Source organism: Notothenia rossii (assembly GCF_949606895.1).
Source record: "Notothenia rossii genome assembly, chromosome: 9".
NCBI classification, from domain to species: Eukaryota; Metazoa; Chordata; class Actinopteri; order Perciformes; family Nototheniidae; genus Notothenia; species Notothenia rossii.
In genome coordinates, this window is record NC_136907.1 from 6376322 (window position 1) to 6447879 (window position 71558).

Consider the following 71558-nt stretch of genomic DNA (forward strand, 5'->3'; position numbering starts at 1 on the left):
CAGATGGAGACATTTTAAGAAAACTAATAACATTAAAAAATACAATATAGCAGTATTTACATTGACATAGAATGGGATGAAATATAAAATATGTGCAGTAAAAAAAACAGAAGTCCGCTTTCCAGATTTTACCGTCTCACATTTGCCTACACAAAGAAACACTTAAAAGCTGCACAACTCGGCTTTCCTTCTTCAGCCTCTAGAGATTTGGAGAAGGGCAGCTTTATTGTTGCAGAAGAGACAGGAGGTTTGCATCTTAAACCCATTGAAACAACTCTCTTTAAACCCTCTGCTCCAGCGTGACCTTTTATTTCATGTTCATGAGGAAGCACTTTGTTGTCAGGAGTGCCTTGGTAAATCCGACAGCTGCTGATTCCAGAAAATGGGTTTATTGTGTGTCGTAAGCCACAGTTTTCTAAATGTTAAAATCCAATAGAGTGGTCCAGTGACGCGTCCTAAAACCCGGAAGTGAGTTAGCATTTGACCACTTCCAGTCAGGGTTTAGGAAAACATCTGGAAATAAGGTCTGTGGTTGAGAAACATTGAAGAGACAGATCACGTTTTGTTCTACGACATTAAATACATCAGCAGTGGTGATTTCTGAAGAGTTGACGTGTCTGAAAAACGATGGTTGTTACCAATAGGAATGCCAGCGATTTTTCGAATATTCGTTACAGTCTCCATAATCGAAAACAATTTTAAAAATTTGATTTGATTTATATATTTTTTTATTATTATTTATGTTTTTCTTTTTTTTCCTGACTTAGTTTCAGTCAAAAATATAGACTAATGCTAATAATAGTAATAGTATTAATAATTGTAAATGGCCATTGGTCACACCACCAGTTTGTTTTACTGTAAACTTGGAGGAAGCCAGGAGTGCAGGCTGCAGCGGCGAACCATCGATTAGTATTCGCCAGGGCTGTCCGATTTTCGAATTTGATCACTGTCAGTTTCTGGCATCCCTAGTTACCAAGTGGCGGAATAGGACTACAGAAGTTGTGGAGGCCGTTGTACGTCATTACGCCGAACACGTAAACACTCTAAGTTTGTTTTCCCCCGTGTTCTGCTTGAAAGCAAGTCCCTGCCTCCTGCAAACTGTTAAAACAAACGCTTCAACTTGGACCATTTGGATCTTAAGTTGGCGTGACGTTGAAGCAGCGACCCTGCTGTAGTTCCTTTATAGCATAACGTTAGCATTTTGCTTCTGATGATTAGATTTATGATTAGAACATTATAAAAGTAGGGTAGACATGTGGAGATTATTCGGCTGAACAAAATGTGATCCGTCTCTTAAATGTGTCTCAACCACTTATTTCCAGCTATTTTCCCAAATCCTATGGAGAAATTGCTTTGAAGCTTACTTCTGGGTTTTAGGACGCGTCACTGCACCACTCTATAGCCACTAAAATGAACAACCATCAGTTTACAAGACCTCAGTATTTTTGTGCAGAAAAACAGAATCAGAATTTAGAAATCCTTTATTTGTCCCGCAACGGGGAAATGTACATGATTACAACAGCAGATATGGCAGATAAAGTGGTAAGTTGCTAAGCAGGCAGACGTTATTATAACACAATTAGTAAAAAAGACTAAGACTGCCAGCTAACCAATCAGAGCAGACTGGGCTCTGGTTTCAGACAGAGGGTGAAAAGAGGTGCTGCAGCACAGGCAGTATGAGAACAATAAAGAGCTTTTTGAATATTAAAGCATGGAGACATGTCCCAGTAGAGACACTACATACTGATATACACCTGATCATCAGCAGGAGAGGACTCTTTAAAGTAGAGACACTACATACTGATATACACCTGATCATCAGCAGGAGAGGACTCTTTAAAGTAGAGACCCTACATACGGATATACACCTAAACATCAGCAGGAGAGGACTCTTTAAAGTAGAGACACTACATACTGATATACACCTGAACATCAGCAGGAGAGGACTCTTTAAAGTAGAGACACTACATACTGATATACACCTGGACATCAACAGGAGAGGACTCTTTAAAGTAGAGACACTACATACTGATATACACCTGAACATCAGCAGGAGAGGACTCTTTAAAGTAGAGACACTTCATACTGATATGAGCCTGAACGTTTGCAGAATAGGGCCCCTTTAAAGAAAGACTGTGATCTTCTTTTATTCAGTAACTAACATTAACTGTTTATTACATTACAGATCTTCTCACGGTCATTTTCACTCTATGAATTAATGAACGCTTCAATTGCTATTCAGTAATCTCAAAAGCACCAAAATGTTACCTGGATATAAATGAAAGTGACGGGAAGTTATCCCCTTGTGTGTCAGATCAATTAATCCAGGTCTAGCCAGTTTAATTTGTTACATATCTCAAGTGTCCTTGTGCGGGACAGTGAACCCAAACTGCTCCTGAGATGTGTAATTCAAGGAAAACTATAAATGTCTTGGCACGAAATCCTCTGCCAACTCAATGACATTTAGTGCCATTAGTGCTTCTTTTCACTCAGTGGAGATCACGTACCGTTTCGTTTTGATTTAGTCCTTTTTATCCCAAAGCACTTAAAGACACTGAAAGTCGAGACAAAGATTAGCATTTCAAAGGCTTCTCTGTCATGAAAAATAGATACAGTGGAGTTTTTGGCGATGACAATCTGAACTATACTGCTCCAACAACAATGCAACATACTATACTTAAGACAAATGAAATGCGTGAGAACATGGAGGAGATTAACAGTCTTGTGTCATGTGGGATTATGTCTGAGTCTGGTGTCCTTGGCAAAAATGTGAGTCTGTAACTGTAACACAGTTCTGATATACCGTTTTTACTCAGGTGTCATTATTTCAGTTTTTTCTTAAAAGTTATTTTTTTTTTATTTCACAGATTTATTATTTCAGTTTTAGTTTGCAAACATGTCCCTGCTGCACACCTACTGTGCACACTACTTTACAAATACATACTGCTCACACTATCTACGGGGAGTAATACTGTAAAATAAAAAAATCTGAATGGGTTTATTGCTTATTAAGAAAGAAAATTACAAATTCCTAGAAAACTGTAAATTATAAAATTCAAATGTTTAATTTTAGTTAAAGTTGTATCTATTATGAAGTGAAATAGTGGGACCACAGTTGTTTAATTAAAGGTCCCATGTCATGCGTTTCCGGTTATTACCCGTCCCCTTGTGTGTTATGAAGGGGACACTTTTTCATTTGTTCCCTTTGTCTCTCATCTGTTGTCCTGCAGCTGGCCTAAAGGACATTGTTTTTGAGCATGTCCAGTATTCAGCTATTCTGATTGTTTAATCTTTCTTACTTTCTCAGTCCTGAACCACTGCGAGGTCCACCGCATCCCCTCCGTCGTTTACCAGTGTTACAGCGACGTCATTGGCCCAGACTCCGTCACCATGGAGACATTCAAACCCACACTAACCAAACTCGGCAAGTCCATAAAGGTGAGCTGCTTTTTGTTTATTGCTCATCTAAGGGCTCTGTTAAAGGTCAGAATAACAAAGTTAAAAGCTTCTGAAGTGTTTCCTGTTGTTCTCATCTTTGACCCTGCTTTCCTTTCTCTCTGTCTCTTTAGTTGGACCCTTCTCCGAGCACAGACATCCTCCGCAAGATCGTCAGAACCACCAACATCCAGAGTAATCTTTATATCTGATAATGTCTATGCAATTTACACAAGTGGTTAAATACTGTCATTTTTTAATAAAGAAATCAAAGTAAAGAAAGCCTTTGTTTTGATATTATTATTGATAATAATAAATTGTATTTATTTGAATGTAACAAGATGTTCTGTGTTGTTCAAATTGCATAGTTAACCGAAAAATAATGAATCGAATATCTGCAAGAAGTTTGTTTAAAATTAGAGATTCAATTAATGTCAATTAGTTTGTTTCTCGTGAACATTGTATCTGAGATTATTTTTCCAGTTGTTTTAAGAATTTTTTATTCAACTCTATGCCTGTATTACGTTTTAATGTATTAGTTTTAACCTATTTCTAAACTAATAGGCTTCTTTTGTTTTCTTCCTTACCTGTATTTTGTGAAAATAGCAGTTTGTGTTCAGACCTTTCATTTACCCTTATCATTTGAGATGTAAAAGTAGGCTATATCTTTAATAATAGTCCAAACTTTAAAAATAACATTCTTTTTAGTTTACTGCACAGACATTAATGAAATAAATAAATAAAGGTAGGCTACTTAATACTTACAGGTGTATACTAGTATTAACACAACATCTCCTCCTGTCCTGGCGCATTTCTGCCCCGTTGAGCTGTTAGTTCAACGTCGGATACTAAAAGTGAGCGAAACTCAAACAAACCAGTTGCTGTTTACTTAGCTTTTACAAACGAAACAAGGATTTCTACTTCTTTTTTTTGTTTTGAAGAAAGTTAACGACTAGTGTGCAAAGTATAACATTGAAACCCGCCATAACTTCACGTCAATGAATAACCCAGTGAACTGTGTACAGAGAAGATAGTTGGCAGTGAGCTAGCATCAGGCTAACGTCTCCAATGAGCAGGTTTAAACCGTCGACAAGCGGCAGGTGCAGAGCTCCTGTCCGGCTGAGCAAAGAGCCCCCAGCCCCTGGAGGAGCCAACAAGGTGCTGGCCGAGAGGAACCATGCTGTGGTGGCGGTGGGAGCCTGGGTGGAGAGCGAGCACGACTTTATGGAGCACCCATCTGTGAGTTTGGCATTTAATGTTAAAGAGCTAAGCTAGCTGGTAGTGTTGCTAGGCTGTCGAAAGAGACTGTTAGTGGTAGTGATGACCGGTCCAGACCAGTTGGTTAAAAAAGTCGAAATTAATGTGAAGTAACCTCAGTAAAAGTAGCAACACTGAGAAGGGAAGAGTAAATAAGTACATTTACCGAGGAGGTAGGCTACTGTACTTTTATTCAACTTAAACCTCACATTGTATTTTTTACTCCACTATACATTTAATTGACATTAGCCTAGAAGTTATTTTGCAGATTCAGATTAATACTAATAAATCAAGGTGGAAATTGTGATGGATTGTTATAGATTAAACTACTCCACTAAATGAGGTCCACTTTCCCATCTCTGCAATATTACTAGTTATGCTACCACAATAATGCACTAGTTATAATTAGTTAGTATGTAAATATGTCCACCAACCCATACTGCGCTCTCACTCTTCTGTTGGACACGACTGCATCTTTGTTTCTGCACATTTTCACACACCCATATACACGCAATCATTACTGATGACTGACTTCCACATTTATTAGGTTTCTTTGAAGACTTTTGGTTTTTATGGTATTGTAAGTAAATATGCTTTTTGTTACACTTAACTTGTCTAGTCTCCCATCTTTGTTGCAGCCTATGAGCCAGGCCGTAACAGTGTCCAACCTGTTTTCCCATGTCTTGTTTCAGGCTCTTGCTTTGCTCACTGAAGAGATCCAGGTAGAGAAGAGGAGGGAGACTGAGGAGAGCCTTCTACGATTTCAAGATGAAGTACGCCATCGTGTGTGCAGCAAGAAGAGACAGCAGCCTCACACTGATCCCATGGTACACATATCATTATCATGACTTATAGTCAGGGCTGCCAACCCTCACACATTGAGCGTGAGAGTCACGCAATTAACACCTCACGCACTCACGCCACACATGCCTTTCCTCACGCAAAGTTTTGTTCCAAAATAAATGTATATACAAATAAAGTGAAGGAACAGCAAACGAAGCGTCACCTGACACCCGTGGTCCCTACAATTACGAAATAAAAAAATATAGATTACTTTAGGGCTAACTAGAAAAGATTCCAGAACTGATGCAGGGCAAATTAAAACATGACTGACCTGCTTGGAGCATCAAGCTAACTGAAGCTGGACTCAGACGTGCGACAGCAAAATACACCCCCGGGTACAAAATAAAGGAATGCATAAACAAGCAAGGCGGAACCAATTTACTTATGAAAAGAATATATAATTTTGGTGAAGTTCACAATAACAGAAAATAAAGATTTTCAAGTATACAAATAGCCAAAATAAAAAAGTCATAGAATAGCAATTTTATTTTAATAAAAATATAAATAAGTGTTTTTGATATTTATTGGGGGGGACATTTTGAGTGTATCTGAATATTGGGGGGGATGTGTGGCCTCGGTAGAATTCCAAATATGCTGGACATTAAAAAAGTCCTTCAGCGGCACTCGATGACGTAGTATGCTTGAAATAGTGGCTCTGGAGCAGCTTTACTCGACATTGAGAAACACCCACTGTGTCTGAGCTGCAACCACAGCTTCTATTCAAGCTGCCTGCAGAAATTCTTGGAACAAAGTAAGAACAAAAATAGTTCTTCAAACTTTTATATATTAGCATTTCCTTTCTTTCCTATGTTGTTTTTTTCATGGTATTAAATCGTATGTGTTTTTAAACAGATACCTGGACAAAGTCCTCGTCCTGAACTGAATACCAAAGTTCATTTCCCTCTGAAAGACATCCTGACTCCATCTGCTGGAGAATACATGACATAGCATCATTTTCTGCTGTTGATCAATCGTCATGCGACAGAGGAGAGAGAAAACGAAAGAGGATTTTGACATTGTTGAAAAGAGCGGAGACGCCATTACAGGGTGTGAGATCTCTGCTGGGAGACACGTTTGGAGGATTTGAAACACTCAAGAGAAAGGACATACCTGAGTGAGTTTTGCTTTTTAAAAGACACCAGAGACCGAGACAAATGGCTGAGAAAAACCCTCTTCTTGAAAGTTACCTGAGCTGCCATGTGTGTTCAGAGACTTTCAGAGATCCTGTGTCTCTGGGCTGCAACCACAGCTTCTGTTCGAGCTGCCTGCAAACATTCTGGGAACAAAGTAAGAACAAAAACTGTCCTATTTGTAAAAGAAAGTCTTCAAAAGATCTTGCGGTGAACTTTGCTCTGAAGGAGCTGTCTGACTCCTTTGCTGAGAGACAGAAAGCTGGATCATCTGAGACAGAACAAGGAGAGAAGAAGGTGGAGGTGGTGTGTAGTAAACATCCAGAAGAGCCTACATTGTTCTGTAAGGATGAAGAGAGAGCTGTGTGTCCTGTCTGTGAGTTTTCTCTCCACCAGAGTCACAAGGTGGTTCCTGTAGAACAAGCAGTCAGTGAGCTGAAGGACCTGCTGAGATCGGACTTAGAGTCTCTGCAGGACAAGAGGGACAAATACAAAGGAGTGGAGACAACATACAAGGAAGTGATTCAAGGTTCCAAGAAGCAGCTGCTGTCCACAGAGAGGCAGATCAGAGCAGAGTTCATCAAGCTCCATCAGTTCCTGAAAGAGGAAGAGGAGTCCAGACTGGCAGCTCTGAGGGAGGAAGAGGAGCAGAAGAGGAAGACTATCAGCAGAGAGATGAAGAGCATTCAGGAGCACATCTCCTCTCTGTCACACAGTATCTCTGCTGTTGAAGAAGAGCTGCAGAAACACAACGGGCCCTTCCTCAGCAGTTATAAAGCCACTCAGAGCAGAGCCAGAGTCCAGAGCTCACTGTCAGACCCACAGCTGCTCTCAGGAGCGCTGACAGATGTGGCCAAACACCTGGGCAACCTGTCCTTCAGAGTCTGGGAGAAGATGAAGGACCAGGTCCACTTCAGTCCTGTCATTCTGGACCCAAACACTGCACACCGCTGTCTCTCTCTGTCTGATGATCTGACCAGTGTGAGACATGGAGACAAACATCAGCAGCTTCCTGATAATCCAGAGAGATTCACTAACAATGCTGATGTTCTGGGCTCTGAAGGCTTCAGCTCAGGGAGACACAGCTGGGAGGTGGAGGTGGGAGATCATCCTGACTGGATTATAGGTTTGACTAAAGAGTCAGTTGACAGGAAGGGAAAGAAATTTGCCTCACCAAAATATGGAATCTGGTGTTTAGTGCATCGCAGTGGAAAATACACTAATGGTGCTGGTGAGACTGTCAGAGTGAAGAAGAATCTCCAGAGGATCAGAGTCCAGCTGGACTATGACAGGGGGGAGGTCTCCTTCTACGACCCTGAAGACAGGACTCCCATCTGCACTCTCACAGACACTTTCACTGAGGAACTCTTCCCATATTTCGGTATTGGAAAAGCTGGTGATGCTAAAACTGCTGATATCAAAATCTATCAAACTGAGATTCCTCTGTGATGCTCAGGAGTGTTGGTTCAGACTTTATTCTGACTTCACTGTCCGTCTAGATCTCTTTGAAATAATCAGGATAAGAAACAGATGATCATCAGATCATAATTTTAGCCTGTAAGATTTCTAAATGTTCAGAAAATGTGATCATGTTTTATTTACATCTTTAAACATTATATTCAAAGTCTCAGTGTAAAAAAACAAAGTGATTGTTTATTGTTATTGTTTATATTTTGTTATACTTTTTTATTGTGTGTTTATAATTTTCATTTAACTCACTGACATTTTTTAAAATCTGAAAATCATTTTTAAATACATTGAGGCATGATTGATGAATGCTCAACATTTTAATCCAAAATCTTGAAATAAATAAATAGATTTTTATGTTTTTCTTTTTAATCAATTTCCTGAAAATGTTTGATTGTGTTTTTTGTGTGAATTATAATAAAAACTAACAAATCAAAGTTGTTAATTCTCCTTTTTTTTCACATCTTGTTTCTAGTCAAACATCATTATAGCAGTATGAGATAATATAACAATGTAAGATATTTGTAGGACTCTTAATGAATTATGTTTAGACATGGGTATGTTGTTTTACTCCCAGGAGTATTTGAAGTTGAGTATTTCCGTACTGTATACAGCATTATAACATATACAAAGTAGATTCAAAACAAAAAGAGGAATGCTTTACATACTTTCCTGCAAAACACATATGTATTCACTTTGATACTTTGTCTTGAGTTAGTTAAAACCCTGCTGGTCCAGTTGTTGATCAGCTGTGTGATTTAAAGCTGTAATAAACCTGCCTCATTGAAGGGGGCATCACTGAGGGGTTATACACACAGACACGTGACTGTCTCAATGATTTGCTCTGGAGGAGAGTTTTCACTAAGGATGTTCTACTTTCACTATTACATGTATTAGCTGTGTAACCTACTGAGTGCAGTTTTAAGAACATGTACAAATGTGCAACATGTGAACCACATCATAATATGTGATTGCATGGTCACGTTTCACTTCCCGTAAACACCACAAGATGAAGACAAAGTCAAGATGTGTTTAACTGCTGGATCATTTTGAACATTGAACATGTTATTTATTTCACTTATGGATAATATTGTTTCATGCACAGGTTGATCAATAGCTATTTTTATTTTAATACATATCCTTCACAAAAACGCCATCCTGTTTGACAGACATACTGTATGTCCAGGGAATCTAAGAGATGAATCTCTGCTGTAGCTCTCGTTGTGGCTTCATCAGGCACAAAGTGGTCAAATCATCTCAAACACATTCTTCAGATTGCATTATATCTTAGACATGAGTCGTTCAGCTCTTCACAGTCCAACTGTGGTTTTGAGCTGCTCTACTATCATGAAACCTGGTTGAACAAGTTATTAAAACAGAATCAAGAAAAATACTTTTTGCAACAATCTTTTCATTTTCTGTTATCTCATAACTTCCTGTCAACTAGAGTTAGAGAAAAACTCAGCTGCTACAAACATATATACAGGACAACATAAGTATCTGTGTGAGTGCAGCTTTTCTTTCCACATACCAAACACTTTACAACACAAACATTTACAGTTCAAATACAAATCAGAATCAGCTCCTGCACGTTCTCTTGAAGCACCACCTCCAAAAAGTAGTCTCTGTTTAATGAGCAAATTAGGCTTTCCCCTCTCATCCTGAACAGGTCACCCCCAAACATCAGAGGAAGGCTGAAGATGGGAGCTCCCTGGTAGATAGCCTCTGGAAGTGTGTTGGTAACCTTCTGATGTGACCACTCAAGCTCTGTTATCTCTAAGTTTAAACTAATTGTTGATCTAATTCCTTTATTTATCGCTATAAACATACAAATACATTCAAACATTAGGGTCTATACATGTTCTGATCTTAATCTCTTCACATTAGGACACATTGAAGTACGCCTTGTTTACATATCTCTCCCTATATCAGATTTTCTCTCCAAAATATCGTCACATGACATAGACATGAAGAAGTGTGGGCCCACAGCTGATAGGAGTTAAGACTGGCCCAGTGTCCTCTGACATGACGGTGAGATAGAAAGTCTTCAGGTTAAAATAAGAGACAGTGATCATACTGCTGTCTTGCCTCTTTAGAGAAAGAAGTGTATTGCTTGCCCTGTTTCCATTTGGAAAGAGAGAGGCAGTGTTTCAGCATTGATGGTGGAATATAACGTACATGTTTATCCCCTCTTCTCCTTGTGAAAGATCCAACAATCTTTCAGGGTCAGACATCCCGTCGGTTACCTGCAAGTTTCTTTGATTCTTATTACAATGCTCATTAAGATATTCCTTTACATTGAGGAGAAGCCCCCACTATGTCCCCAAGCTCTCAGTAATAATACATATATTCTCCATGAAGTCCTGAAGATGTTGAGGGTTTTCATTTGTAAACAATGTTGGGCATGGTGGGACGAGGGGACCTCAAAGAAAAGTCTGTTCTCATCAACCAAATATCTGCTGCCTGAAGGAACTCTTCACAGTGGACGCTAGGACCAAAGTGACGGTGGGCAAATGGTGTAGTGGGGCTCTCTTATATTCATCTCATTAATAAGTAATATCCAGAGGTGGAAAAAGTACTCTTGTACTAGAGTAAAAGTAGAAGTAGTCAGATCTTGTACTTCAGTAAAAGTAGAAGTACTCAGATCTTGTACTAGAATAAAAGTAGAAGTACCAGAATGTAGGAATACTCTGTTACAAGTAAAAGTCCTGCATTCAAAATGTTACTCAAGTACAAGTCCCAAAGTATTAACATCAAAATATACTTAAAGTAGTAAAAGTACTCATTATGCAGATCAGCCCATTTCAGAGTAATATATATATTATATGTTTTGATTATAATTATTGATTGAAAAAAATATGTTTATCATTGCAGTGGAACTTATTTAAGTGTTGATTATGTTTGATATCATTTATCCTGATTTGCGAAGTAACTTAAGGTGTTAAATAAATGTTGTGGAGACAAAGTACAATATTTACCTCTGAATTGTGATGGGGTAAAAGTACAAAGTAGAATAAAATGGACATAGACACGTTAAGTACACAAACCTCAGAATTGTACAAAAGTACAGTAGTTGAGTCAATAGCCGCTTTCACACCAAGTACTTTGCCGTACTTAGTTCCCAGCACTTAGTCCCGCCGAACTCTTTTAGTCCCGGAATTGTCCTAGTAGATCGCGTTCACACCGGAATAAGTTCCCTGAGGGAGGATTACGCAAATGAAGCCACTGACGTCACTTTTTCTTCTTCTGCTTTGGGTTTACTGGCAGGCCGCAAACAACTTCACGGCGTATACTGCCACCCGAAGTCCGGGACTTTGTTAGTGTGGCCAACACACCCAGGAACCTTTTTCTCCCCAGGAAAGTCCCTGCTCTCTAGCAGGAACTATAGGTTCTAGTTCCAGATCTTTTTAGTGTGAACGCAAAATCCCAAGAACTATCGGAACTATTCCTGGGAAAAGTACTCCGGTGTGAAAGCCCCTATTGATATTATCAGCGCAGTAAAGTAACTAAGTCCATTAGGCGCTTTCACACCAGAGTACTTTAAAATACATGCCACTCGAAGCCGCCATATTATTTGCTCGCATTAGCATTATTAGCATTAGCCCAGCGCACCAACGGAGAGAGAATAACTTATGGCAACAAAAAATAAAACATGGGAGCGGTTGAGTGATGAGGAGGTGTCGGCGCTTCTGGCGATTTACCCGGGACTTTGGGGGGCGATTTACTGCCACCCGAAGTCCCTGGCCGTTTGTCAATCGCAAGGATGCTTGCTTGGTAGCACATGTCTTCTGAGTCACTTCCTTCAGAAACTAGGCAAGAATCCTTCCTGGCATTCGGAAAACGAAGAGTGGAACAGGCTAGCAAGTGTGCAGGTGTGCGTCATATGAGAGGCCCCGCCCTACATTTTCCGCCACAGATTTGGGGAAATTGGTCCGTGCGCAAAGCATTGTGGGGATTTTAAGGACGCAAAGTCTACACATGTGCAGCCTCGAAATTACCCCCAAACCAAGGATGCGGCCTCGGTGGAATTCCAAGTATGCTGGAGATTGGAACAGTCCTTCGGCGGCACTCGATGACGTAGCATCCTTGAAATATTGGCTTGGAAGCCAGTTTCCTCGAGATTGAGAAATGGCCCCGGAGTCATATGCCGTGAAGTTGTTTGCGGCCTGCTAGTAAACCCAAAGAAGAAGAAGTGACGTCAGCGGCTTCATTTGTGTAATCCTCCCTCAGGGACTTATTCCGGTGTGAACGCGATCTAGTAGGACGGTTCCGGGACTAAAGAATTCGGCGGGACTAAGTACTGGGAACTAAGTACGGCAAAGTACTTGGTGTGAAAACGGCTAATGCTAAATCAAAATGTCACCTTAACTCATGTCATTAGTCGTTGCATTGTCTGGTAAAGGAACATATGAGATGGTGATGGGGAACTGCGATGTCCAACTCCTCTCCATCTTTGAAATATGAAGTTGAAGTGTATGCTCTGACACAGCTGCAGCATTCTTGTTGTGAAATAATTCATGTTGTTTGACTCATTTGTAACACGGTGGAGGGTGATTGTAGTGATGGGACTCTGTGTTGATGTATCAGCTGGATTAGGTCTGGATCCTTGGGATGTTGTGACCTCTGAGTGGAGCAGCTGGGTGAAGATCTTCATGTTGACCCAGTGGTTTGACCCAGGAGAGCGGAGCAGCCGGTGTCAGCGGTCTCACCTAGATCCTCCTGAGGTGAAGCTGGAACCATAACACAAGGAGGAGGTTCAGTGGAGACAGGTTTCATCAGGAGGGTTTAATGTTTCCTGTTGATGTTCTGCTGCTGATGCAAAATAGTTCACTGTTAAAGTAGTTCAATGTGAGAGGAGATTAAAGATGGATGGACCTGTTGGTCTGTTTAAGCTGCTCTTCATGAATCATCCACCAGAGGGCCGAGTGTTAGACTGACTGCTAGTTTCCTCTGTCGCTTTAAATAACTGGATAAGGTCACATCAGGTGAGGTGAGTTGGTGTCAGGTTGAAAAGTTTCTCCATGTTTGTTCGTAATGTTAAATATATTAGTTATTTACACATATCTCACCCAGGACTAAAGCATGCAAAATTATACATCTATTTTGTTTTCAAGGATATTTTAGATCATAATAAATGGCTGACAATTTTTGTATTTCTTGATATCTTTAATAATTACTTATTAATAATGTATTTTTTAACCATATCAGTAGATTTTATTTGAAAGGAACATGAAGATGTCAGGCAGGATAAAAGTTTTAGGAAACTCATGTGACAGTGGCTGAAAGGAAATGATGTCAAACTGGTTTGACTGATCAGCCTGTTGATGTGTTCCACCCTCCTTCAACTAAAATACAAAAACCATTCCCTTGTTGATTGGATTTTATGAGCAATTTCATTTTGATAATATAAAACAACAAGAAAGATCAGCTTTACAAAAAATAAATATATTGAACCCCTTGTGCTTCTCTTCACACAGATACCTGGACAAAGTCATCGTCCTGAACTGAATACCAAATACATTTCCCTCTGAAAGACATCCTGACTCCATCTGCTGGAGAATAAAGGACACAACTGCATTCCTGCTGTTGATCAATCATCCTGTGACAGAGGTGAGAGAAAACCAAAGACTGTTTAAAGGAGGGAACGAAAGAAGATTTAGAGATTGTTGAAGACGCCATCAGAGCAGGCGAGATCTCAACACACACTTGGAGTGAATAAAGAAGAGAAGTGGAGAGACTGTGAGTTGGTGAGTCCTGCAAATATCTTTTTTTTAACTACATCAACAGATTTTAATTGAAATAAACAATATTATTTCATGCAGGAAAGAGGTTAATCAAGTACTGTAATGTTAATTACTTTAAATGAGACAAACTTGTTTCCTCCAGTAATCTGTTATGAAAGGAATCCACTCCCATATGTTCATGGACTTCAACAACTCTTGTATTTCCTCTGCAGAGATACATCAGTAAATCATCAGTGTGTGCTTCTGTACATGTTGAATACCTGCAGTCTGTCTCTCTTTAAACGTTGTAGTTATGAAGTTGATTGAAGCGTCTGGATTCAGAGATGATCAATCATGTTGTTCAGTGGAAAGCTGTTGTAAAGCAGAGAAACAGGCTGTGCAGTTTTAGTCTCACAGCTGGAAGATTTATTATGTTGAGTGAGTGACAGGCCGTACACTGACTGTTGGGCAGTGTGTCGATCAAGGACAAAGTTCACTAAGTGGTTTAGAGGTATTTTATCTGAGTATTTTATTGGAGCTCCTCATCACGTTGAAGGTTTATGGAAATTGTTCCTGTCTAACAACTTCTGTGCATGTCTGAACTACTCTCTCTCAGTGTGCTGGCTCTTGTGTAACTTTGTTTTGTGTGCACTCAAGTTACTGCTACAATAATCCTACATAAACAAAGGGATTTAATAGTATTTTCAGGAGAGATGTTATTTATTTTTGAGGCGGAAAACAAAAACTAAGATAATGAGAAATCTGTATTTCAAATACATTTAACTTTCATATCCTGTTGTTTAAAACCCTTCACTCTCCTATTTATAAATTCTAAATATATGTAAGACATTATCTGAAAATGCATTGTTTCAAAAACGAATGATCATTATTTATTTTGCAGGTGTTTGTCTCTAAAAAGGAAATCCAAAAAGTGTTGAAATGAACTCATGTGGTATAATAATAATAATAATATTAATAATAATAATAGCTTGGATTTATATAGCTCCTTTCGTGAGACCCAAGGTCGCTTAACAGAGAAGAACAGGAGTAGAAACAAACATAACAAAAACAAAAGGCAGTCAGACAAACAAAGCAACAAATAGATAAGGGGCGTTCCAGAGAGGGGGGGCTGCCACACTGAAGGCTCTGCCCCGAAGGTTCGCACGTGGTGGGGCATTTGTGGGCGGAGGAGGTCCTATAGGTACTGAGGGGCATGGGCATGGAGGAACTTGTAGGTGAGGAGGGGGACTTTGTAGGATATGCAGGACTTGACCGGCAGCCAGTGGAGGTGGATGAGGGTGGGAGTGATGTGGTGCCAGGGCTTTGTATGTGTGAGTACCCTGGCAGCACAGGTTTGAGCATACCGTCCAGGGTTTTGTTTTGGACCCCAAACAGGACACCATTGCAGTAGTCCAAGCGGGAGGTGACAAAAGCATGATGTATTATCCTTAATACCACTGAAAGGGTGAAGATATGATCATATGAATAAATGGGAGTGAAAAAGTGTCAGGAAGAAAAACAAATACACTTGAGTTGATAGAATGTATGTAGATATTAGGATTATACATTTAGAGAGTGTTTATCTTTACTCCTTGATAAACTGGATGATATGAACACAGAGAGACAGACGTGTTGGCAGAACATGTTTCCTGTTAGTGACTGAAAAATAAAACCATGTGAAACTGGTTTAGTGTCACTCAGCCTGTTGAAATGTTGAGTCCTCATTGGAGGACAAAGGCACGATCCTCTCCTTTTCTATGACATTTTATGAGCTTTTTAATAATTGACTAAGTGGATAAAGCATAAAGGAGCAGTTTGTTTATTGAGCTGTCCCATAGACTAAGTCTGACTCCTGCAGGGGCCGGAGTTTGAAACCTGACAAATAAAGTCTGTTTGCTGCAAGTCGCCCCTTTTCCCCTTCTTTCATTAAATAAATGCAAAAAGCAGAAATAAATTATCTTTAACATATTTTTTATTAATTATTTTATATTTTGAGTACGTCCTCCAACGGATAAAGAAGTCATAAAGATGTCAGACAGGATAAAAGTAAAGTATAAGGAAATACATTTTAGTCAGCCAGTTGAAATGTTATACCCTCCATTGACTGAAATACAACAACCATTTTCTTGTTTGTTGCATTTGATTAACTTTTATTCTTATGACAATGAAAAATATAAGATTTCCTTCAAATGTTTTTAACCTTTTGTGTTTCTCTTCACACAGATACCTGTTCAACTGCATTGGCCCAACCTGAATACCAAAGTTCATTTCCCTCTGAAAGACATCCTGACTCCATCTGCTGGTGAATAAATGACATAGCAGCATTTCGTGCTGTTGATCAATAATCCTGTGACAGAGGAGAGAGAAAACAAAAGATTTAGAGATGGTTGAACAGAGCTGAGACGCCATCACAGGGTGTGAAATCTTTGCTGGAAAACACACATGTTTGGAGTATATTAGGGGAGAAGTGGACAGAAAACTTTAGAAATAACTTTAAAATCAAATGGCTGAGAAAAACCCTCTTCTTGAAAGTTTCCTGAGCTGCCATGTGTGTTCAGAGACTTTCAGAGATCCTGTGTCTCTGAGCTGTAACCACAGCTTCTGTTCGAGCTGCCTGCAGACATTCTGGGAACAAAGTAAGAACAAAAACTGCCCTATTTGTAAAAGAAAATCCTCAAAAGAACATCCTTGGGTGAACTTTACACTGAAGGAGCTGGCTGACTCCTTTGCTGAGAGACAGAAAGCTGGATCATCTGAGACAGAACAAGGAGAGAAGAAGGTGGAGGTGGTGTGTAGTAAACATCAAGAAGAGCCTAAATTGTTCTGTAAGGATGAAGAGAGAGCTGTGTGTCCTGTCTGTGAGTTTTCTCTCCACCAGAGTCACAAGGTGGTTCCTGTAGAACAAGCAGTCAGTGAGCTGAAGGACCTGCTGAGATCTGACTTAGAGTCTCTGCAGGACAAGAGGGACACATACAAAGGAGTGGAGACAACATACAATAAAGTGATTCAAGTGTCCAAGAAGCAGCTGCTGTCCACAGAGAGGCAGATCAGAGCAGAGTTCATCAAGCTCCATCAGTTCCTGAAAGAGGAAGAGGAGTCCAGACTGGCAGCTCTGAGAGAGGAAGAGGAGCAGAAGAGGAAGACTATCAGCAGAGAGATGAAGAGCATTCAGGAGCACATCTCCTCTCTGTCACACAGTATCTCTGCTGTTGAAGAAGAGCTGCAGAAACACAACGGGCCCTTCCTCAGCAGTTATAAAGCCACTCAGAGCAGAGCCAGAGTCCAGAGCTCACTGTCAGACCCACAGCTGCTCTCAGGAGCGCTGATAGATGTGGCCAAACACCTGGGCAACCTGTCCTTCAGAGTCTGGGAGAAGATGAAGGACCAGGTCCACTTCAGTCCTGTCATTCTGGACCCAAACACTGCACACAGCCGGCTTTCTCTGTCTGATGATCTGACCAGTGTGAGACGTGGAGACAAACATCAGCAGCTTCCTAATAATCCAGAGAGATTCACTAACTGTCCTACTGTTCTGGGCTCTGAGGGCTTCAGCTCAGGGAGACACAGCTGGGAGGTGGAGGTGGGAGATCATCCTGACTGGAATATAGGTTACACTAAAGAGTCAGCTGACAGGAAGGGAAAGATATTTGTCTCACCAGAATATGGAATCTGGTGTTTATGGCATGGCAGTGGAAAATACACTAATGGTGTCGGTGAGACTGTCAGAGTGAAGAAGAATCTCCAGAGGATCAGAGTCCAGCTGGACTATTACAGGGGGGAGGTCTCCTTCTACGACCCTGAAGACAGGACTCCCATCTACACTCACAGAGACACTTTCACTGAGAAACTCTTCCCATATTTCAGTATTGGAGCAGCTGGTGATGCTAAAACTGCTGATATCAAAATCTGTCAAACTGAGATTCGTCTGTGATGCTCAGGAGTGTTGGTTCAGACTTTATTCTGACTTCACTGTCCGTCTAGATCTCTTTGAAATAATCAGGATAAGAAACAGATGATCATCAGATCATAATTTTAGCCTGTAAGATTTCTAAATGTTCTGAAAATGTGATCATGTTTTATTTACAGCTTTCCCAAAGTCCCAGTGTAAAGAAAACATTGTTTTTAGTTATAGTTAATATTTGGTAATAGTTGTTCATAGGCTGTGTGTAGTGTTCATGTCACTCACGGACATTTTTTTTAATTTATCTTAATCTGAAAATAATTGTTGATACATGGAAGAGGAATGTTTACATTTTTTACCCAACATCTTTAAATCAATTAATAGTTGTTCTGTTTTCCTTTAATGGATTTCATCAGAATGTTTTTTTTTTGTGGAGAATTCTTGACTTTTAACAAATGTAATCATTTTGTTTGTCTTGCTGAAATGGCATGAAACCAACAACACTAACAAATCAAAGCTGTCAATTCTCCTTTTATCAACATCTAATTTATAGTCAAACATCATTTGTATAGCACTATAATTCATCCGTTTAACTTAAATAACTGATATTTTGGGGTCTTTTTGATGAATTATTTTTATATATGGGTTTGTTGTTTTACTGCAGGTAGCACCTTTGATTGATGCATCGTCATGCGACATTCTCCGTACTGTATAGATGGACAATAACATTTATGGTAATTGAAAATGTAAATGTCTGATTAACCTAAAGGGAATAACAGCTTTACAGTTAAGTTTAGTGTTTGTAATGCTGCTTCAGATCTCTTGTGATTGAATAACCAGCAGTTTTATTCAGAAATGTGTCTGAGTTTTATTCCAGTTTCTTCACGTACATCTGTAAAATAGCCATGTGACAATCTACAGAGAATATACATGATGAAAGAAAATTGTACAAAAATATAAATAAATAATTCCTTAATGATGTAATTTCTTCTTATTCAATGCATTGCATCCCTTCATGAATCTCTTTTACCCTTTACATTAATCGACAGCCGGGGCGGACTGGGACTACAAATCAGCCCAGGACTCTCGACCAGCCCACTTCGGTACCGCAAGTAATGTGCTATAATATGTGCTAGTGACTTATCCGACCGGCACACTTCAGTAACGATCGTCCCGATGGCCAGTCCGCCCCTGATGGACAGCCAAACTCATTAAATCTCTGTTTCCTTGTGTGAAGTCATGTGACGGATGAACCTGCTGTAAACAAAGTAGCTCCCACCCTGATGAAGGAGAGTCAGCAGAAAACATGTGAGGGGTAAAGCATGGCATACTGGAGCTGTGCAACGGGTTTGATTTGATGGAGCTGTTTTGATTATCACTTAGAAACAGTCAGGAGTCACATTTCCCTTTCTCCAACTCCACTGCAGCATTATAACATATACAAAGTAGATTCAGAACAAAAAAGAGGAATGCTTTACATACTTTCCTGCAAAACACACATGTATTCACTTTGATACTTTGTCTTGAGTTAGTTAAAACCCTGCTGATCCAGTTGTTGATCAGCTGTGTGATTTAAAGCTGTAATAAACCAGCCTCATTGAAGGGGGCATCACTGAGGGTTTATACACACAGACACGTGACTGTCTCAATGATTTGCTCTGGAGGAGAGTTTTCACTAAGGATGTTCTACTTTCACTATTACATGTATTAGCTGTGTAAACTACTGAGTGCAGTTTTAAGAACATGTACAAATGTGCAACATGTGAACCACATCATAATATGTGATTGCATGGTCACGTTTCACTTCCCGTAAACACCACAAGATGAAGACAAAGTCAAGATGTGTTTAACTGCTGGATCATTTTGAACATTGAACATGTTATTTATTTCACTTATGGATAATATTGTTTCATGCACAGGTTGATCAGTAGCTATTTTTATTTTAATACATATCCTTCACAAAAACTCCATCCTGTTTGACATACTGTATGTCCAGGGAATCTAAGAGATGGATCTCTGCTGTAGCTCTCGTTGTGGCTTCATCAGGCACAAAGTGGTCAAATCATCTCAAACACATTCTTCAGATTGCATTATATCTTAGACATGAGTCGTTCAGCTCTTCACAGTCCAACTGTGGTTTTGAGCTGCTCTACTATCATGAAACCTGGTTTAACAAGTTATTAAAACAGAATCAAGAAAAATACTTTTTGCAACAATCTTTTCATTTTCTGTTATCTCATTCCTTCCTGTCAACTAGAGTTAGAGAAAAACTCAGCTGCTACAAACATACATACAGGGTAACATAAGTATCCAACCCGGTATCACGGCAAGACGTGAACATGTGACGATTTACCATGCTGGGAGACGTGAAGATGTCACGATTTCGTCCCTTCAAACGTGAGAGTTACACGGTATGGTTAACCAGTGGAGAAATACCCGGAAATGCCAAGCAAATGCTACCCCGACGCTCGGTTGTTATTGTCAATATTAATATAATAATTATTTATTTTTTAATAGTCACACTCGATTAAGCCGATTTTCTTGTTGCCCCAGCTGGTCGACACCTCTTTTAGCAGAAACAAAGGCTACATTAATGTATTAAATCGATGTTAATCCATGCTTGTATATTAACGGACGTGACGTTGTGCGATTGCGTTGCCAGGCAACAGCTTGGGTTCATGTTAATTTACTAACTCTTCAACTACAACCGTAGTTATATTTAAAAACATGTTAGAAGGCCTCACGAAATACTTTAATGTGAATTAAAATTAAAATGTGAAGGAATGTGTGTATAACAAAATACATCCGTCATAAACTAAACCGGAGCAAGATCCTAGGCTCAATGATTGGATTGTTTAGTCGCAATGCACGCTGGGATTTGGTGTTTATGCGATGTGAAATCTGAAAACATTTTTTACAAATAAAATAATACTTTATTCCGTGTGTGCTTGCTTTTCTCTTTGAAAGTCATCACATAACGGCATTGTAATACGCAGTTCGGCTGCATTAAATATTACATATCTGCCATAGTTCTCTGTTTATAGAGCCCTGATGAGAAGACTTCTAGACAAACAGGAAGGACTGCCGCCAAAACTGAAAACGTGACGTGGATCATAAATATATAAACAATTAAACAACAATCTCACATTTATTTTCACACAATACGTCTCCTAGCAGTATCAACACTAATTTGGCTGACTTTTATATTTGATCCAATTGGTAGATAGGCTGTATTTACACCATAAAGGTGCACAGCTGATAGAAAGGGACACCTAGTGGTTAAAGCACGTTATTGAATTTTATTATTTTATTATTAGATATTAATAGGATCCCTATAAAGCATATTCATTACTCGTTATTCTCTACTAATAGTTAATTAAAGACTGTATATAATGACTATTTTGCACATCCCTTTCAAGATTTCAAGATTTTCAAAGGTTTATTGACATATCATATACTCATATACATATCATATACATATACTGTGCTCTTCCAGACTGTTCTGTTTGTGTGACTCTAAACATAAATACTGTAAACTCCAACTCTTATGGAGAATCATAACGCTTAAAAATCACAAGGAAGTACAATTAGAAATAAAACGTTGAGTTCAAAGGTACTGCAATAAAAAAGATGAACAGGGCTAAGATGAATGCTCAGTTCTGATTGGTCATTTGGACATTCTGCATGCAATAAGACCAAAGTCTAAAGATAGTGAGAGGTGTAAAGCTTCAATGGATATAACCTCATCGAAACACACATTTGACTTTAATGTCATGAAGAAGCTTAATTCAATTCAATTCAATCTTTATTCCAGACTCATGGTCCATATCACATACACAATGACAAAATAAACAACAATAAATAAGATTAAAAAGCCAAACCAAATGAAAAACATAAAATCAGTCCAATCACAGCCAGCCACACATGCTCACTGTCTGTAGAGGCTGTTGCGCTAATGTCTCCAAATCATTGAAGAGAACCGAGTAGAACTCTTCACAGGGTTAATTAAAATAGAGATAACACGATTGTCTGACACTTCTCGGCAACACATGAATTTGTACATTACATTTCTTAAAAGGGCTTGACAGGTAGGCACCCCCGAGTTAACAAGCAGCTGGCTGGCACTGTGCCATCTTGGTACCCTCACCAGCAACCGTAAAGCATCATTGTATGCAACTTTTAGTTTTTGCATGCTGCTAGCCTTGTAGTCACTCCACAGGTGAGCCTTGTAGTCACTCCACAGGTGAGCCTTGTAGTCACTCCACAGGTGAGCCTTGTAGTCACTCAACAGGTGAGCCTTGTAGTTACTCCACAGGTGAGCCTTGTAGTTACTCAACAGGTGAGCCTTGTAGTTACTCCACAGGTGAGCCTTGTAGTCACTCAACAGGTGAGCCTTGTAGTCACTCCACAGGTGAGCCATGTAGTCACTCAACAGGTGAGCCTTGTAGTTACTCCACAGGTGAGCCTTGTAGTTACTCAACAGGTGAGCCTTGTAGTCACTCCACAGGTGAGCCATGTAGTCACTCAACAGGTGAGCCTTGTAGTTACTCCACAGGTGAGCCTTGTAGTAACTCCACAGGTGAGCCATGTAGTTACTCAACAGGTGAGCCTTGTAGTAACTCAACAGGTGAGCCATGTAGTCACTCAACAGGTGAGCCTTGTAGTTACTCCACAGGTGAGCCTTGTAGTAACTCAACAGGTGAGCCTTGTAGTCACTCCACAGGTGAGCCTTGTAGTTACTCCACAGGTGAGCCTTGTAGTAACTCCACAGGTGAGCCTTGTAGTTACTCCACAGGTGAGCCGTGTAGTTACTCCACAGGTGAGCCGTGTAGTAACTCCACAGGTGAGCCTTGTAGTAACTCCACAGGTGAGCCTTGTAGTTACTCCACAGGTGAGCCTTGTAGTAACTCCACAGGTGAGCCTTGTAGTTACTCCACAGGTGAGCCTTGTAGTTACTCCACAGGTGAGCCTTGTAGTTACTCCACAGGTGAGCCTTGTAGTCACTCCACAGGTGAGCCTTGTAGTTACTCCACAGGTGAGCCTTGTAGTCACTCCACAGGTGAGCCTTGTAGTTACTCCACAGGTGAGCCTTGTAGTTACTCCACAGGTGAGCCTTGTACAATGGTGTACAGAAAGCTTTAAAAAGTGATACCTTGACATCTACAGAGCACTTGTGAAGTTTGCCTGGGCAGACAGTTTGCAGCGTTGTCTATGGATGTCTTTGTCATCTGTGAGATCATCAGAGATATAATGACCAAGGTACTTAATCTCACTGCACTCAAGAAGAATGTTGCTACTGAGAATACAATTAGGAAATACATCCTTTTCCTCCTCTTCGCACAATCCTGATGCTACTCTTCTTGGCGTTATACTTCATATTCAAATCAATGCCATACTGGGAACAAATCCTCAGAAGCTGTTGTAAGCCTGCACTGCACGGGGTGAAGATGATTAAATCATCTGCGTACACAAGGTGGTTAACAACAATATCACCGATGACACAGCCAGTTTTACACAAGTTCAGTTCCCTAGACAGATCATCCATGTACAGATTAAACAACAAAGGAGATCAAATCCCACCTTGCTTGACCCCATTACCAACATAAACATTTTCAGACACAGTATTGCCCCACTTCACCTGCATAGTCTGATGTGCATACCAGAAGGCTAAGATCCTTATTATGTACTTGGTACCCCTCTCTGGCACATTTTGTCAAATCATTTGAAATGATTCAGTCTATCAAATGCCCTGGAAGCATCAATAAAACACAGAAACATGGTGGAATTATGGCTTCTATATTTTGTCTTTTAAAGCAACAATACAGATATCTGTGCCGTGTTTTCTTTTAAAACCAAACTGGTTGTCAGCTGTGCTAATATACCTTTCCAGCCTATCCAACAGATTTTTCTGCAGCACATGGAGAGAATGCTAGCTAAAGCAATAGGTCTGTAATTATCAATGCCATTAATGTCCCCAGCTTTATCCTCGAAGACTGGCACAAGTAGCACAGATAACATGGAAACTGGTAAGACACCATGATTAAGGAAACCAGTAAGACACAGAGCAAGAAGAGGAGCAAGCTTAAGACTGGCATATTTGAAGTGTTCGGCTGAGATGAGATCCGGGCCACAAGCTTTGTTAATTTCTAGATTCATTATAGTGTTGAAGACTTTCTCTGATCTAACTGTCACGTTTTCAGTGGAGTCAACCTTTTCAACCACCAATGCATCACTCTTAACACAGTTCAACAACTCATGATAGTGTTGTCGCCACAGTTCTGCGATGTTGCCTGACCCACACACTCCTTCAATGGAAGACGGTGAGGGAGTCTTACAGCTGTTTATGACTTTGACCTCTTTCCAGAAATCATAGCAACTGTTGTTGCGCAGCTTTCTGGCAAGTGAGTCAGCCCTCATTGTGTCCTCATTTTTTTAATGAAGCGGAAAGCATACTTATATCTGGCATTAGTGGCCTGTTTATGTTAATGCTTAATCTTAAAATAGTGTTACATTTTTTAAATGTACATTTCCAACAATCTTCCTTGCCTGTCAGTGTTTAAGATTGAACACCGGTCAGATGATCACAAAGAGGAAACAAATGGGTTAAAAACATGTTTGAGTCAGAACTTGAAAGTCTTTCCGAAGTTCATCTTTCCGATATATCTGCTGGTAATAAAAATAGATGACTGCATTTATAACTATCAATGATCAACTAGTGAAAGAGGTTAGACGGATTGAAAGCTCATTCTGACATCGTTGAACAGAGCCTCGACACCAGTACACTGCGGGAGATCTCATCGACAATTAGAGGCAAACTGAGGGGAAGAAAAAGTTGGTGAGTGATCATTTTGAAACACCAAAGGATAGCTGCTCTTTTTCCTGAGCTGCCATGTGTGTTCAGAGACTCTCAGAGGTCCTGTGTCTCTGAGCTGCAACCACAGCTTCTATTCAAGCTGCCTGCAGAAACTCTGGGAACAAAGTAAGAACAAAAACAGTTCTTCAAACTTTTATATATTAGCATTTCCTTTCTTTCCTATGTTGTTTTTTTCATGGTATTAAATCGTATGTGTTTTTAAACAGATACCTGGACAAAGTCCTCGTCCTGAACTGAATACCAAAGTTCATTTCCCTCTGAAAGACATCCTGACTCCATCTGCTGGAGAATACATGACATAGCATCATTTCCTGCTGTTGATCGATCGTCATGTGACAGAGGGCAGAGAAAACCAAAGAGGATTTTGACATTGTTGAAAAGAGCTGAGACGCCATTACAGGGTGTGAGATCTCTGCTGGGAGACAAGTTCGGAGGATTTGAAACACTCAAGAGAAAGGACATACCTGAGTGAGTTTTGCTTTTTAAAAGACACCAGAGACCGAGACAAATGGCTGAGAAAAACCCTCTTCTTGAAAGTTACCTGAGCTGCCATGTGTGTTCAGAGACTTTCAGAGATCCTGTGTCTCTGGGCTGCAACCACAGCTTCTGTTCGAGCTGCCTGCAGACATTCTGGGAACAAAGTAAGAACAAAAACGGTCCTATTTGTAAAAGAAAATCTTCAAAAGAACATCCTCGGGTGAACTTTACACTGAAGGAGCTGTCTGACTCCTTTGCTGAGAGACAGAAAGCTCGATCATCTGAGACAGAGAAAGGAGAGAAGAAGGTGGAGGTGGTGTGTAGTAAACATCAAGAAGAGCCTAGATTGTTCTGTAAGGATGAAGAGAGAGCTGTGTGTTCTGTCTGTGAGTTTTCTCTCCACCAGAGTCACAAGGTGGTTCCTGTAGAACAAGCAGTCAGTGAGCTGAAGGACCTGCTGAGATCTGACTTAGAGTCTCTGCAGGACAAGAGGGACACATACAAAGGAGTGGAGACAACATACAAGGAAGTGATTCAAGGTTCCAAGAAGCAGCTACTGTCCACAGAGAGGCAGATCAGAGCAGAGTTCATCAAGCTCCATCAGTTCCTGAAAGAGGAAGAGGAGTCCAGACTGGCAGCTCTGAGGGAGGAAGAGGAGCAGAAGAGGAAGACTATCAGCAGAGAGATGAAGAGCATTCAGGAGCACATCTCCTCTCTGTCACACAGTATCTCTGCTGTTGAAGAAGAGCTGCAGAAACACAACGGGCCCTTCCTCAGCAGTTATAAAGCCACTCAGAGCAGAGCCAGAGTCCAGAGCTCACTGTCAGACCCACAGCTGCTCTCAGGAGCGCTGATAGATGTGGCCAAACACCTGGGCAACCTGTCCTTCAGAGTCTGGGAGAAGATGAAGGACCAGGTCCACTTCAGTCCTGTCCTTCTGGACCCAAACACTGCACACAGCTGGCTTTCTCTGTCTGACAATCTGACCAGTGTGAGACGTGGAGGCAAATCTCAGCAGCTTCCTGATAATCCAGAGAGATGCACTAACACTGCTGATGTTCTGGGCTCTGAGGGCTTCAGCTCAGGGAGACACAGCTGGGAGGTGGAGGTGGGAGATCATCCTGCCTGGACTATAGGTTACACTAAAGAGTCAGTTGACAGGAAGGGAAAGATATTTGCCTCACCAAAATATGGAATCTGGTGTTTATTGTATGGCAGTGGAAAATACACTAATGGTGATGGTGAGACTGTCAGAGTGAAGAAGAATCTCCAGAGGATCAGAGTCCAGCTGGACTCTGACAGGGGGGAGGTCTCCTTCTACGACCCTGAAGACATGACTCCCATCTACACTCACAGAGACACTTTCACTGAGAAACTCTTCCCATATTTCAGTATTGGAGCAGCTGGTGATGCTAAAACTGCTGATATCAAAATCTATCAAACTGAGATTCCTCTGTGATGCTCAGGAGTGTTCGTTCAGACTTTATTCTGACTTCACTGTCCGTCTAGATCTCTTTGAAATAATCAAGATAAGAAAAAGATGATCATCAGATAATAATTTGAGTCTTTCAAATGTCTTAATGTGATCATGTTTTATTTACATCTTTAAACATTATATTCAAAGTCTCAGTGTAAAAAAACAAATTAATTGTTTATTTTTATTGTTTATATTTTGTTATACTTTTTTATTGTGTGTTTATAATTTTCTTTTAACTCACTGACATATTTTTGAATCTGAAAATCATTTTTAAATACAGTGAGGCATGATTGATGACTGTTCAACATTTTAATCCAAAATCTTTAAATAAATAAATAGATGTTCTGTTTTTCTTTTTAATCAATGTCCTGAAAATGTTTGATTGTGTTTTTTGTGTGAATTATAATAAAAACTAACAAATCAAAGTTTTTAATTCTCCTTTTTTTCACATCTTGTTTCTAGTCAAACATCATTATAGCAGTATGAGATAATATAACAATGTAAGATATTTGTAGGACTCTTAATGAATTATGTTTAGATATGGGTATGTTGTTTTACTCCCAGGAGTAATTGAAGTTGAGTATTTCCGTACTGTATATATGAACAATAACATTTCTGGCAATTGAAAATGTCCATTTTATTATTAACCTAAAGGGAATTATAGCTTTAAAATTAAGTTTAGTTTTATTCAGAAACATGTCTATAAGCTTGAGTTTCTTCAGGGTACATCTGTCAAATAGCCCGTGACAAATTACAGAGAATATTCATGATGAAAGATAATTATATAACAAACCTTTACAATACAAAAATTAATAATCTGAACATCATTTTAATGATCTAATCTCTTCTTATTCAATGCATTGCATCCCTTCATGAATCTCTTTTACCCTTTACATTAATGGACAGCCAAACTCATTAAATCTCTGTTTCCTTGTGTGAAGTCATGTGACGGATGAACCTGCTGTAAACAAAGTAGCTCCCACCCTGATGAAGGAGAGTCAGCAGAAAACATGTGAGGGGTAAAGCATGGCATACTGGAGCTGTGCAACGGGTTTGATTTGATGTAGCTGTTTTGATTATCACTGAGAAACAGTCAGGAGTCGCATTTACCTTTTTCCAACTCCACTGCAGCATTATAACATATACAAAGTAGATTCAAAACAAAAAAGAGGAATGCTTTACATACTTTCCTGCAAAACACACATGTATTCACTTTGATACTTTGTCTTGAGTTAGTTAAAACCCTGCTAATCCAGTTGTTGATCAGCTGTGTGATTTAAAGCTGTAATAAACCAGCCTCATTGAAGGGGGCATTACTGAGGGGTTTCTACACACAGACACGTGACTGTCTCAATGATTTGCTCTGGAGGAAAGTTTTCACTAAGGATGTTCTACTTTCACTATGACATGTATTAGCTGTGTAACCTACTGAGTGCAATTTTAAGAACATGTACAAATGTGCAACATGTGAACCACATCATAATATGTGATTGCATGGTCACGTTTCAATTCCCGTAAACACCACAAGATGAAGTCAAGATGTGTTTAACTGCTGGATCATTTTGAACATTGAACATGTCATTTATTTCACTTATGGATAATATTGTTTCATGCACAGGTTGATCAATAGCTGTTTTTATTTTAACACATATCCTTCACAAAAACGCCATCCTGTTTGACAGACATACTGTATGTCCAGGGAATCTAAGAGATGAATCTCTGCTGTAGCTCTCGTTGTCGCTTCATCAGGCACAAAGTGGTCAAATCATCTCAAACACATTCTTCAGATTGCATTATATCTTAGACATGAGTCGTTCAGCTCTTCACAGTCCAACTGTGGTTTTGAGCTGCTCTACTATCATGAAACCTGGTTGAACACGTTATTAAAACAGAATCAAGAAAAATACTTTTTGCAACAATCTTTTCATTTTCTGTTATCTCATAACTTCCTGTCAACTAGAGTTAGAGAAAAACTCAGCTGCTACAAACATACATACAGGGTAACATAAGTATCTGTATGAGTGCAGTTTTTCTTTCCTCACACCAAACACTTTACAACACAAACATTTACAATTCAAATACAAATCAGAATCAGCTCCTTCACGTTCTCTTGAAGCACCGCCTCCAGGAAGTAGTCTCTGTTTAATGAGCCAATTAGGCTTTCCCCTCTCATTCTGAACAGGTCACCCCCAAACATCAGAGGAAGGCTGAAGATGGGAGCTCCCTGGTAGATGGCCTCTGGAAGTGTATTGGTGACCTTCTGATGTGACCACTCAAGCTCTGATATCTCCTCAGTGTAAAGTAATTGTTGATCTAATTCCTTTATTTATCGCTATAAACACACAAATACATTCAAACATTAGGATCTATACATGTTCTGATCTTAATTTGTGTTGTGCCATCCGACCTCTGCAGCTCATCCAGAATGCAGCGGCTCGTCTGGTCTTCAACCTTCCTAAATGTTCCCAGGCCGCTCCTCCGCTCCCTTCACTGGCTTCCAGTAACTGCTAGAATCCACTTCAAGACACTGGTACTTGCGTACCATGCTGTGAATGGATCTGGCCCTTCCTACATCCAGGACATGGTTAAACCGTACACCCCAGCACGTGCACTCCGCTCTGCATCAGCCAAACAGCTCGCTGCACCCGCACTGCGAGGGGGACCCAAGTTCCCATCAGCAAAAACACGTGGGTTTGATATCCTGGCTCCAAAATGGTGGAATGAGCTCCCCATTGAAATCAGGACAGCAGATAGCTTACACATCTTCCGACGCAGACTGAAAACTCATCTCTTTCGACTCCACTTCGAGCGATATAATTATTAACAAAGCACTTATATACTAACAAAGGACTGGCTTATCTAAAGCCAGTTGAGTAGCACTTGAAATGTTTTAGCTCTATGAAACCTGATGTACTTATATGATTCTGTTTTCTTCAAGTTTGTATCTTCTTGGTCCAATGCACTTATTGTAAGTCACTTTGGATAAAAGCGTCAACTAAATGTAATGTAATGTAATCTCTTCACGTTAGGACACATTGAAGTATGCCTTGTTTACATATATCTCCTTATGTCAGATATTTCTCTCCAAAATATAGTCACATGACATAGACATGAAGAAGTGTGGGCCCACAGCTGATAGGAGTTAAGACTGGCCCAGTGTCCTCTGACATGACGGGGAGATAGAAAGTCTTTCGGTCAAAATAAGAGACAGTGATCATACTGCTGTCTTGCCTTGCCCTGTTTCCATTTGGAAAAAGAGAGGCAGTGTTTCAATATTGATGGTGGAATATAACGTACATGTTTATCCCCTCTTCTCCTTGTGAAAGATCCAACAATCTTTCAGGGTCAGACATCCCGTCGGTTACCTGCAAGTGTCTTTGATTCTTATTACAATGCTCATTAAGATATTCCTTTACATTGAGGAGAAGCCCCCACGATGTCCCCAAGCTCTCAGTAATAATACATATATTCTCCATAAAGTGCTGAAGTTGTTGAGGGTTTTCATTTGTAAACAATGTTGGGCATGGTGGGACGAGGGGACCTCAAAGAAAAGTCTGTTCTCATCAACCAAATATCTGCTGCCTGAAGGAACTCTTCACAGTGGATGCTAGGACCAAAGTGACACATGGGCAAATGGTGTAGTGAGGCTCTCTTATTAATCTCATTAATAAGTCATATCCAGAGGTGGAAAAGTACTCTTGTACTAGAGTAAAAGTAGAAGTAGTCAGATCTTGTACTAGAGTAAAAGTAGAAGTACCAGAATGTAGGAATACTCTGTTACAATTAAAAGTCCTGCATTCAAAATGTTACTGAAGTACAAGTACCAAAGTATTAACATAAAAATATACTTAAAGTAGTAAAAGTACTCATTATGCAGCTCAGCCCATTTCAGAGTAATATATATATTATATGTTTTGATTATAATTATTGATTGACAAAAATATTTTTATCATTGCAGTGGAACTTATTTAAGTGTTGATTATGTTTGATATCATCTATCCAGATCTGCGAATTAACTTAAGGTGTTAAATAAATGTTGTGGAGAAAAAGTACAATATTTACCTCTGAATTGTGATGGGGTAAAATAACAAAGTAGAATAAAATGGACATAGACACGTTAAGTACACAAACCTCAGAATTGTACAAAAGTACAGTACTTGAGTAAATAGCCGCTTTCACACCAAGTACTTTGCCGTACTTAGTTCCCAGCACTTAGTCCCGCCGAACTCTTTTAGTCCCGAAACTGTCCTAGTAGATCGCGTTCACACCGGAATAAGTTCCATGAGGGAGGATTACGCAAATGAAGCCACTGACGTCACTTCTTCTTCTTCTGCTTTGGGTTTACTGCAAACGACTTCACGGCGTATACTGCCACCCGAAGTCCGGGACTTTGTTAGTGTGGCCGACACACCCAGGAACCTTTTTCTCCCCAGGAAAGTCCCTGCTCTCTAGCAGGAACTATAGGTTCTAGTTCCAGATCTTTTTAGTGTGAACGCAAAATCCCAAGAACTATCGGAACTATTCCTGAGAAAAGTACTCCGGTGTGAAAGGCCCTATTGATATTAGCATTATCATTATTAGCATTAGCATTAGCCCAGCGCACCAACGGAGAGAGAATAACTTATGGCAACAAAAAATAAAACATGGGAGCGGTTGAGTGATGAGGAGGTGTCGGCGCTTCTGGCGATTTACCCGGGACTTTGGGGGGCGATTTACTGCCACCCGAAGTCCCTGGCCGTTTGTCAATCGCAAGGATGCTTGCTTGGTAGCACATGTCTTCCGAGTCACTTCCTTCAGAAGCTAGGCAAGAATCCTTCCTGGCATTCGGAAAACGAAGAGTGGAACAGGCTAGCAAGTGTGCAGGTGTGCGTCATATGAGAGGCCCCGCCCTACATTTTCCGCCACAGATTTGGGGAAATTGGTCCGTGCGCAAAGCATTGTGGGGATTTTAAGGACGCAAAGTCTACACATGTGCAGCCTCGAAATTAGCCCCAAACCAAGGACGCGGCCTCAGTGGAATTCCAAGTATGCTGGAGATTGGAACAGTCCTTCGGCGGCACTCGATGACGTAGCATCCTTGAAATATTGGCTTGGAAGCCAGTTTCCTTGAGATTGAGAAATGGCCCCGGAGTCATATGCCGTGAAGTTGTTTGCGGCCTGCTAGTAAACCCAAAGAAGAAGAAGTGACGTCAGCGGCTTCATTTGTGTAATCCTCCCTCAGGGACTTATTCCGTTGTAAACGCGATCTAGTAGGACGGTTCCGGGACTAAAGAGTTCGGCGGGACTAAGTACTGGGAACTAAGTACCACAAAGTACTTGGTTTGAAAACGGTTAATGCTAAATCAAAATGTCACCTTAACTCATGTCATTAGTCGTTGCATTGTCTGGTAAAGGAACATATGAGATGGTGACCGGGAACTGCGATGTCCAACTCCTCTCCATCTTTGAAATATGAAGTTGAAGTGTATGCTCTGACACAGCTGCAGCATTCTTGTTGTGAAATAATTTATGTTGTTTGACTCATTTGTAACACGGTGGAGGGTGATTGTAGTGATGGGACTCTGCGTTGATGTAGCAGCTGGATTAGGTCTGGATCCTTGGGATGTTGTGACCTCTGAGTGGAGCAGCTGGGTGAAGATCTTTATGTTGACCCAGTGGTTTGACCCAGGAGAGCGGAGCAGCCGGTGTCAGCGGTCTCACCTGGATCCTCCTGAGGTGAAGCTGGAACCATAACACGAGGAGGAGGTTCAGTGGAGACAGGTTTCATCAGGAGGGTTTAATGTTTCTTGTTGATGTTCTGCTGCTGATGCAAAATAGTTCACTGTTAAAGTAGTTCAATGTGAGAGGAGATTAAAGATGGATGGACCTGTTGGTCTGTTTAAGCTGCTCTTCATGAATCATCCACCAGAGGGCCGAGTGTTAGACTGACTGCTAGTTTCCTCTGTCGCTTTAAATAACTGGATAAGGTCACATCAGGTGAGGTGAGTTGGTGTCAGGTTGAAAAGTGTCTCCATGTTTGTTCCTAATGTTAAATATATTAGTTATTTACACATATGTCACCCAGGACTAAAGCACGCAAGATTATACATCTATTTTGTTTTCAAAGATATTTTAGATCATAATAAATGTCTGACAATTTTTGTATTTCTTGATATCTTTAATAATAACTTATTAATAATGTATTTTTTAACCATATCAGTAGATTTTATTTGAAAAGAACATGAAGATGTCAGGCAGGATAAAAGTTTTAGGAAACTCATGTGACAGTGGCTGAAAGGAAATGATGTCAAACTGGTTTGACTGATCAGCCTGTTGATGTGTTCCACCCTCCTTCAACTAAAATACAAAAAACATTTCCTTGTTGATTGGTTTTTATGAGCAATTTCATTTTGATAATATAACACAACAAGAAAGATCAGCTTTACAAAAATAAATATATTGAACCCCTTGTGCTTCTGTTCACACAGATACCTGGACAAAGTCATCGTCCTGAACTGAATATCAAATACATTTCCCTCTGAAAGACATCCCGACTCCATCTGCTGGAGAATAAAGGACACAACTGCATTCCTGCTGCTGATCAATCATCCTGTGACAGAGGTGAGAGAAAACCAAAGACTGTTTAAAGGAGGGAACGAAAGAAGATTTAGAGATTGTTGAAGACGCCATCAGAGGAGCCGAGATCTCAACACACACTTGGAGTGAATAAAGAAGAGAAGTGGAAAAACTGTGAGTTGGTGAGTCCTGCAAATATCTTTTTTTTAACTACACCAACAGATTTTAATTGAAATAAACAATATTATTTCATGCAGGAAAGAGGTTAATCAAGTACTGTAATGTTAATTACTTTAAATGAGACAAACTTGTGTCCTCCAGTAATCTGTTATGAAAGGAATCCACTCCCATATGTTCATGGACTTCAACAACTCTTGTATTTCCTCTGCAGAGATACATCAGTAAATCATCAGTGTGTGCTTCTGTACATGTTGAATAACTGCAGTCTGTCTCTCTTTACGCGTTGTAGTTATGAAGTTGAATGAAGCGTCTGGATTCAGAGATGATCATTCATGTTGTTCAGTGGAAAGCTGTTGTAAAGCAGAGAAACAGGCAGTGCAGTTTTAGTCTCACAGCTGGAAGATTTATTATGTTGAGTGAGTGACAGGCTGTACACTGACTGTTGGGCAGTGTGTCGATCAAGGACAAAGTTCACTAAGTGGTTTAGAGGCATTTTATCTGAGTATTTTATTGGAGCTCCTCATCACGTTGAAGGTTTATGGAAAGTGTTCCTGTCTAACAACTTCTGTGCATGTCTGAACTACACTCTCTCAGTGTGCTGGCTCTTGTGTAACTTTGTTTTGTGTGCACTCAAGTTACTGCTACAATAATCCTACATAAACAAAGGGATTTAATAGTATTTTCAGTAGAGATGTTATTTCTTTTTAGAGGCTGAAAACAAAAACTTTCACATCCTGAAAATCCTGTTGTTTAAAAACCCTTCACTCTCCTATTTATAAATTCTAAATATATGTAAGACATTATCTGAAAATGTATTTGTTACGTCCCTCTCTAGGGGTAGAGAGAAACAACACACACCAGTTGGAATTGGTATAATTATTATAAGGGGTTTATTTTATATAGCAGTGTAATCAAAGTGGCAGCCATGCAGCCTGGAACAAAAAGTAGGGCTCTAAACAGGAGTCTAGTTGCATACAATGGAATAAACACTATTTCACAAAATAAGAAATTAAACAAAACCTCACTTTAAAAGTGGTACAAACTAATAACGGAACTGAGCAAACACAGCGTTACCAAACAATCCAATTGATGCTACACTGTAAAAATAGATACAGGGGATTTTACAGTAAATTACTGGCAGCAAAGTTGCCAACAAGTTACTGTATTTTTACTTTACAGTAGCGATCTTGTATTTTGTTTACAGTATCAAAATCAGTGCTGTATTTTTATATTACTGTATATTACTGTAATTTTCTATGTTGCTGTATTCTCAAAAACAATATTTTACTGTGATTATACAATACTGGTATTGTGAAATAACAATACATTACTGTTCTGTATACAGTATAATTGTACAGTAGTGTATGCATTAAAACAGTATGTTACTGCAGTTCTCTTCAACCAATTTTAGATCCATGTCTCATTTGCAATAAACAAAAACTGGGACACAATTTAAATAAAATATGTTTATTGATTTCATTTCAATATTAAGTTCAATATGAAAAACATGGTAAAATAGGACAGTTCATGACAGATATAAATACAACAGTTTATGACAGATTACATTGGACAGTTCATGACAGATTCAAATACAACAGACCAATTAAAATACAAAATCACAAGTAGTGAGGTCACAACATCAAATCACAACAGTAGATCTTCTGTAATTATGTGAAAGTGAAAGGGTCCCCTGCAAGAGAAGTGGACAAAATGGAAAAGATTTTTATTTATTTTACTTCAAAACTGAAAAATTAAATAGAGAACCTACATGTATACCACACACACACACACACACACACACACACACACACACACACACACACACACACACACACACACACACACACACACACACACACACACACACACACACACACACACACACACACACACACACACACACACACACACACACACACACACACACACACACACACACACACACACACACACACACACACACACACACACACACACACACACACACACACACACACACACACACACACACACACACACACACACACACACACACACACACACACACACACCAATTATTACATTTTCATTGCACAAGATCGTAATGTATAACTCCACTTACTTCAGCCAAATGGAAAAGAGCCTCTTCTTTGTCCTTGAAATGTGCCATCATGACCAGCAGAGATCTTGGTTGGAGGATTCCTCCTCAATTCGGGTGAGGACCTTCTGAATCTCTCTCCTCCATTTGGTCCACTTACTGTTGAAGCTGTTTAGCCATATAATCCTGCTACTCAATCTCGAAATAAAATACACATTTTTAGGGAAAAAAACCCAGCAATAATAATGTTTAAACCTAAATAATCCGTTAAAGTTCACAGCGGTTCTCTCCTATTGCTCCTGATATTTTCACCCCAAAATATTGTACAGTCATAACAAAATTATACTGTAACATTACAGCACTATTTACAGTATTGCTGTAATATTACAATATCGTTTTTTAATTGCTGTATACATTTCCCACCTAAGGATAATATTGCCACAGTGCAGCAGCACTATGTGCATAGTGCTGCAATACTGTAATGCTACTGTACATTGTACAGTAACATTACAGTATTGCTGTAATATTACAGTGTGGTTTTAAAGTGCTGTATACATTTCCCGCCTAAGGATAATATTCCCACAATGCAGCATAATGTACAGTATCACACTGTATTACAAATTCAAAGTAAATTACTGTGGGTAATACAGCAATTTACTGCCTAGATTACAGATTTTTTTTTACAGTGTACGCTAACCAAAGCAAATCTAATCTCGTACAAGTTAACCACAGTTTACAGATTTAGTACCCAAACGAAGCGAGAGGCGTCTGTTCCCACAACAGAGCCTCCAGAGTGATTATTGTCCCCAAGCTTTGTAGTACTCTCCAGCAGGTGTGCGCCGGCTGGGCGCTGCGATTGGAGTGCGTCGGGCCCGGCGTGCTCCAATCACAATCCTCAGGGGCGGACCAGGAGATGGCAGCCAATGACATGAAGGCAACCGCATAGCTCATTTACATATACACACAGCTGAAAACACTCAGACAGATTAATGAGCAGGTAGAAGGCAGGATCCGTACAGTAACAGTATTGTTTCAAAAACAAATGATAATTATTTATTTTGCAGGTGTTTGTCTCTAAAAAGGAAATCCAAAAAGTGTTGAAATGAACCCATGTGGTATAATAATAATAATAATAATAATAATAATAATAGCTTGGATTTATATAGCTCCTTTCGTGAGACCCAAGGTCGCTTTACAGAGAAGAACAGGAGTAGAAACAAACATAACAAAAACAAAAGGCAGTCAGACAAACAAAACAACAAATAGATTAGGGGCCAAAAGCCTTAGCAAATAGATGGGACTTGAGGGCCCTTTTGAAGGCGTCAAGCGTGGGGATGTTGCGGATCTCTGCAGGGAGAGCGTTCCAGCGGGTGGGGGCTGCCACACTGAAGACTCTGTCCCCGAAGGTTCGCACGTGGCGGAGGAGGTCCGATAAGTAGGCTACTGGGGGGCATGAGCATGGAGGGACTTGTAGGTGAGCAGGAGGACTTTGTAGGATATGCAGGGCTTGACCAGCAGCCAGTGGAGGTGGATGAGGGTGGGAGTGATGTGGTGCCAGGGCTTTGTATGTGTGAGTACCCTGGCAGCAAAGGTTTGAGCATACCGTCCAGGGTTTTGTTGTGGACTCCAAACAGGACACCATTGCAGTAGTCCAAGCGGGAGGTGACAAAAGCATGATGTATTATCCTTAATACCACTGAAAGGGTGAAGATATGATCATATGAATAAATGGGAGTGAAAAAGTGTCAAACACACATTTGACTTTAATGTCATGAAGAAGCTTAATCTTAAAATAGTGTTCAATATAATGTGGTATGATCCTTAAGACCAATGAAAGGGTGAAGATATGATCAAATGAATAAATGAGAGTGAAAAAGTGTCAGGAAGAAAAACAAAAACACTTGAGTTGATAGAATTGATGTAGATATTAGGATTATTATTTTTACATTTACTGTGATAAATGTTGAAAATAAATATGAATGAGCTTGCTCATGTTTTGAAGAAATATTCTCAAAATGAATTGAACATACATTTAGCCATTTTGAATTGTATTGACAGAGAAAACACGATAAACAAATAAAAACTGAACAGCAGCTCTGGTTCCTAACAACTCACATTTAGAGAGTAGCTTTACTCCAACTGGATGATATGAACACAGAGAGACAGACGTGTTGGCAGAACATGTTTCCTGTTAGTGACTGAAAAATAAAACCATGTGAAACTGGTTTAGTGTCACTCAGCCTGTTGAAATGTTGAGTCCTCACTGGAGGACAAAGGCACGATCCTCTCCTTTTCTGTGGCATTTTATGAGCTTTTTAATACTTGACTAAGTGGATAAAGCATAAAGGAGCAGTTTGTTTATTGAGCTGTCCCATAGACTAAGTCTGACTCCTGCAGGGGCCGGAGTTTGAAGCCTGACAAAAAAAGTACGTCTGCTGCAAGTCGCCCCTTTTCCCCTTCTTTCATTAAATAAATGCAAAAAGCAGAAATAAATTATCTTTAACATATTCTTTATTAATTATTTTATATTTTGAGTACGTCCTCCAACGGATAAACAAGTCATAAAGATGTCAGACAGGATAAAAGTACAAGGAAATACATTTTAGTCAGCCAGTTGAAATGTTATACCCTCCATTGACTGAAATACAACAACCATTTTCTTGTTTGTTGCATTTGATTAACTTTTATTCTTATGACAATGAAAAATATAAGATTTCACTCAAATGTTTTTAACCTTTTGTGTTTCTCTTCACACATACCTGTTCAACTGCATTGGCCCAACCTGAATACCAAAGTTCATTTCCCTCTGAAAGACATCCTGACTCCATCTGCTGGTGAATAAATGACATAGCAGCATTTCGTGCTGTTGATCAATCATCCTGTGACAGAGGAGAGAGGAAACCAAAGATTTAGAGATCGTTGAACAGAGCTGAGACGCCATCACAGGGTGTGAAATCTTTGCTGGAAAACACACAAGTTTGGAGTATATTAGGGGAGAAGTGGACAGAAAACTTTAGAAATAACTTTAAAATCAAATGGCTGAGAAAAACCCTCTTCTTGAAAGTTTACTGAGCTGCCATGTGTGTTCAGAGACTTTCAGAGATCCTGTGTCTCTGGGCTGCAACCACAGCTTCTGTTCGAGCTGCCTGCAGACATTCTGGGAACAAAGTAAGAACAAAAATTGTCCTATTTGTAAAAGAAAGTCTTCAAAAGGTCTTGCGGTGAACTTTGCTCTGAAGGAGCTGTCTGACTCCTTTGCTGAGAGACAGAAAGCTGGATCATCTGAGACAGAGAAAGGAGAGAAGAAGGTGGAGGTGGTGTGTAGTAAACATCAAGAAGAGCCTACATTGTTCTGTAAGGATGAAGAGAGAGCTGTGTGTCCTGTCTGTGACTTTTCTCTCCACCAGAGTCACAAGGTGGTTCCTGTAGAACAAGCAGTCAGTGAGCTGAAGGACCTGCTGAGATCTGACTTAGAGTCTCTGCAGGACAAGAGGGACACATACAAAGGAGTGGAGACAACATATAATGCAGTGATTCAAGGTTCCAAGAAGCAGCTGCTGTCCACAGAGAGGCAGATCAGAGCAGAGTTCATCAAGCTCCATCAGTTCCTGAAAGAGGAAGAGGAGTCCAGACTGGCAGCTCTGAGGGAGGAAGAGGAGCAGAAGGGGAAGACTATCAGCAGAGAGATGAAGAGCATTCAGGAGCACATCTCCTCTCTGTCACACAGTATCTCTGCTGTTGAAGAAGAGCTGCAGAAACACAACGGGCCCTTCCTCAGCAGTTATAAAGCCACTCAGAGCAGAGCCAGAGTCCAGAGCTCACTGTCAGACCCACAGCTGCTCTCAGGAGCGCTGACAGATGTGGCCAAACACCTGGGCAACCTGTCCTTCAGAGTCTGGGAGAAGATGAAGGACCAGGTCCACTTCAGTCCTGTCATTCTGGACCCAAACACTGCAAACAGCTGGCTCTCTCTGTCTGATGATCTGACCAGTGTGAGACGTGGAGACAAACATCAGCAGCTTCCTAATAATCCAGAGAGATACACTAACAATGCTGATGTTCTGGGCTCTGAGGGCTTCAGCTCAGGGAGACACAGCTGGGAGGTGGAGGTGGGAGATCATCCTGCCTGGAATATAGGTTACACTAAAGAGTCAGCTGACAGGAAGGGAAAGATATTTGTCTCACCAAAATATGGAATCTGGTGTTTAGTGCATCGCAGTGGAAAATACACTAATGGTTCTGGTGAGACTGTCAGAGTGAAGAAGAATCTCCAGAGGATCAGAGTCCAGCTGGACTATGACAGGGGGGAGGTCTCCTTCTACGACCCTGAAGACAAGACTCACATCTACACTCACAGAGACACTTTCACTGAGAAACTCTTCCCATATTTCTGTATTGGAGCAGCTGGTGATGCTAAAACTGCTGATATCAAAATCTATCAAACTGAGATTCCTCTGTGATGCTCAGGAGTGTTGGTTCAGACTTTATTCTGACTTCACTGTCCGTCTAGATCTCTTTGAAATAATCAGGATAAGAAACAGATGATCATCAGATCATAATTTGAGTCTTTCAAATGTCTTAATGTGATCATGTTTTATTTACATCTTTAAACATTATATTCAAAGTCTCAGTGTAAAAAAACAAATTGATTGTTTATTTTTATTGTTTATATTTTGTTATACTTTTTTATTGTGTGTTTATAATTTTCATTTAATTTACTGACATTTTTTTGAATCTGAAAATCATTTTTAAATACATTGAGGCATGATTGATGAATGCTCAACATTTTAATCCAAAATCTTTAAATAAATAAATAGATGTTCTGTTTTTCTTTTTAATCAATGTCCTGAAAATGTTTGATTGTGTTTTTTGTGTGAATTATAATAAAAACTAACAAATCAAAGTTGTTAATTCTCCTTTTTTTCACATCTTGTTTCTAGTCAAACATCATTATAGCAGTATAAGATAATATAACAACGTAAGATATTTGTAGGACTCTTAATGAATTATGTTTAGACATGGGTATGTTGTTTTACTCCCAGGAGTAATTGAAGTGGAGTATTTCCGTACTGTATATATGAACAATAACATTTCTGGCAATTGAAAATGTCCATTTTATTATTAACCTAAAGGGAATTATAGCTGTACAATTAAGTTTAGTTTTATTCAGAAACATGTCTATAAGCTTGAGTTTCTTCAGGGTACATCTGTCAAATAGCCATGTGACAAATTACAGAGAATATTCATGATGAAAGATAATTATATAACAAACCTTTACAATACAAAAATTAATAATCTGAACATCATTTTAATGATCTAATCTCTTATTCAATGCATTGCATCCCTTCATGAATCTCTTTTACCCTTTACATTAGTGGACAGCCAAACTCATTAAATGTGTTTCCTTGTGTGAAGTCATGTGACGGATGAACCTGCTGTAAACAAAGAAGCTCCCACCCTGATGAAGGAGAGTCAGCAGAAAACATGTGAGGGGTAAAGCATGGCATACTGGAGCTGTGCAACGGGTTTGATTTGATGGAGCTGTTTTGATTCTCACTTAGAAACAGTCAGGAGTCACATTTCCCTTTCTCCAACTCCACTGCAGAATTATAACATATACAAAGTAGATTCAAAAGAGAGGAATGCTTTACATACTTTCCTGCAAAACACACATGTATTCACTTTGATACTTTGTCTTGAGTTAGTTAAAACCCAGCTGATCCAGTTGTTGATCAGCTGTTTGATTTAAAGCTGTAATAAACCAGCCTCATTGAAGGGGGCATTACTGAGGGTTTCTACACACACTGTCTCAATGATTTGCTCTGGAGGAAAGTTTTCACTAAGGATGTTCTACTTTCACTATTACATGTATTAGTTGTGTAACCTACTGAGTGCAGTTTTAAGAACATGTACAAATGTGCAACATGTGAACCACATCATAATATGTGATTGCATGGTCACGTTTCACTTCCCGTAAACACCACAAGATGAAGACAAAGTCAAGATGTGTTTAACTGCTGGATCATTTTGAACATTGAACATGTTATTTATTTCACTTATGGATAATATTGTTTCATGCACAGGTTGATCAATAGCTATTTTTATTTTAATACATATCCTTCACAAAAACGCCATCCTGTTTGACAGACATACTGTATGTCCAGGGAATCTAAGAGATGAATCTCTGCTGTAGCTCTCGTTGTCGCTTCATCAGAAACAAAGTGGTCAAATCATCTCAAACACATTCTTCAGATTGCATTATATCTTAGACATGAGTCGTTCGGCTCTTCACAGTCCAACTGTGGTTTTGAGCTGCTCTACTATCATGAAAACTGGTTGAACACGTTATTAAAACAGAATCAAGAAAAATACTTTTTGCAACAATCTTTTCATTTTCTGTTATCTCATTCCTTCCTGTCAACTAGAGTTAGAGAAAAACTCAGCTGCTACAAACATACATACAGGGTAACATAAGTATCTGTATGAGTGCAGTTTTTCTTTCCTCACACCAAACACTTTACATCACAAACATTTACAGTTCAAATACAAATCAGAATCAGCTCCTTCACGTTCTCTTGAAGCACCGCCTCCAGGAAGTAGTCTCTGTTTAATGAGCCAATTAGGCTTTCCCCTCTCATTCTGAACAGGTCACCCCCAAACATCAGAGGAAGGCTGAAGATGGGAGCTCCCTGGTAGATGGCCTCTGGAAGTGTGTTGGTGACCTTCTGATGTGACCACTCAAGCTCTGATATCTCCTCAGTGTAAAGTAATTGTTGATCTAATTCCTTTATTTATCGCTATAAACATACAAATACATTCAAACATTAGGATCTATACATGTTCTGATCTTAATTTGTGTTGTGCCATCCGACCTCTGCAGCTCATCCAGAATGCAGCGGCTCGTCTGGTCTTCAACCTTCCTAAATGTTCCCAGGCCGCTCCTCCGCTCCCTTCACTGGCTTCCGGTAACTGCTAGAATCCACTTCAAGACACTGGTACTTGCGTACCATGCTGTGAATGGATCTGGCCCTTCCTACATCCAGGACATGGTTAAACCGTACACCCCAGCACGTGCACTCCGCTCTGCATCAGCCAAACAGCTCGCTGCACCCGCACTGCGAGGGGGACCCAAGTTCCCATCAGCAAAAACACGTGGGTTTGATATCCTGGCTCCAAAATGGTGGAATGAGCTCCCCATTGAAATCAGGACAGCAGAAAGCTGACACATCTTCCGGCGCAGACTGAAAACTCATCTCTTTCGACTCCACTTCGAGCGATAGAATTATTAACAAAACACTTATATACTAACAAAGGACTGGCTTATCTAAAGCCAGTTGAGTAGCACTTGAAATGTTTTAGCTCTATGAAACCTGATGTACTTATATGATTCTGTTTTCTTCAAGTTTGTATCTTCTTGGTCCAATGCACTTATTGTAAGTCACTTTGGATAAAAGTGTCAGCTAAATGTAATGTAATGTAATCTCTTCACGTTAGGACACATTGAAGTATGCCTTGTTTACATATATCTCCCTATGTCAGATATTTCTCTCCAAAATATAGTCTCATGACATAGACATGAAGAAGTGTGGGCCCACAGCTGATAGGAGTTAAGACTGGCCCAGTGTCCTCTGACATGACGGGGAGATAGAAAGTCTTTCGGTCAAAATAAGAGACAGTGATCATACTGCTGTCTTGCCTTGCCCTGTTTCCATTTGGAAAAAGAGAGGCAGTGTTTCAATATTGATGGTGGAATATAACGTACATGTTTATCCCCTCTTCTCCTTGTGAAAGATCCAACAATCTTTCAGGGTCAGACATCCCGTCGGTTACCTGCAAGTGTCTTTGATTCTTATTACAATGCTCATTAAGATATTCCTTTACATTGAGGAGAAGCCCCCACGATGTCCCCAAGCTCTCAGTAATAATACATATATTCTCCATAAAGTGCTGAAGTTGTTGAGGGTTTTCATTTGTCAACAATGTTGGGCATGGTGGGACGAGGGGACCTCAAAGAAAAGTCCGTTCTCATCAACCAAATATCTGCTGCCTGAAGGAACTCTTCACAGTGGACGCTAGGACCAAAGTGACGGTGGACAAATGGTGTAGTGAGGCTCTCTTATTAACCTCATTAATAAGTAATATCCAGAGGTGGAAAAAGTACTCTTGTACTAGAGTAAACGTAGAAGTACTCATATCTTGTACTAGAGTACAAGTACCAAAGTATTAACATCAAAATATACTTAAAGTAGTAAAAGTACTCATTATGCAGATCAGCCCATTTCAGAGTAATATATGTATTATATGTTTTGATTATAATTATTGATTGAAAAAAATATGTTTATCATTGCAGTGGAACTTATTTAAGTCCTGATTATGTTTGATATCATTTATCCAGATCTGCGAAGTAACTTAAGGTGTTAAATAAATGTAGTGGAGAAAAAGTACAATATTTACCTCTGAATTGTGATGGGGTAAAAGTAAAAAGTAGAATAAAATGGACATAGACACGTTAAGTACACAAACCTCAGAATTGTACAAAAGTACAGTACTTGAGTAAATAGCTGCTTTCACACCAAGTACTTTGCCGTACTTAGTTCCCAGCACTTAGTCCCGCCGAACTCTTTTAGTCCCGGAACTGTCCTAGTAGATCGCGTTCACACCGGAATAAGTTCCCTGAGGGAGGATTACGCAAATGAAGCCACTGACGTTACTTCTTCTTCTTCTGCTTTGGGTTTACTGCAAACGACTTCACGGCGTATACTGCCACCCGAAGTCCGGGACTTTGTTAGTGTGGCCAGCACACCCATGAACCTTTTTCTCCCCAGGAAATTCCCTGCTCTCTAGCAGGAACTATAGGTTCTAGTTCCAGATCTTTTTAGTGTGAACGCAAAATCCCAAGAACTATCGGAACTATTCCTGGGAAAAGTACTCCAGTGTGAAAGCGCCTATTGATATTAGCATTAGCATTATTAGCATTAGCATTAGCCCAGCGCACCAACGGAGAGAGAATAACTTATGGCAACACAAAATAAAACATGGGAGCGGTTGAGTGATGAGAAGGTGTCGGCGCTTCTGGCGATTTACCCGGGACTTTGGGGGGCGATTTACTGCCACCCGAAGTCCCGGGCCGTTTCTCAATCGCAAGGATGTTTGCTTGGTAGCACATGTCTTCCGAGTCACTTCCTTCAGAAGCTAGGCAAGAATCCTTCCTGGCATTCGGAAAACGAAGAGTGGAACAGGCTAGCAAGAGTGCAGGTGTGCGTCATATGAAAGGCCCCGCCTTACATTTTCCGCCACAGATTTGGGGAAATTGGTCCGTGCGCAAAGCATTGTGGGGATTTTAAGGACGCAAAGTCTACACATGTGCAGCCTCGAAATTACCCCCAAACCAAGGACGCGGCCTCGGTGGAATTCCAAGTATGCTGGAGATTGGAACAGTCCTTCGGCGGCACTCGATGACGTAGCATCCTTGAAATATTGGCTTGGAAGCCAGTTTCCTCGAGATTGAGAAATGGCCCCGGAGTCATATGCCGTGAAGTTGTCTGCGGCCTGCCAGTAAACCCAAAGAAGAAGAAGTGACTTCAGCGGCTTTATTTGTGTAATCCTCCCTCAGGGACTTATTCCGGTGTGAACGCGATCTAGTAGGACGGTTCCGGGACTAAAGAGTTCGGCGGGACTAAGTACTGGGAACTAAGTACGGCAAAGTACTTGGTGTGAAAACGGCTAATGATAAATCAAAATGTCACCTTAACTCATGTCATTAGTCGTTGCATTGTCTGGTAAAGGAACATATGAGATGGTGATGGGGAACTGCGATGTCCAACTCCTCTCCATCTTTGAAATATGAAGTTGAAGTGTACGCTCTGACACAGCTGCAGCATTCTTGTTGTGAAATAATTCATGTTGTTTGACTCATTTGTAACACGGTGGAGGGTGATTGTAGTGATGGGACTCTGTGTTGATGTATCAGCTGGATTAGGTCTGGATCCCTGGGATGTTGTGACCTCTGAGTGGAGCAGCTGGGTGAAGATCTTCATGTTGACCCAGTGGTTTGACCCAGGAGAGCGGAGCAGCCGGTGTCAGCGGTCTCATCTGGATCCTCCTGAGGTGAAGCTGGAACCATAACACAAGGAGGAGGTTCAGTGGAGACAGGTTTCATCAGGAGGGTTTAATGTTTCCTGTTGATGTTCTGCTGCTGATGCAAAATAGTTCACTGTTAAAGTAGTTCAATGTGAGAGGAGATTAAAGATGGATGGACCTGTTGGTCTGTTTAAGCTGCTCTTCATGAATCATCCACCAGAGGGCCGAGTGTTAGACTGACTGCTAGTTTCCTCTGTCGCTTTAAATAACTGGATAAGGTCACATCAGGTGAGGTGAGTTGGTGTCAGGTTGAAAAGTGTCTCCATGTTTGTTCCTAATGTTAAATATATTAGTTATTTACACATATCATGTCACCCAGGACTAAAGCACGCAAGATTATACATCTATTTTGTTTTCAAGGATATTTTAGATCATAATAAATGGCTGACAATTTTTGTATTTCTTGATATCTTTAATAATTACTTATTAATAATGTATTTTTTAACCATATCAGTAGATTTTATTTGAAAGGAACATGAAGATGTCAGGCAGGATAAAAGTTTTAGGAAACTCATGTTACAGTGGCTGAAAGGAAATGATGTCAAACTGGTTTGACTGATCAGCCTGTTGATGTGTTCCACCCTCCTTCAACTAAAATACAAAAACCATTCCCTTGTTGATTGGATTTTATGAGCAATTTCATTTTGATAATATAAAACAACAAGAAAGATCAGCTTTACAAAAATAAATATATTGAACCCCTTGTGCTTCTGTTCACACAGATACCTGGACAAAGTCATCGTCCTGAACTGAATACCAAATACATTTCCCTCGGAAAGACATCCTGACTCCATCTGCTGGAGAATAAAGGACACAACTGCATTCCTGCTGCTGATCAATCATCCTGTGACAGAGGAGAGAGAAAACCAAAGACTGTTTAAAGGAGGGAACGAAAGAAGATTTAGAGATTGTTGAAGACGCCATCAGAGCAGGCGAGATCTCAACACACACTTGGAGTGAATAAAGAAGAGAAGTGGAGAGACTGTGAGTTGGTGAGTCCTGCAAATATCTTTTTTTTAACTACATCAACAGATTTTAATTGAAATAAACAATATTATTTCATGCAGGAAAGAGGTTAATCAAGTACTGTAATGTTAATTACTTTAAATGAGACAAACTTGTTTCCTCCAGTAATCTGTTATGAAAGGAATCCACTCCAATATGTTCATGGACTTCAACAACTCTTGTATTTCCTCTGCAGAGATACATCAGTAAATCATCAGTGTGTGCTTCTGTACATGTTGAATACCTGCAGTCTGTCTCTCTTTACACGTTGTAGTGATGAAGTTGAATGAAGCGTCTGGATTCAGAGATGATCATTCATGTTGTTCAGTGGAAAGCTGTTGTAAAGCAGAGAAACAGGCAGTGCAGCTTTAGTCTCACAGCTGGAAGATTTATTATGTTGAGTGAGTGACAGGCCGTACACTGACTGTTGGGCAGTGTGTCGATCAAGGACAAAGTTCACTAAGTGGTTTAGAGGTATTTTATCTGAGTATTTTATTGGAGCTCCTCATCACGTTGAAGGTTTATGGAAAGTGTTCCTGTCTAACAACTTCTGTGCATGTCTGAACTACTCTCTCTCAGTGTGCTGGCTCTTGTGTAACTTTGTTTTGTGTGCACTCAAGTTACTGCTACAATAATCCTACATAAACAAAGGGATTTAATAGTATTTTCAGGAGAGATGTTATTTCTTTTTGAGGCTGAAAACAAAAACTAAGATAATGAGAAATCTGTATTTTAAATACATTTAACTTTCATATCCTGTTGTTTAAAAACCCTTCACTCTCCTATTTATAAATTCTAAATATATGTAAGACATTATCTGAAAATTTATTGTTTCAAAAACGAATGATCATTATTTATTTTGCAGGTGTTCGTCTCTAAAAAGGAAATCCAAAAAGTGTTGAAACGAACTCATGTGGTATAATAATAATAATAATAATAATAATAATAATAATAATAATAATAATAGCTTGGATTTATATAGCTCCTTTCGTGAGACCCAAGGTCGCTTAACAGAGAAGAACAGGAGTAGAAACAAACATAACAAAAACAAAAGGCAGTCAGACAAACAAAGCAACAAATAGATAAGGGGCGTTCCAGAGAGGGGGGGCTGCCACACTGAAGGCTCTGCCCCGAAGGTTCGCACGTGGTGGGGCATTTGTGGGCGGAGGAGGTCCTATAGGTACTGAGGGGCATGGGCATGGAGGGACTTGTAGGTGAGGAGGGGGACTTTGTAGGATATGCAGGACTTGACCGGCAGCCAGTGGAGGTGGATGAGGGTGGGAGTGATGTGGTGCCAGGGCTTTGTATGTGTGAGTACCCTGGCAGCACAGGTTTGAGCATACCGTCCAGGGTTTTGTTTTGGACCCCAAACAGGACACCATTGCAGTAGTCCAAGCGCGAGGTGACAAAAGCATGATGTATTATCCTTAATACCACTGAAAGGGTGAAGATATGATCATATGAATAAATGGGAGTGAAAAAGTGTCAGGAAGAAAAACAAATACACTTGAGTTGATAGAATGTATGTAGATATTAGGATTATACATTTAGAGAGTGTTTATCTTTACTCCTTGATAAACTGGATGATATGAACACAGAGAGACAGACGTGTTGGCAGAACATGTTTCCTGTTAGTGACTGAAAAATAAAACCATGTGAAACTGGTTTAGTGTCACTCAGCCTGTTGAAATGTTGAGTCCTCACTGGAGGACAAAGGCACGATCCTCTCCTTTTCTGTGGCATTTTATGAGCTTTTTAATAATTGACTAAGTCGATAAAGCATAAAGGAGCAGTTTGTTTATTGAGCTGTCCCATAGACTAAGTCTGACTCCTGCAGGGGCCGGAGTTTGAAGCCTGACAAAAAAAGTCTGTTTGCTGCAAGTCGCCCCTTTTCCCCTTCTTTCATTAAATAAATGCAAAAAGTAGAAATAAATTATCTTTAACACATTTTTTATTAATTATTTTATATTTTGAGTACGTCCTCCAACGGATGAACAAGTCATAAAGATGTCAGACAGGATAAAAGTAAAGTATAAGGACATACATTTTAGTCAGCCAGTTGAAATGTTATACCCTCCATTGACTGAAATACAACAACCTTTTTCTTGTTTGTTGCATTTGATTAACTTTTATTCTTATGACAATGAAAAATATAAGATTTCCTTCAAATGTTTTTAACCTTTTGTGTTTCTCTTCACACAGATACCTGTTCAACTGCATTGGCCCCACCTGAATACCAAAGTTCATTTCCCTCTGAAAGACATCCTGACTCCATCTGCTGGTGAATAAATGACATAGCAGCATTTTGTGCTGTTGATCAATAATCCTGTGACAGAGGAGAGAGAAAACCAAAGATTTAGAGATGGTTGAACAGAGCTGAGACGCCATCACAGGGTGTGAAATCTTTGCTGGAAAACACACAAGTTTGGAGTATATTAGGGGAGAAGTGGACAGAAAACTTTAGAAATAACTTTAAAATCAAATGGCTGAGAAAAACCCTCTTCTTGAAAGTTACCTGAGCTGCCATGTGTGTTCAGAGACTTTCAGAGATCCTGTGTCTCTGGGCTGCAACCACAGCTTCTGTTCGAGCTGCCTGCAGACATTCTGGGAACAAAGTAAGAACAAAAATTGCCCTATTTGTAAAAGAAAGTCTTCAAAAGGTCTTGCGGTGAACTTTGCTCTGAAGGAGCTGTCTGACTCCTTTGCTGAGAGACAGGAAGCTGGATCATCTGAGACAGAACAAGGAGAGAAGAAGGTGGAGGTGGTGTGTAGTAAACATCAAGAAGAGCCTACATTGTTCTGTAAGGATGAAGAGAGAGCTGTGTGTTCTGTCTGTGAGTTTTCTCTCCACCAGAGTCACAAGGTGGTTCCTGTAGAACAAGCAGTCAGTGAGCTGAAGGACCTGCTGAGATCGGACTTAGAGTCTCTGCAGGACAAGAGGGACACATACAAAGGAGTGGAGACAACATACAATGAAGTGATTCAAGGTTCCAAGAAGCAGCTGCTGTCCACAGAGAGGCAGATCAGAGCAGAGTTCATCAAGCTCCATCAGTTCCTGAAAGAGGAAGAGGAGTCCAGACTGGCAGCTCTGAGGGAGGAAGAGGAGCAGAAGAGGAAGACTATCAGCAGAGAGATGAAGAGCATTCAGGATCACATCTCCTCTCTGTCACACAGTATCTCTGCTGTTGAAGAAGAGCTGCAGAAACACAACGGGCCCTTCCTCAGCAGTTATAAAGCCACTCAGAGCAGAGCCAGAGTCCAGAGCTCACTGTCAGACCCACAGCTGCTCTCAGGAGCGCTGACAGATGTGGCCAAACACCTGGGCAACCTGTCCTTCAGAGTCTGGGAGAAGATGAAGGACCAGGTCCACTTCAGTCCTGTCATTCTGGACCCAAACACTGCACACAGCTGGCTCTCTCTGTCTGACGATCTGACCAGTGTGAGACATGGAGACAAACATCAGCAGCTTCCTGATAATCCAGAGAGATTCACTAACAATGCTGATGTTCTGGGTTCTGAGGGCTTCAGCTCAGGGAAACACAGCTGGGAGGTGGAGGTGGGAGATCATCCTGTCTGGAATATAGGTTACACTAAAGAGTCAGCTGACAGGAAGGGAAATAAATTTGCCTCACCAGAATATGGAATCTGGTGTTTATCACATCGCAGCGGAAAATACACTAATGGTTCTGGTGAGACGGTCAGAGTGAAGAAGAATCTCCAGAGGATCAGAGTCCAGCTGGACTATGACAGGGGGGAGGTCTCCTTCTACGACCCTGAAGACAGGACTCCATTCTGCACTCTCACAGACACTTTCACTGAGGAACTCTTCCCATATTTCGGTATTGGAAAAGCTGGTGATGCTAAAACTGCTGATATCAAAATCTATCAAACTGAGATTCCTCTGTGATGCTCAGGAGTGTTGGTTCAGACTTTATTCTGACTTCACTGTCCGTCTAGATCTCTTTGAAATAATCAGGATAAGAAACAGATGATCATCAGATAATAATTTTAGCCTGTAAGATTTCTAAATGTTCAGAAAATGTGATCATGTTTTATTTACATCTTTAAACATTATATTCAAAGTCTCAGTGTAAAAAAACAAAGTGATTGTTTATTGTTATTGTTTATATTTTGTTATACTTTTTTATTGTGTGTTTATAATTTTCATTTAACTCACTGACATTTTTTAAAATCTGAAAATCATTTTTAAATACATTGAGGCATGATTGATGAATGCTCAACATTTTAATCCAAAATCTTTAAATAAATAAATATATGTTCTGTTTTTCTTTTTAATCAATGTCCTGGAAATGTTTGATTGTGTTTTTTGTGTGAATTATAATAAAAACTAACAAATCAAAGTTGTTAATTCTCCTTTTTTTCACATCTTGTTTTAGTCAAACATCGTTTTTATAGCAGTATAAGATAATATAACAATGTAAGATATTTGTAGGACTCTTAATGAATTATGTTTAGATATGGGTATGTTGTTTTACTCCCAGGAGTAATTGAAGTTGAGTATTTCCGTACTGTACATATGAACAATAACATTTCTGGCAATTGAAAATGTCCATTTTATTATTAAGGGAATTATAGCTGTACAATTAAGTTTAGTTTTATTCAGAAACATGTCTATAAGCTTGAGTTTCTTCAGGATACATCTGTCAAATAGCCATGTGACAAATTACAGAGAATATTCATGATGAAAGATAATTATATAACAAACCTTTACAATACAAAAATTAATAATCTGAACATCATTTTAATGATGTAATCTCTTCTTATTCAATGCATTGCATCCCTTCATGAATCTCTTTTACCCTTTACATTAATGGACAGCCAAACTCATTAAATCTGTTTCCTTGTGTGAAGTCATGTGACGGATGAACCTGCTGTAAACAAAGTAGCTCCCACCCTGATGAAGGAGAGTCAGCAGAAAACATGTGAGGGGTAAAGCATGGCATACTGGAGCTGTGCAACGGGTTTGATTTGATGGAGCTGTTTTGATTCTCACTGAGAAACAGTCAGGAGTCACATTTACCTTTCTCCAACTCCACTGCAGCATTATAACATATACAAAGTAGATTCAAAACAAAAAAGAGGAATGCTTTACATACTTTCCTGCAAAACACACATGTATTCACTTTGATACTTTGTCTTGAGTTAGTTAAAATCCTGCTGATCCAGTTGTTGATCAGCTGTGTGATTTAAAGCTGTAATAAACCAGCCTCATTGAAGGGGGCATCACTGAGGGTTTCTACACACAGACACGTGACTGTCTCAATGATTTGCTCTGGAGGAGAGTTTTCACTAAGGATGTTCTACTTTCAATATTACATGTATTAGCTGTGTAACCTACTGAGTGCAGTTTTAAGAACATGTACAAATGTGCAACATGTGAACCACATCATAATATGTGATTGCATGGTCACGTTTCACTTCCCGTAAACACCACAAGATGAAGACAAAGTCAAGATGTGTTTAACTGCTGGATCATTTTGAACATTGAACATGTTATTTATTTCACCTATGGATAATATTGTTTCATGCACAGGTTGATCAATAGCTAAAACGTCGGCGCTTCTGACTTTGGGGGGCGATTTGCTGCCACCCGAAGTCCCGGAGTCATATTCCGTGAAGTTGTTTGCGGCCTGCTAGTAAACCCAAAGAAGAAGAAGTGACGTCAGCGGCTTTATTTGTGTAATCCTCCCTGAGGGACTTATTCCGGTGTGAACGCGATCTAGTAGGACGGTTCCGGGACTAAAGAGTTCGGCGGGACTAAGTACTGGGAACTAAGTACGGCAAAGTACTTGGTGTGAAAACGGCTAATGATAAATCAAAATGTCACCTTAACTCATGTCATTAGTCGTTGCATTGTCTGGTAAAGGAACATATGAGATGGTGATGGGGAACTGCGATGTCCAACTCCTCTCCATCTTTGAAATATGAAGTTGAAGTGTACGCTCTGACACAGCTGCAGCATTCTTGTTGTGAAATAATTTATGTTGTTTGACTCATTTGTAACACGGTGGAGGGTGATTGTAGTGATGGGACTCTGCGTTGATGTAGCAGCTGGATTAGGTCTGGATCTCTGGGATGTTGTGACCTCTGAGTGGAGCAGCTGGGTGAAGATCTTCATGTTGACCCAGTGGTTTGACCCAGGAGAGCGGAGCAGCCGGTGTCAGCGGTCTCACCTGGATCCTCCTGAGGTGAAGCTGGAACCATAACACAAGGAGGAGGTTCAGTGGAGACAGGTTTCATCAGGAGGGTTTAATGTTTCCTGTTGATGTTCTGCTGCTGATGCAAAATAGTTCACTGTTAAAGTAGTTCAATGTGAGAGGAGATTAAAGATGGATGGACCTGTTGGTCTGTTTAAGCTGCTCTTCATGAATCATCCACCAGAGGGCCGAGTGTTAGACTGACTGCTAGTTTCCTCTGTCGCTTTAAATAACTGGATAAGGTCACATCAGGTGAGGTGAGTTGGTGTCAGGTTGAAAAGTGTCTCCATGTTTGTTCCTAATGTTAAATATATTAGTTATTTACACATATGTCACCCAGGACTAAAGCACGCAAAATTATACATCTATTTTGTTTTCAAGGATATTTTAGATCATAATAAATGGCTGACAATTTTTGTATTTCTTGATATCTTTAATAATAACTTATTAATAATGTATTTTTTAACCGTGTCAGTAGATTTCATTTGAAAAGAACATGAAGATGTCAGGCAGGATAAAAGTTTTAGGAAACTCATGTGATAGTGGCTGAAAGAAAATGATGTCAAACTGGTTTGACTGATCAGCCTGTTGATGTGTTCCTCCCTCCTTCAACTAAAATACAAAAACCATTCCCTTGTTGATTGGATTTTATGAGCAATTTCATTTTGATAATATAACACAACAAGAAAGATCAGCTTTATAAAAATAAATATATTGAACCCCTTGTGCTTCTCTTCACACAGATACCTGGACAAAGTCATCGTCCTGAACTGAATACCAAATACATTTCCCTCTGAAAGACATCCTGACTCCATCTGCTGGAGAATAAAGGACACAACTGCATTCCTGCTGCTGATCAATAATCCTGTGACAGAGGAGAGAGAAAACCAAAGACTGTTTAAAGGAGGGAACAAAAGAAGATTTAGAGATTGTTGAAGACGCCATCAGAGGAGGCGAGATCTCAACACACACTTGGAGTGAATAAAGAAGAGAAGTGGAGAGACTGTGAGTTGGTGAGTCCTGCAAATATCTTTTTTTTAACTACATCAACAGATTTTAATTGAAATAAACAATATTATTTCATGCAGGAAAGAGGTTAATCAAGTACTGTAATGTTAATTACTTTAAATGAGACAAACTTGTTTCCTCCAGTAATCTGTTATGAAAGGAATCCACTCCTGTATGTTCATGGACTTCAACAACTCTTGTATTTCCTCTGCAGAGATACATCAGTAAATCATCAGTGTGTGCTTCTGTACATGTTGAGTACCTGCAGTCTGTCTCTCTTTACGCGTTGTAGTTATGAAGTTGAATGAAGCGTCTGGATTCAGAGATGATCATTCATGTTGTACAGTGGAAAGCTGTTGTAAAGCAGAGAAACAGGCTGTGCAGCTTTAGTCTCACAGCTGGAAGATTTATTATGTTGAGTGAGTGACAGGCCGTACACTGACTGTTGGGCAGTGTGTCGATCAAGGACAAAGTTCACTAAGTGGTTTAGAGGTATTTTATCTGAGTATTTTATTGGAGCTCCTCATCACGTTGAAGGTTTATGGAAAGTGTTCCTGTCTAACAACTTATGTGCATGTCTGAACTACTCTCTCTCTCAGTGTGCTGGCTCTTGTGTAACTTTGTTTTGTGTGCACTCAAGTTACTGCTACAATTATCCTACATAAACAAAGGGATTTAATAGTATTGTCAGGAGAGATGTTATTTGTTTTTAGAGGGCTGAAAACAAAAACTAAGATAATGAGAAATCTGTATTTTAAATACATTTAACTTTCATATCCTGTTGTTTAAAACCCCTTCACTCTCCTATTTATAAATTCTAAATATATGTAAGACATTATCTGAAAATGAATTGTTTAAAAAACGAATGATCATTATTTATTTTGCAGGTTTTGTCTCTAAAAAGGAAATCCAAAAAGTGTTGAAATGAACTCATGTGGTATAATAATAATAATAATAATAATAATAATAGCTTGGATTTATATAGCTCCTTTCGTGAGACCCAAGGTCGCTTAACAGAGAAGAACAGGAGTAGAAACAAACATAACAAAAACAAAAGGCAGTCAGACAAACAAAACAACAAATAGATAAGGGGCGTTCCAGAGAGGGGGGGCTGCCACACTGAAGGCTCTGCCCCGAAGGTTCGCACGTGGTGGGGCATTTGTGGGCGGAGGAGGTCCTATAGGTACTGAGGGGCATGGGCATGGAGGGACTTGTAGGTGAGGAGGGGGACTTTGTAGGATATGCAGGACTTGACCGGCAGCCAGTGGAGGTGGATGAGGGTGGGAGTGATGTGGTGCCAGGGCTTTGTATATGTGAGTACCCTGGCAGCACAGGTTTGAGCATACCGTCCAGGGTTTTGTTTTGGACCCCAAATAGGACACCATTGCAGTAGTCCAAGCGGGAGGTGACAAAAGCATGATGTATTATCCTTAATACCACTGAAAGGGTGAAGATATGATCATATGAATAAATGGGAGTGAAAAAGTGTCAGGAAGAAAAACAAATACACTTGAGTTGATGGAATGTATGTAGATATTAGGATTATACATTTAGAGAGTGTTTATCTTTACTCCTTGATAAACTGGATGATATGAACACAGAGAGACAGACGTGTTGGCAGAACATGTTTCCTGTTAGTGACTGAAAAATAAAACCATGTGAAACTGGTTTAGTGTCACTCAGCCTGTTGAAATGTTGAGTCCTCACTGGAGGACAAAAGGCACGATCCTCTCCTTTTCTGTGGCATTTTATGAGCTTTTTAATAATTGACTAAGTGGATAAAGCATAAAGGAGCAGTTTGTTTATTGAGCTGTCCCATAGACTAAGTCTGACTCCTGCAGGGGCCGGAGTTTGAAGCCTGACAAAAAAGTCTGTTTGCTGCAAGTCGGCCCCTCTCCCCATTTTTCATTAAATAAATGCTAAAGGCAGAAACAAATGATCTTTAACATATTCTTTATTAATTATTTTATCTTTTGAGTATGTCCTCAAACGGATAGTCATAAAGATGTCAGACAGGATAAAAGTATAAGTTTCGAGGGGTTTTTACAATGAAAACAAAGAACGTAACAAGACACCTAAAACATGACTGTGCTCTTCCAGACTGTTCTGTTTGTGTGACTCTAAACATAAATACTGTAAACTCCAACTCTTATGGAGAATCATAATGCTTAAAATCACAAGGAAGTACAAGTCGAAATAAAACGTTGAGTTCAAAGGTACTGCAATAAAAAAGAGGAACAGAGCTAAGATGAATGCTCAGTTCTGATTGGTCATTTGGACCTTCTGCATGCAATAAGACCAAAGTCTAAAGATAGTGAGGGCTGTAAAGCTTCAATGGATATAAGCTCATTGAAACACACATTTGACTTTAATGTCATGAAGAAGCTTAATTCAATTCAATTCAATCTTTATTCCAGACTCATGGTCCATATCACATACAAAAGGACAAAATACACAACAATAAATAAGATTAAAAAGCCGAACCAAATGAAAAACATAAAATTAGTCCAATCACAGCCAGCCACACATGCTCACTGTCTGTAGAGGCTGTTGCGCTAATGTCTCCAAATCATGGAAGAGAACCGAGTAGAACTCTTCACAGGGTTAATTAAAATAGAGATAACACGATTGTCTGACACTTCTCGGCGACACATGAATTTGTACATTACATTTCTTAAAAAGGGCTTGACAGGTAGGTACCCCCGAGTTAACAAGCAGCTGGCTGGCACTGTGCCATCTTGGTACCCTCACCAGCAACCGTAAAGCATCATTGTATGCAACTTTTAGTTTTTGCATGCTGCTAGCCTTGTAGTTACTCCACAGGTGAGCCTTGTAGTTACTCCACAGGTGAGCCTTGTAGTCACTCCACAGGTGAGCCTTGTAGTCACTCCACAGGTGAGCCTTGTAGTTACTCCACAGGTGAGCCTTGTAGTCACTCCACAGGTGAGCCTTGTAGTCACTCCACAGGTGAGCCGACAGAGGGTGACATAACGCTTAAAATCACAAGGGAATACAAGTAATAAAACGTTGAGTTCAAAGGTACTGCAATAAATGAGATGAACAGGGCTAAGATGAATGCTCAGTTCTGATTGGTCATTTGGACATTCTGCATGCAATAAGACCAAAGTCTAAGGATAGTGAGAGCTGTAAAGCTTCAATGGATATAAGCTCATTGAAACACACATTTGACTTTAATGTCATGAAGAAGCTTAATCTTAAAATAGTGTTCAATATAATGTGGTATGATCCTTAATACCAATGAAAGGGTGAAGATATGATTCTAATGATTTCTAACAACTCACATTTAGAGAGTATCTTTACTCCAACTGGATGAGATGAACACAGAGAGACAGACGTGTTGGCAGAACATGTTTTCTGTTAGTGACTGAAAAATAAAACCATGTGAAACTGGTTTAGTGTCACTCAGCCTGTTGAAATGTTGAGTCCTCACTGGAGGACAAAGGCACGATCCTCTCCTTTTCTGTGGCATTTTATGAGCTTTTTAATAACTTACTAAGTGGATAAAGCATAAAGGAGCAGTTTGTTTATTGAGCCGTCCCGTAGACTAAGTCTGACTCCTGCAGGGGCCGGAGTTTGAAGCCTGACAAAAAAGTACGTCTGCTGCAAGTCGGCCCCTCTCCCCATTTTTCATTAAATAAATGCTAAAGGCAGAAACAAATGATCTTTAACATATTCTTTATTAATTATTTTATCTTTTGAGTATGTCCTCAAACGGATAGTCATAAAGATGTCAGACCGGATAAAAGTATAAGTTTCGAGGGGTTTTGCAATGAAAACAAAGAACGTAACAAGACACCTAAAACATGACTGTGCTCTTCCAGACTGTTCTGTTTGTGTGACTCTAAACATAAATACTGTAAACTCCAACTCTTATGGAGAATCATAACGCTTAAAATCACAAGGGAGTACAAGTTGAAATAAAACGTTGAGTTCAAAGGTACTGCAATAAAAAAGATGAACAGGGCTAAGATGAATGCTCAGTTCTGATTGGTCATTTGGACCTTCTGCATGCAATAAGACCAAAGTCTAAAGATAATGAGAGCTGTAAAGCTTCAATGGATATAAGCTCATCGAAACACACATTTGACTTTAATGTCATGAAGAAGCTTAATTCATTTCAATTCAATCTTTATTCCAGACTCATGGTCCATATCACATACAAAAGGACAAAATACACCACAATAAATAAGATTAAAAAGCTAAACCAAATGAAAAACATAAAATCAGTCCAATCACAGCTAGCCATACATGCTCACTGTCTGTAGAGGCTGTTGCGCTAATGTCTCCAAATCATGAAAGAGAACCGAGTAGAACTCTTCACAGGGTTAATTAAAATTGAGATAACACGATTGCCTGACACTTCTCGGCGACACATGAATTTGTACATTACATTTCTTAAAAGGGCTTGGCAGGTAGGTACCCCCAAGTTAACAAACAGCTGGCTGGCACTGTGCCATCTTGGTACCCTCACCAGCAACCGTAAAGCATCATTGTATGCAACTTTTAGTTTTTGCATGCTGCTAGCCTTGTAGTTACTCCACAGGTGAGCCTTGTAGTTACTCCACAGGTGAGCCTTGTAGTCACTCCACAGGTGAGCCTTGTAGTCACTCCACAGGTGAGCCCTGTAGTTACTCCACAGGTGAGCCTTGTAGTTACTCCACAGGTGAGCCTTGTAGTCACTCCACAGGTGAGCCTTGTAGTTACTCCACAGGTGAGCCTTGTAGTTACTCCACAGGTGAGCCTTGTAGAGCCTTGTAGTCACTCCACAGGTGAGCCATGATGTCACTCCACAGGTGAGCCTTGTAGTCACTCCACAAGTGAGCCATGATGTCACTCCACAGGTGAGCCTTGTAGTCACTCCACAGGTGAGCCGTGTAGTTACTCCACAGGTGAGCCTTGTAGTTACTCCACAGGTGAGCCTTGTAGTTACTCCACAGGTGAGCCTTGTAGAGCCTTGTAGTCACTCCACAGGTGAGCCATGATGTCACTCCACAGGTGAGCCTTGTAGTCACTCCACAAGTGAGCCATGATGTCACTCCACAGGTGAGCCTTGTAGTCACTCCACAGGTGAGCCGTGTAGTTACTCCACAGGTGAGCCTTGTAGTTACTCCACAGGTGAGCCTTGTAGTCACTCCACAGGTGAGCCAAATCCCACCTTGCTTGACCCCATTACCAACATAAACATTTTCAGACACAGTATTGCCCCACTTCACCTGCATAGTCTGATGTGCATACCAGAAGGCTAAGATCCTTATTATGTACTTGGTACCCCTCTCTGGCACATTTTGTGAAATCATTTGAAATGATTCAGTTTATCAAATGCCCTGGAAGCATCAATAAAACACAGAAACATGGTGGAATTATGGCTTCTATATTTAGTCTTTTAAAGCAACAATACAGATATCTGTGCCGTGTTTTCTTTTAAAACCTAACTGGTTGTCAGCTGTGGTAATATACCTTTCCAGCCTATCCAACAGATTTTTCTGCAGCACATGGAGAGAATGCTAGCTAAAGCAATAGGTCTGTAATTATCAATGCCATTAATGTCCCCAGCTTTATCCTCGAAGACTGGCACAAGTAGCACAGATAACATGGAAACTGGTAAGACACCATGATTAAGGAAACCAGTAAGACACAGAGCAAGAAGAGGAGCAAGCTTAAGACTGGCATATTTGAAGTGTTCGGCTGAGATGAGATCCGGGCCACAAGCTTTGTTATTTTCTAGATTCATTATAGTGTTGAAGACTTTCTCTGATCTAACTGTCACTTTTTCAGTGGAGTCAACCTTTTCAACCACCAATGCATCACTCTTAACACAGTTCAACAACTCATGATAGTGTTGTCGCCACAGTTCTGCGATATTGCCTGACCCACACACTCCTTCAATGGAAGACGGTGAGGGAGTCTTACAGCTGTTTATGACTTTGACCTCTTTCCAGAAATCATAGCAACTGTTGTTGCGCAGCTTTCTGGCAAGTGAGTCAGCCCTCATTGTGTCCTCATTTTTTTTAATGAAGCGGACAGCATACTTATATTTGGCATTAGTGGCCTGTTTATGTTCAATGCTTAATCTTAAAATAGTGTTAAATATGTGAAATGTACATTTCCAACAATCTTCCTTGCCTGTCAGTGTTTAAGATTGAACACCGGTCAGATGATCACAAAGAGGAAACAAATGGGTTAAAAACATGTTTGAGTCAGAACTTGAAAGTCTTCCAGATTCCGAAGTTCATCTTTCCGATATATCTGCTGGCAATAAAACAGATGACTGCATTTATAACAATCAATGATTAACTAGTGAAAGAGGTTAGAGGGATTGAAAGCTCATTCTGACATTGTTGAAGCAACCCTGTCTCCTAAAAATTACGTTCCCACAGAACTAAACTGCATTCTCAATTACGTTTAGCAAGAAACGTATTTTCTCCCACGTTACATTCGTTATGAACGCATCTCAAATTCGTTTATTTTCTACATATCTTCTAGAAACATATTTTGTCCCACGTTACGTTTCTTATGAACGTATCTTAAATAAGTTTATTTTCTACATATCTTTGCCATTTATTATCTTGCTTATAATAATAATGATAATAGTCATTTATAAACATCATTTTAGAGCACACATTTGAAATTAGTAGGCGAGGCTGTAATTTCGCCAGCTGTTACTCTCATGAGCGAGGCAGAAAATAATAGTTTTAACATGCCATAAAGCTGCTGTGTCGTTTATTGCACCTCAAAAATTAAAACAAATCCAGAGTTATGTGTTTCTGTACTTCCTCTAAGAAGAAAGGACAGTAACAGAAGATCTCTGTGACGCCAGATGTGGTGTTGTTAATGCGATATGATATCCGGAAAAAAATTCAGTTTAGGATGGCCGAACACACTACATTACCCACAATCCCCAGCTATCGTTTGGGACTACAGTCCCGTTGACAAACCCCGTGATTAATCTTCAAGCTCTGGGATTGGATGTACCAGTGGCAGCGTGCCAAGGTTACGCCGAGCGTCAAACTCTTTGAAATGTAACGAAACCACGGCAGACTATTCCAAACTGGACTCGAACGCCCCCGAGAACTACACATGCTGGCTATTGTGTTTCGCAACATGTTCTCGCACGTCTCTACTGAGAATTGTAGTTTTAAAAAGACGTTTTCGTTTCCCCAAAATTAGAAGTTGACAGTATTAAACTGTGTACAGCCCTGGAGGTTTAGGCGATAGGAAACAAATTGGTGTGTACAAATTTAAAACATATAATTACTAAATGGGTGAAAATCGCTTGTTATCCATAATGGGCAGCATTACCCACATGACAGCTCATTGTTACTTTATAATTCTACTCCACTAAAATTCAGACGTTAACCTGGTATTTTGACTCCATTACATTTATTTTAGTTACTTTGCAGATTCTGATTAATGATGTGAAATATAAATAACCCTTAAAGTAGACTTTAGTTACACCAGATTAAAATTCAGGGAATGGTGATTGTCAAGTGCCAACAATCAGGAGATATTTGATGCTTGAGAAGACTAAACATTTATCTACAGATCTCTATAAAGTATATTATTTACTCTTTATTCTCTACTAATAGTTAATTAAAAACTGTATATAATTTCTATTTTGCACATCCCTTTCAAGATTTCAATAATTTCTAAGGTTTATTGACATATCATATACAACTACAGTGTAGTTATGCAATGAATGAAAAACTTGGGTCACAGGTTCCTCAACAGTGCATTACAAGACATCTATCGATATATGTATACCTCCACCATTAAACTGTCAAATTCTGCACATTTCTTATACTATCTACATACATAAGAGTATAATTAATGTGTATAATATCAGTTAAAATCAGTGCTTCAACATAGTTAACATTGCAGGAAAGCAATATATTAGACGTTTAGTACTTTGTCAGGCTTAATATTTATCTGTAGATAGATACCCCCAAAGCTTTTTTCTTATTTGAAAGAAGACCTTAACCTAAAGTATTCTTAAATGTGTTAATAAAGGTTAATTAGTTTGTCTGTTTTGCACATCCTCCTATTAATATCTTTGTACATCCGGCACTAAACTGTTTTATTGTAGAGATCACTTACAGTATCTTCTTGATTTTTTATATTCTATATTTCTATCATTGACCTTCTACTTTCCCCCTATGAAAGCATGTACTCTTAATATTTTTTCATCAAATAACATTATTCAACAAAAATAACATTATTCAACAAAAATAATTCAATAACGCGCTTTAACCACTAGGCGGTGCACACAAGGTACACACAGCATACTAATAATAACTTTAACTTTATTTATTAGTATTATTAGTGTAGGAGACTTATGTATGTATAACATATTAAGATGTGTAGTTTTATTCATGTTTTTACATAATTGTACAGGATATTGCTATACTATTTCTCATGTTTTACTTCTACACATTAATATCTGATTGGTAAAACATCACAGACAGAAAGGTATATCTGTCATTTAATGGTAAGCTATCGAAATTGTGATTCCATAGATGTGTCTCCCATCACCCAAATCCCCTGACTATTCTCTCAACTCAGTATTTACATTCTTATATTACAAGAAAATCAGTAATATCTTTAAAAACTACAAGTCATTTTCTATCAGCTGTGCACCGTTATGGTGTAAATATAACCTAACTACCAATTGGATCAAATATAAAAGTCAGCCGAATTACTATTGATACTGCAAGGAGACGTATTTTGTGAAAAGAAATGCAAGATGTTGTTTGATTGGTGATATATTTATGATCCACGTCACATATTCAGTTTTGGCGGCAGTTCTTCAAGTTTGTCCAGAACTTTATTTACGGCTAAAAAGCATGCTAGAAAGCCCAAGATCATAGAATTAAACATAAACAATAAACAAAAACAAGGATAATTGTGTGTTATTGTTGAGTAAATAACAGTGTGTTATGTAGAAAAGAATAACAAATTAGAAGGAAAAAAGATTTTCAAAAATACAGATTTCAGTATTTTGAGGCTTTAAGCCCCATTTATTTTCCTCACAGACAGCAAAAAAAGTCAGACATTATACGATTTTAAATAAAAACAAATAAATAAAAAGATAAAACACTGGCATGTAACTTACGTTAGAATAAATAGAATGGTTTTGAATAACATATGAGAGTAAAATCTACGTCACTTTACAGCCCCGCCCACTTTTGGGGAAACCAACGCTGTCATTTGAACGGCGATCAAGCCTGATGCCACAGAGCTCTTCTTTTACTGTCCTTTCTTCTTAGAGGAAGTACAGAAACACGTAACTCTGGTTTTGTTTTAATGTTTGAGGTGCAATAAACGACACAGCAGCTTTTTGGCATGTTGAAACTATGATTTTCTGCCTCGCTCATGAGAGTAACAGCTGGCGAAATTACAGCCTCGCCTACTGATTTCAAATGTGTGCTCTAAAATGATATTTATAAATGACTATTATCATTATTATAAGTAAGACAATAAATGGCAAAGATATGTAGAAAATAAACGTATTTAAGATACGTTCATAAGAAACGTAACGTGGGAGAAAATATGTTTCTAGAAGATATGTAGAAAATAAACGTATTTGAGATACGTTCATAACGAACATAACGTGGGAGAAAATACGTTTCTTGCTAAACGTAATTGAGAATGCAGTTTAGTTCTGTGGGAACGTAATTTTTAGGAGACAGGGTTGGGGAGACGATATGCCAGGACAACACAGAGGAAAAGGCACAGACAAACTGCATGATATACTATTCAATGTTTATTGAATTCCATTTATTTACAATGGATGTTCCTAAAACAACACATTGATTTAACATCATCATCATGCTGCTGCTGCTACTGCTTTGACTCATTGTGCTGTCAGTTGACAAACATTGATAGGCAGCTGTGGGTCTCCTGTCCTTTCTGAAAGTCATAAAGATTACATTAGTACTTTAGATTACTTGTGTCCTCAATTACCAGGGGATTACTGAAACCACCATGCATGAAAGAAATGGTAGAAATGTATCTAATCTGAATTTTGAAACCTTCCTTCCCATCCCCTCCCTCTAAATATATCAATAAACATTAGGATGTGACGCTCCTTACTAACATACAGGTTTAAGAAGATAATATTTGTTTTAAAGAATTCAAAGCAATAGACAACAGGCTCTTTAACGAAGGCAATATTAGCCTAACATGTATATGTTAGCTGTTCACACTATTTATATTTTTCTACTTTTTGTAATGCTATTTTATTTCTATTTAAGATGTTTACATTTTCGATTGTTTAATTCTAGTCTTTTAACTGTCTAATGCAGGGGTGGGGAACCTCCGGCCCCCGGGCCGTATACGGCCCGCGAGACCATTTGCTACGGCCCTCGAGGTAATTTATAAACACACGCAAAAAAGAAAAAAATTAAAGGAATCTAGACCGCAAAAAAATTAAACAGGGAAGTGCCTGTTTTTCCTGGCCAAGGTCAGGGTCCTTGAACACAACACGAGCCTAATGTGTCATCACGTGGTATATGTCTCGTCTGACAGGGGAGCATGGCAGGGGAGCACCAGAACGTCACTTTGGCATTTCCAAAAATTGCAGTACCCAAAAGGAGCCGTACACATGCCGCAGTTTCTGCGTGGCTGTGTCTTTAGTTGTAAACCCAGTGGCGATCTGTTCATCTGTCATACTGATCATACAGTCAATAACTTTGTTGTTATTAGCATCTGGTTAGCTAGCTATGCTAACGAATATAAGAAGCTTTTTCTCCAACCAGTGGGGTAAAGGCACATCTTTATATGATCATTATAGTTCTAAAAAACAACAGGTATAAAATACTATATGACAGTAAATAAAAGTTGTTATTAATAAACAAGAATACAGTTTGAAAGGGGAGTGATTTGTAAAATATCCATAAAGAAAAATAAATCGGCTTCCAGTTCTGTTTCATATGGGTGTTGAGAGATGTATCCATAGATCTCCTAATGTTGCTCTCAAAGTGCACCAGATTGATGCTTTTAATTTCAACATTTAAAAAAAAAATCTTCCCGGGGAGGTGAGGACCCCCCTAGAGGAGGTTAGGTCCCCCCCCCCCCCCACTATTAAATCACGTCAACATGGATAGTTAACGAAATACATTTGCACATATCTTGTGTCCAATATACTTTCTGTTTTGGTGGTCATGCCACAACCGTGCACGTGAATGCATGCACGAGTCATGGTAAAATATCTGGATTAAGAGTTTGCTTTTTCTTTGCACAGCATGAAAGAAAGGCTAAATGAATGGGCTGTGATTTTAGTATTTTTAAGCAGAGGTCAATAATTTGTACGGCCCTCGGAGTATGTTTAAAAAATGTAAATGGCCCTTGAGAGGAAAAAGGTTCCCCACCCCTGGTCTAATGTATAATGCCTTGTCTTTTGCTGCTGCAGCGTAAATCTTTCCCCAATTGGTATCAATAAAGTTGGGATAAATCAGTTTGCCGCTTGGTTAATATGTAATAAAACCTCTGAATAACATTTCCAATTGAAAAAAGACAAGTGTAGTGCCGAGAGATAGGGAGTCAGAGGCGGTGCATCGAAGGTGCAAAGTTGTCTTTAATAGAGAGCTGCAAAGGACATGTTGTCGGGTCGCAGCCCGGGACGACAAGAGGAAGAGCCAGGAGGGCACACAATATATATAAGGAACACACAACAGGTCCGTGTGGAAACAAAACCCCAATTGTAGTTCCATGTGTGAATTATGAACCAGTGTATCAATAGAGAGGCGAAGTCCCGCCCATCTACTTCCGACCCATGGGACCCCGGAAGCGGAAAATTATACATTGACGTCAATGGAGAGAGAAAAGTCATCTTTCGATCCCGTTTGAATTGTGCCACGAATGACACATATGATGTTTGTCAAATTAAAAGAACATTTTGCAAGTCAAAAAAATAAAAATGTGTCGTAAAACTGTGAAGTTACAATTTTTTTTGTGTGAAACCGCTCAGTGAACTACAGGTCTCTGGTCTCGCACAATACGCGTCACCATCACAAAGATGGCTGTCACGTTAGTAAATTTCACCTGTTTCTTTCAGAATGAGGCGAAAAAGTATAAAACGAGGTGAAAATCACTACAAGTCTGGGCATGTTGAGAGCTGTACATACACGAAAGGGAGCGGTTCTGTAAGAGCCAGCATGCGGGACCGGCTTTACAAGGTTTCAGTGAGTAATATGAGTGCAATGTTTAAGGTTAATGTCAGCTAGCTAACAAGGTACACTAACGTGTTTTGTTTTAGAAACTAGTTTTCTCCTTAAGAACTTTGTGGTGTCTGTGTATGCTGTGGATAACATTAGTGTTCACAAGAACAAGATACACTCCCGTGTTTTGTTTTAGTTGCTCTTCAGATTGAAGCGGCCAGTTCTATATCGACTATATGTGTGATCTCCTTTTTACATCTCGTTGTGTCATTTGAGTTTATTTGCTGTGTGTAGATTCAAGGATTTTGGTTATCTTGTCCAGGGATGCAAACTTGTCACCTTTCGGCGAAATTCTCCGTTTTGAATCCAAAATAGGTCGTTTTTGTGATTCCTGTAGATCTGCAATAAAAATATTTTTTGGGTATGGGAGGGGGTCTGGGACCCGGATTAATGTGCGGCCGCGAGCTTTTTTTATATATATTATAATGAAGCGCGAGCTGTGTGCTCGAGTCTTCCTGCCTGTCGGCTCTGCTCATGATGTATAATAAGCCTCTGCTGCTCGGCGATGATGGTCTAGCTTCAGCAGCTACATTACCTACGGTGCGTTCGTTAATATTAACTGTGCGTCCGGAGTCACTGTGGCACAGACTGGACCGCTGGTGAACAGCTGTTAGAACGGGCCGTTCAGGTGTTCACAGTAGAGCTCCCTGTCGGAGCGGCAGAGCGTGATGTGCACTGAAAAGTTTTTTTTTCCCGTCGCAATATTATCGTTGAGCTAGCTAACTAGCATACATTGTCACTATCTGCTAACGTTAGCTTTAGCCTTCGTTTTCTAATCGTTTTTTTCATAGGCTATAAACAGAGGTGGTATAAGTATATATCTTGTAATTGATTAAAATTAGAAGTACTCAGTTCTTGTACTTGAGTAAAAGTAGAAGTACCAGAGTGTAGGAATACTCTGTTACAGTAAAAGTCCTGCATTCCAAATGTTCCTCAAGTAAAAGTAGAAAAGTATTATTATCAAAATCTAGTGAAAGTAGCGACAGTAAAAGTAGTCATTGTGCAGATTGGTCCATTTCAGAATAATATATATGATATGTTTTATAATGACTGATCATTAAAGTGTTCTCAAAGCTGGTAAAGGTGCAGCTAGTTTGAATGACTTTGTATACTGCAGGGTAGCTGGTGGATTTACTCCAGGTGGAACTAAAGTCTGATTTAACACTTGATTATATTTCACATCATTCATCCACATCTGTAAAGTAACTAAAGGTATTACATACATGTAGTGGAGTAAAAGTACACCATTTACCTCTGAACTGTAGTGGAGTAGAAGTACAAAGTAGCAAAACATTGAAATACTTAAGTAAAGTACAAGTATCTCAAAATTGTGCCCAAGTATAGTACTTGTTGAGTTTATGAACTTAGTTACTTTACACCAGTGGCTATAAAGATAGAAAGACTAAGCCTTGCACAGAGGCCTGAAAATACATTTTCAAAATGCTCAACAGTGCTGCCAAAATTATAAACTGACTGCTACACAATTGAAATAAATGCTTTTTATATATTTCTATTAGATGTGACTCTATGGCGTTTCTGTTAATATTAACACTGCTGCTTTAGTTGTTCTGACTGCTAAAATCCTGTTATTCCTAATTTTAAAGCCGATATTCTGTGGGGTCAGGGGGCTCGGATCCTTGTCACCTTTTTCATACCTGATGAGTTTGCATCCCTGTTGTCAATTTGTTTGGTTATCTAGGCACAGCTGTGTGACTCCCTCTGGTACACTGGTATGTGTTTTCCTAATGTAGAGAGCATTGATTAATTAATAAACTACACACTGACTCTAGATCCTGACCAAATCCTTATTTTTTGATCAAATGTTTTTCAAAAAAATGTATTGTATATTATATAACAGCTGCAAATCACAGACCGGAGTCTCTGCTACTGTGGACCACGAAGGAGGGGATCATCATCCCCATCCCCAAAGACCCTGCATGGCATGGAAATCTCCTCCTCCTGGAACAATTCTACACCCAGCATATGCTCCCTGTGTTGGCCAGTAGAGAGGAGGACATTTAAATAAACATACTCTTAACACCCTCGGACTCTGCGTTGTGTTTTGTATGTGTCATGGGGTGTTATGCAGAGGGGAGGAACACAGGACACAGCAGATTGGGATTGTGGTGGAGATGCTGAGCAGTTATTTAATTGTTGCGTGTAATTATTATTATACTGTGTGCTTCTTAGTTATTCCATCTTTTGCTGTAACATGGATCTGTATGTAACTATATTTAATTGTTATCTACCACACTTCCTTCTACATCATACATCATCATTATACATGATGGTGTATATAGGATATGTATTTATTTGTATACATATCTAAATTGTATAATTTTATTTTTCGTATTTGGGATTTCTCTTTTGTTCACTCAAATACACTTGGCCCTTTCTCTTTTCCATGTGGAAAATGGCAGCTGCATATTCTGCTTTTCTCATCTGGCTCCCTGTCTGCTCATCTACGATGAGAAAATTATATAATTAATTACTAATAATCATTTAAACCTGTTATTACCAATATTTCACAAATTCTTCATGTAAACTTAAGAGTACAGCTGTATGTTGAGTGTCTGCTTTGCTTGGTTCATCTTACTGGGGGGGGGGGCTGCTACATGGATGTCGGTGCAGTCCACAATAATTTTGCAGCTGAAGGCAGAATGAATTTATTATTGACTCAGAATGAAGCACAACTTCATGTCATACAGTACATTGACTTTATTTGTAATTGTGTAAAAAAATATGAGCATTGATTAGCAAGCAGGACCTGCAGGAACAGAGAATGGTGATGGATGGAGCTGGGGAGAGAGAAGAATAAAGAAAACAGATCAACTTTATTATCGGATATTAAAAATTCAATTTCAAAACAAGTTGCCGCTCCTACAGTTTTCTAGTGTGTAAAGATGATTTCACATGACCAATGCAAAATATCACACTCAATACATGTGTGTCTCTGAGGGGTGCATTGTGCCTTTGATGTATATAAATAATATACCATAACCAAATACTATTACGTACAGTGGAAATCAGGTTGCCAGAGCAGGTCAGACCAGTGTGCATGTTCCTCAGGGTCTCAGCAGTTACAGGTGAGGTAAAGAAAATAAAAGAGAAAAAGGTCATTAACAACACTTTAAAGTAACAACACTGAATAATTATCTATTTTAATCATTTTCTCTCAGTAATCACTCAACTACTGTCTTTCCAACAAACAGATTGACTCACTCTCACTATCATCACAATGAAACACGTCCAGAAGAATGTCATGCAAAGCTGCCTGCCTTCCTTCCTTCGACTCTCCCTGAACTGCCTGATCTTTTAATGGTCAATGTTAACCATTTGTGCAGATAGCATTAAGTAGAAAAGATCGCTGATACTAATGTGGCGTTAGCCTACCTCCCGCCCCCTTAGCACCTGGTGGAGGGGGCGATAGGCTACTCTTCAAATGTTTCACAAAATACTTACCATCATGACTACTCTTACTGTTTAACATTTTGGTTTACTTAATGTTAAGGCTAATACAAATGACAAGGCTAAGTAATGTAATATAATGCTAACTAACATGCTCGCTACTAGCTAGGTAGCTAACTTGACTATGTTCCATGCAAAACATGTATATTACCTGATATGTTTGGTCCAACGACTCCTGGTCCTTTCATCAGACGGGAAGCGATAGAACGAGCAAGTGGTATGATCTCTTTTGTGATTACAACCTCGTACAAAGCACACAGGCATCTTGTAAAAGTGAATTTATTGGAGCAATCTCTTATATTTATTGGAGGGAATAAATCAGTCTTCTTCTTCCTCTTTGCTTTGCGAGTCACAACCAGTCTTGGAGCATTATCGCCTATGACATCACTTACGCGACCCAGAATGCATTTGGGATTTGTAGTCTTTCTAGTTGCGTATTATTCATAGTCTTATATTTCAGCATTTTTACGACAAACTGTGACTTTTTTTGCATGGAAATGATTGTTTAAGATTGACAAACATCATATGTGTCATTCGTGGCACAATTCAAACGGGATCAAAAGATAACTTTTCTCTCTCCATTGACTTCAATGTATAATTTTCCGCTTCCGGGGTCCCATGGAGGCTCCCGGAAGGGGAGGGACTTCGCCTCTCTATACGTGGTCACCACACAAGCCCCCCCAGAATTCAAATATGGCAAAATAAATCCTCGCGTCCGTGGAGGAAGCACCACAGGGGCCGAGGAGGGCGGGGTCGCAATTGAGGACCGGGCCATGGAACGGGCCGACGAAAGGAGGCCGCATGAGAGGGTAGGGACCCTAACGAGGGCGAGGGCACCCCCACCGGGGGCGGGCCGAACGGGCCGTTGTAAGGGGGCTGCAGTAGGTGTCGTGGCGAACCCAGCAGGAAAAAGCGCTGCCCGGCCGCAGGCGAAGGCACGGCGGCGGCGGGCATGAAACCTCCGGAAGGACGGAGCGGAATCCCAGGAAGGCAGGAGCAGTCACCCCGGGAGGAAGGAGCCGTGGACAGGGGAGAAGCCAGACGGAGCGCCGTCCGAAGCTGCCGTCGAGGCCAACCGTGAGCCGCGGTAAGAGGAGAGGCCAGGCAGGGTCCCGGAGCGCGCCACCCACGGGCCAATGAAGGCATGGGCGACGTCCGAAACCGCCGAGGCGAAGGAAGAGGCCAGGCAGGGTCCCGGAGCGCGCCACCCACGGGCCAATAAAGGCATGGGCGACGTCCGAAACCGCCGAGGCGAGACGGGGTCCAGAAGCGTGCCACCCAGGCGACGATGAGAGCGCGGGTGGCGTCAGAAGCCGCCGTCGAGGTGATGAAACGGCGAGAGGGTCCACACGAGGCCGACCAGACATGGTCGAACCTCCTCTCAGGCACCAGAAAAAGCTCAAAAAGGGCCGTACTGTCCACGGTCCAAAAAAGGTAGGTGAAATCGTGAGAGGATCCACACGAGGCCGACCAGACATGGTCGAACCTCCTCTCAGGCACCAGGGAAAAAAAAAAAAAAAAAACTCAATAGGTCGATAGCCGTTAGCAGCTAGCCGTTAGCCGCTAGCTGGCAGCCGTCGGTAGCCGCTAGCCGTAGCCGTTAGCTAACGAGGTTAGCTGCTAGTCGTCGAAGGCTAGCGCAGCCTGGACGTGCAGCCGCACGAGCAGAAGAAAACAGCCCCAGGAGGTAGCAATCGGGTTCATCCCTACCCAGCGGGTCGTGCATCGTCTCCCTGTTGGTTGGAAGACCGATGCGGGAATGGCGAGCAACGTCCCCAGCCATTCTGCGAGGCGTGCACCGAGCCTCAGTCCGCGTGCCGGTGGCAGCAACGGACGATTCCAAAAATCCCCGGCATTTCGAGAAAGAAACCTGAGTTTCCTTTGCCGTGTTCGGGTCCGTCTCGGAAACTTCTGCGAGACTTATATGTCAGGGTCACCAATGTAGTGCCGAGAGATAGGGAGTCAGAGGCGGTGCATCGAAGGTGCAAAGTTGTCTTTAATAGAGAGCTGCAAAGGACATGTTGTCGGGTCGCAGCCCGGGACGACAAGAGGAAGAGCCAGGAGGGCACACAATATATATAAGGAAC

General features: G+C 40.0%; 6 protein-coding genes and 1 long non-coding RNA gene across 13 annotated transcripts in view; 6 read left to right on the top strand and 1 right to left on the bottom strand.

Moving 5' to 3' along the window:
* psmg1 (proteasome (prosome, macropain) assembly chaperone 1) overlaps positions 1-3728 on the top strand; it is a 12276-nt gene extending 8548 nt beyond the window's left edge. The window contains exons 6-7 of the mRNA XM_079648149.1: positions 3308-3438; positions 3570-3728. Of these exons, the coding sequence (XP_079504275.1) occupies positions 3308-3438; positions 3570-3647 (209 nt within the window). The 3' untranslated portion in view covers positions 3648-3728. The remainder of the gene's footprint in view (positions 1-3307; positions 3439-3569) is intronic.
* A 549-nt stretch (positions 3729-4277) lies between these two features.
* Positions 4278-8435, top strand: LOC307018836 (nuclear factor 7, brain-like). 2 transcript variants are annotated; one of them, XM_079649286.1, is made up of 3 exons: positions 4278-4674; positions 5385-6286; positions 6388-8435. In XM_079649286.1, the coding sequence occupies exon 3, from the start codon at positions 6690-6692 to the stop codon at positions 8112-8114; it is 1425 nt and encodes a 474-aa protein (XP_079505412.1). In that variant the 5' UTR covers positions 4278-4674; positions 5385-6286; positions 6388-6689; the 3' UTR covers positions 8115-8435. The 2 variants fall into 2 exon arrangements, with proteins under 2 accessions (XP_079505412.1, XP_079505413.1); XM_079649287.1 differs by having other exon boundaries at positions 5385-5519.
* Positions 8436-12712: 4277 nt separating this feature from the next.
* Positions 12713-18740, top strand: LOC307018072 (nuclear factor 7, brain-like). 2 transcript variants are annotated; one of them, XM_079648132.1, is made up of 3 exons: positions 12713-12856; positions 13610-13879; positions 16079-18740. In XM_079648132.1, exon 3 carries the CDS (start codon positions 16359-16361, stop codon positions 17784-17786), a length of 1428 nt encoding a protein of 475 aa, XP_079504258.1. In that variant the 5' UTR covers positions 12713-12856; positions 13610-13879; positions 16079-16358; the 3' UTR covers positions 17787-18740. The 2 variants fall into 2 exon arrangements, with proteins under 2 accessions (XP_079504258.1, XP_079504259.1); XM_079648133.1 differs by lacking the exon at positions 12713-12856 and adding an exon at positions 12891-13122.
* Positions 18741-24203: 5463 nt separating this feature from the next.
* Positions 24204-27012, top strand: LOC307018073 (nuclear factor 7, brain-like). 2 transcript variants are annotated; one of them, XM_079648134.1, is made up of 2 exons: positions 24204-24735; positions 24837-27012. In XM_079648134.1, exon 2 carries the CDS (start codon positions 25139-25141, stop codon positions 26564-26566), a length of 1428 nt encoding a protein of 475 aa, XP_079504260.1. In that variant the 5' UTR covers positions 24204-24735; positions 24837-25138; the 3' UTR covers positions 26567-27012. The 2 variants fall into 2 exon arrangements, with proteins under 2 accessions (XP_079504260.1, XP_079504261.1); XM_079648135.1 differs by having other exon boundaries at positions 24204-24591.
* Positions 27013-32020: 5008 nt separating this feature from the next.
* Positions 32021-50783, top strand: LOC307018074 (nuclear factor 7, brain-like). 4 transcript variants are annotated; one of them, XM_079648137.1, is made up of 4 exons: positions 32021-32299; positions 33052-33321; positions 46259-46528; positions 48744-50783. In XM_079648137.1, exon 4 carries the CDS (start codon positions 49024-49026, stop codon positions 50446-50448), a length of 1425 nt encoding a protein of 474 aa, XP_079504263.1. In that variant the 5' UTR covers positions 32021-32299; positions 33052-33321; positions 46259-46528; positions 48744-49023; the 3' UTR covers positions 50449-50783. The 4 variants fall into 4 exon arrangements, with proteins under 4 accessions (XP_079504263.1, XP_079504265.1, XP_079504262.1 ...); XM_079648136.1 differs by lacking the exons at positions 32021-32299; positions 33052-33321 and adding an exon at positions 45376-45503; XM_079648138.1 differs by lacking the exons at positions 32021-32299; positions 33052-33321 and adding an exon at positions 45523-45769.
* LOC307018092 lies at positions 34771-36168 on the bottom strand. The gene is made up of 2 exons (XR_013802329.1): positions 35421-36168; positions 34771-35009 (listed from the first exon to the last, which is right to left on the bottom strand). It is a non-coding gene; the product is annotated as an uncharacterized lncRNA (long non-coding RNA).
* Positions 38158-40227, top strand: LOC307018076 (nuclear factor 7, brain-like). The gene has a single exon (XM_079648141.1). It carries the CDS (start codon positions 38432-38434, stop codon positions 39854-39856), a length of 1425 nt encoding a protein of 474 aa, XP_079504267.1. The 5' UTR covers positions 38158-38431; the 3' UTR covers positions 39857-40227.
* Positions 50784-71558: the final 20775 nt, after the last annotated feature.

What these genes read in the sequence shown, in the direction of transcription:
- LOC307018836 (XM_079649286.1), top strand. Translation starts at nt 6,690, where the DNA reads ATGGCTGAGAAAAACCCTCTTCTTGAAAGTTACCTGAGCTGCCATGTG.
- LOC307018072 (XM_079648132.1), top strand. Translation starts at nt 16,359, where the DNA reads ATGGCTGAGAAAAACCCTCTTCTTGAAAGTTTCCTGAGCTGCCATGTG.
- LOC307018073 (XM_079648134.1), top strand. Translation starts at nt 25,139, where the DNA reads ATGGCTGAGAAAAACCCTCTTCTTGAAAGTTACCTGAGCTGCCATGTG.
- LOC307018076 (XM_079648141.1), top strand. Translation starts at nt 38,432, where the DNA reads ATGGCTGAGAAAAACCCTCTTCTTGAAAGTTTACTGAGCTGCCATGTG.
- LOC307018074 (XM_079648137.1), top strand. Translation starts at nt 49,024, where the DNA reads ATGGCTGAGAAAAACCCTCTTCTTGAAAGTTACCTGAGCTGCCATGTG.